Raw genomic sequence first — 72,089 nt, forward strand, 5'->3', positions numbered from 1 at the left:
AAAAAAGAGAAAACATAAAATCCCAGGTGAAAACCTCCTTTGAGGTGCCTAGACAAACCTACTAGTTGAAAACCTCATTGAGGCAGCTAGTAGGCCTAGACAAAAAAAAAAAAAGAGAAAAAGTAAAAGAATCCTTGCTCCATGCATGCATGGACTCGCCAACATTTGCAAGAAACAAGAACAAATTGGTAGCACAAGGAAAATTGGTCAAGCCTAATCAAAAGAAGTCAATTTTTGGCTTTCTCCTACTTCGCTCAAATGCTCCAACAAGGCCCAAGCCATTCCAATCCATCACCCTCATCTATTTTCACCATCCACCCATCATTCTAATGCCTCCAGCACTCATTTTCCTTGCTTTCCTAAAAACCTATAGGATGCTCTGTTTTACTACACGATACAAAAATACATAGAGAAGAAATTTGTTTTTTCCGTAACTTGAAAACCATGCATCCATTTGCCAAGTTTTTTAAGGGGGAGATGTGTATGGATGATGGTAACATGCTCAATCAATTTCAGAAAATTCCAATGCATGGTTTCCAAGCAACTGGCCTCCATCACCTTCAACCATTTTTATAGTTTCTCAATATCCACACATCCATTTAAAAATTTCTTTCATGGTGAGATGCATATGGAAGATGGTAACATGCACAAGCAATTTCAACAAATTCTGGTGCATGATTTACAAGAAATTGACCTCCATCACCTTTAGCCATTTTTAGTTTTTCTCAAGATGCATGCCTCCATTGACCAAAATGTTTCTATGGGGAGGTACATATTGATGATGGAAATATGCTTCAACAGTTTCAGCTCACTCCAATCTACTGTTTGGGAGATATGGACAAAACAAGTTGCCGTCCTGTAAACCTATAGAATACAGAAAAACACCTATAGGATTGGTAGTGAGTAGTTTTAAAGGAGATCCTGAGGTCAAAGAAGATCCTCCAGAGCTTATTAGAAGCATCAGGATCATCAACGTCACCATCCAGCACCTACACATCAACATCAGCTCAACAGCAATATGCATGTCTCTCCAACAACCATCAGGTAGGTACAGGTATGCAATATTCTTGACCTCTTCTCTTGAAAATATTATAGTTATAAATATGTTGTCGATGCATGGGAGATGAGGTTTTATAAGCTAAGGATGTGTTAGCAGTATCAACTGCCTTCAACTAGTTGATTACAGCTCACTCCTTCACTCATGCAATGTTGAAAAGTCAATTTATAAATGGTGATGATCTCAAGGAATGAGGACAGTAGTTAAAAGAAGAAATTTTTGCAAAGGCCAAGGGAACCATAGCACTCCAAGCCCTCCATCCACTTCATATTCACTATCTATTCATTATTCATCCATCCCATTTCATTCTTGAAAAAGAAAAAAAGATAGCATCCTCTCCATTTTCATGAAATTTCCATTTGCAGGTCAGCAAGAAGGACGGTCAAAGAGCAAAGGAGGATCACAAAGAGACCCATTTCACTCACATTTTTATTTTGCCACTGATTACTATTCATTCCTCCACCTTTTCTATCATTTTTTCCACTCCTTTACTTCAGTTTACAAAGGGATTGTGTTTTCTATAGGATGATCCTGTAGGAATTATGGTGACCCAAAAATCCTACAGGAGGCATTCCTAAGGCAAATAAATGACTTTCTATGCCAATAAAATGCACCCCCTTCATCATTCCATCACCATACCTTCTCCACCATCATCACCCCTACATTCACCCTTAAAGACAAAATCAGTTTCAAAAAATAAAATAAAAAAGTAAGTCTTCGAAAAGAAAGGCATGGAAGTCAAGTAAGGGCCTTCCCTAACCTCAGACTATCATTTATGCTCAAAACTAATATCATATAGTTTTAACAGGGTTTCATGTAAGTTTCCTGTAGTTTTGACAGGAATTATTACAAGATGTCCTAATTCTCATTTAAAGGTAGTTTCAAGGTTTTAGAGGTGTCCAAATGGTTGAACAAGGTAGAAGAAGGTTCATAAGGATATGGAAGACCTTGCTAAACAAAAAACATATTCAAGAACTCATCTTGAATAAGGGAAAGAAAGCAAGCTAATGGCCTAAAGAAATAATAATTTTTCTTTGAACAAATATGCTTTTGGGCTTTTCCTCGCAGAGCTTACAACTAAGATTATTAATGCACAAGAGAGAGGCCACCAGGGCCATGGATGAGGCACAATGAGGTCACTAAGTTGCTCAGCGGATGAGAAACACTTTCAGCAGGGGGTATGATGGGCCTCTAAATTAGAGATAAATTAAGGCCCATTCCTCTAATTTAAAACATAAATTAAGGCCTATGACCATCCTTTAGCACATTAAACCTCTCTTTTTGCATTAGATAAATTATTTTTAACTTTAATTTATTCATTAGGAAGGTTTATGAATAATTGAATATTTGTGCCTAACATTTTTTGTGGATTATTATGAGAATATTGGGAAGATTATGAAGAGTTGGAGCAGGAGATAATTTAGGGACTTGTTTTCTACTACTAGAGGATGGATAAAAAATAATAATTCAATAAGATATTATGGAATTATGGCACAAATTGTGGAATTCCAATGATTGAGAAAATCTAGGAATGTGTTTGACTAATGAAGGGAGCAGATCCACCAATCAAGCGATTAGATCCACTAATAAAGGGATTTTAGTGGGGAAAGCTTCCTCCATCCATGGGAAATGATTATTAATCATTTTTTATAAGTACCAAGTCGAACTTGCGTCTAGGGAGAGATTTTCATTAGTGTTATTGTGGAGGGAACTCATGTTTTTGCAGCTCCATTGTATTATCTTGCAGGGATGTGATTCTATTGATGAAAATAATTAAGATTGGTGTCATGTTCAGCTTCTAAATCTTTTTCTCCTCCATAGGTCTTTGATTTTCCTTGGGCTTGGCCATCCAAGGAACCTTACAGACCTTTTGTATTATTTTCTTTCATTATTTTCATTTCTTATTCGCATGCATCTCTAGTTTTTATTTCTTTCTATTTCTGCATTTAGTATTAATGCTTTCTTATTGTAGTATAGAGTCAAATGGTTGAGGTAAGTTCTTTTGCAGGATCACAAGCATTATTTCATCCTTGGAAAATCTTTGGAAGTACATAATAATCATTGAGTTGGTTGGATTAGTCTTCTTATTCCCAAATCTAGATTGCTAGACCTCCTTCTTAGAAAATAACATTAAATTTCTGTTATTTTTTAGAGCATGCTAATGGATTCAATTGAATTGATTCCACTTGAATTAGATCATAAAAAAATTCTATTTCATAACAAAAATTACCCTATTTCAATGTCACCTGATTTCGTTAGACATTTTTTAGATTTACTAGCTCACTAGTTCTCAAATTTCTAGATTTTCGACTAGTAATGTTTTTTTAATTTTTTGGCATCGGTTAACAGAGGTATTTTTCAGCGATTCCACTTTTAATGGTGACCTAATACATCCTAGTTATTACAAATAATTTTCTGATCCAATTTGGATTTGATTTTCTTTGTCGTTCGCTTAATTATAGTAAATTTGTACATCCTGTAGGAAATCAGGGGATCCTGTAGGAAATCGTTGTAGCATCTTGTAAGAAAGCCTGTTTTGAGGCCAAATTGAGGAAAAAGCCTCTGGGAAGCTAGAAAAGGGTCCGTACTTGTCTCCCAGACCTTTTCACCATTCACCCTCATCTCCAAGCCACCTACCACATCACCAAAAGAGATTAGCTTTCATACTCACATGAAAAAAAAACAAAAAAAAAAACAAATTTATTTTATTCATTTACATGCAGAGTAGTAGAAGGTTTGATGATTTCAATCTGCATGCTTAGTATAGTAGGATTTCATACATGTTAACTTAGAATTATTTTGAAGCAAAGCTTCTCAGTAGATAGTTAGAAAATGGTGTGTTTTAGCATTTGATTTCATTCTTTTTCCTTGTACTTTCTTTTCTACAATAGGTTAAGGTTCCATTTCAAACATTTCACTTTCTACAATTAGATTAGGATTTCACTTCAGTACATACACTCCATTCCATCATGACAACAAAGGAAGGACACATTGTATGCTGCACATATAGTGTCGATACCTATTAAGTTTGTACGAACCGCGAGTTGATAATTAAAGTCGATAGCCTTGGGAGTTGCAGCATTCTTGTTGCAATACCAAGGCTCATCAATACATACATTCTTCAATAAGGGAAACTAATGAAAACCATAATGATTGTGAATGTAGGTCGAACCACACAAATATTTCTTGGTTAAACCTTTATGTATGCAACCAAATTAAGATGCAATGAAGGCACTTTAACCCAGAAGAGAGAATGTGGGGATGATGAGAATTATATATGTCAAGTATATCCTAACTTTTTTTGAAGGAATATTAGTACATTAACATCAATGAAAGTGTTTCACATGGTCGGCGGGGGTGTAACACCCCTCTATAAGTAGAAAATATTTTAATTACTTTTACTGAAGTGACTTTGCATGACCGTGGGCCATATGGAATGCATGGTATGTATTGTAAAAGAATTTAATTGTTCATTTTATTTTCATTAATAATATTAAATATGGTCAACCAAAAAATTAATGGAAGAAAGGGATAAAATAGAGTTTCACTTACCAGACAGTTACCATACAAGTATTCCTCTCCCTGGAGATAAATAATCTTAGTTGAGAACAAGAAGCAAAGAGGGTGAGCAAGAACAAAACCTAAGGCAACCTAGTGAACTTGGTATCTGGGCAGAGGAGGTCCAAGAGATGAGAATTAAGTTGCAAGATTGTGAACCTCAAGCAAGGTGCCACTGAGGGAGGCAATACACTATCGTGAATTGGATTCTTGAGCTAGTTAGAGCTAGTGTAACCTTCAACTATAGCTTGGTTCTTAGTTAAATTGAGAGTCTAATACCTAGTAGGGGCCAAGAAGAGTCTTGGAACAAACCTTTTATGATCTTAAATTTCTATAAGTGGTAACTGGCTCAGGGGGAGTACTAGTATTCGATACCAAACTGATTAGTTGGGTGGAGCAATGTCTTTCCTCGTGTTAAGGGAAAACAAATGGGTAATGCGAATGTGTTATTTACAATGTACAATTTATTATACAAGCCATTATGTTATTTACAATGTATTGGTTATTTCTATCTAAGGTGAAATGACTTGTTAGAATTTAAGTGTTTTGTGATGGTGAATCTAGTACTCTAAATTCTAAATTTTGAGTTTTTAAGTATTTATGTAGTATTGTGGAATGTTAGCTTCCTAAATATGATGGACAATTATCCACTGTTCGGAAACAATCCTTAACTTTTTAAAACTAGTATGGATACATGAGTAGTAGGTCCAAGAGAGAAGGCCCTACTAACCTACCAGAAGTATGTTAATAATGTTCTCTAAGAGTTGGAAATGGAACCAACTAACTAAAGATCATGCACAACTGAAATTAAACTGGTAATGTAAACAATGAAACAAAATGATTTCCCAGTTGATGGTTTAAGGCCTTATAGTCGGTACTCGAAAGATTATATATATTCTATAGAGACAATTATACGAAAGATTTATTATAGCTCAAAAAATAACCCTAAATGCAAGGTGGTCATAGTATTTTATTCATACCTAGCATAATTATATCAATAGAGACAATGTTATAACAAGGGCCTTGTAAACATAGAAAGTTTGAAAATGAATGAGCCAAATTTTTAACTAGAAACAATTAATGTTGAACCTGGAATGACCAAATGAAAATCCAGTTGGTTACAATTCGTTGAAGGGAACAACATAGTGTAAAAAAAATGCAAATAAATACTTCTGAATAACCTTGGAGGCATCCATAGTCCTATAGCATGTATATCATAACAACTATTAGCGTATTAATATAGGTTTATAGATTTAGTCTCTCTTAAATTTATTTGTCAATCTAGGGTCCGTCTAGCTATTTCAAGGTTATCATGCAAGGTCTATGCAGGCCATAGGTTCCCTACCTAGTATTGAGTGATTACGAAATACAAGGTCCAAGATTTCTTCAAATTGGATAACAACAAATTAAATAAGACCAAATCCACGTAACAACAATCTAAATTAACAACAATTCTAAAATAACATCAAGATAATAAATAAAAAAAGAAACAGAATAACAATCATAAACAACCAATGATACAATTGAGAAGCGTACCCATTCACATGAACTTTATCCAAGTGCACCCGATCGAAAGAGTGGGCCCAACACTCGATTACGGTTGTGGTTGAGAGTTATAAACTACATCGAGTTATGATATGTTGATATTCTCATTAATTCATAAAAATATTAGAAGCTGAAGTTCTGTTGCTATGCACCAAAGGAAGATCCTTGAATATATTATCTACTTTATATGTGTTATCTCCCTTTTCTCTCTTATTTGTGTCTTTTATATACAAAAAAGATATAGGGAAATTTAGAATAAATCGATTACAAAATTATTTCCCTTAGAATTTTGATTGATTACAAAATCTCAATAAGCCAGATGACATTTTCGAGATCTTTCCATCATGATTCAGGTGGAACAAGTCGAATCTGGTATTGCAATTAGGGCAATTTGGAAAAACAACCACAATAAAAAATATACGAAAATTACCTTCGAATAAACTTTCTTTTGTCTCAATCTAGACCGAATTTTAGAAAAATGCTCTTCAAAAGCCTAATTTGGTCTATTGTGCACAAAACCCGAGTCTCGGATTCTCAAGATTCTTCCTCATTTGCCTGAAATGTGCAATGCAAAACTGTTACTTTTTATCTCAATGAGTTTCTGAGTTGGAATATTTGATTGTGAGCAGATAATAAAATTTTCAATCTCTAGGAGATCTTGGAGGCTAAAATGGTGAGTTGTGTTATAACAAAACCATCGTTGGAAAAAGCATGCATAATAATCATCAATTTATTAAAAATAAAGGAGAACAAATATTACTTATCCACAACAACATAAGTAATTATGAAATGGAATTATATGATTAATTATGATAAATAGAATAGTATAAATGGATGAAATGGATTTTAAGAAGTGATAATAATAATGATAAATTAGTGGCCTACCATCTCCTACAAACTAAACAGGTTGCATGTCCTAATGCAACCCAATGCCTCTGTATTAATGATGTTGTAATACAATAATCAAAATTCCCACCCCAACTCATGGTATTGATGGAAAAATAGACCTCTTCCCGAAATGATTCTTAAAAGCAATAGCTATTCAGTTCTAACAATGTTGGTCAAGCTATAACAATTTGCACATTAACTTTCAATAATATGTGTATGAACTTGCTGCAAAATATGATACAAGTAACATCAAACTTCATTAACCATTTTGTCGAAAACTACATATCAAATATTGCTAAAATTTTGCAAGAATATTTCTACTATATTAATGATTCTCCACTCTAAAAATGAGAGAAATCCAATGAAAAGATTTCAAGCTAAAAGCAAAATGGTTGTAGGTGGAAGTGCATGATTTTTGCAATTTTACAAACTGGTTTAGATTGAAATTTTTTGGGTTTGTGTATTTTAATGATACCTCTTTGCTGTCCATAAATCATAAGAATCCAGTTCATGGTTTTAAAAATATACACAAATCAATTTTTTCATTGTATTAAAATGAAATTGTATGGCTTAAATGAGGAACAAAGGAGAAAACGTCTATCATGTTTAGCAATTTATCCCCCAAACTAGAAATGTTGCATGTCCTCATTCAATACACTACAAAAACATTTTGAGCTTATTGCAATAATCGTTGTTGAAATCTCTGCTTGGTGTAAAATAATAAGGAATAGGGGAGGTTTTAAGAATGAATAAAGATACCAATGGATGATAAAGAGTGTTGATGACATTGTCATGATAAATAAATTAATTAGAAATGAAATCCTCAAACTGAAAGCTTTTGCATCTCTGAAGAACGGGAAGTGGTAAAGAAGGGGAAATAATGGTTGAAAAATGTGACTGAATAATGCTAAGTGGATTTTCATGACATTCTCCTAAATTTTTAATAAATCAAAAACTTATGCTATTTTACCTCAAGTTTTAACTCTATGAAAGTAGGTAATGACATGTATGGACTAATATTTGTTGAAGCTGATGTAGGTTGAGCTACTGTTGAAAGTGATGCAAAAGTTGGAAGCCATGCAAGCTAAGATAAAGTAATCAGAAAGTGTAGCAGGGTTTCCTTCCACCAAACTAATTAGTTTCCATCCCATTAGGATTTATATAACACATCTCATGAGTATCCTCAATAAGTAATTCATCACGTCAATTACCTCATTAAATATAAAAGGGACATAATGATTTTGTGAATGTCATGAGATAATAATGGATAAAATGGAATATAAAAGAGGGTAAAATGATGTGAAAAATATGCATTTCATAGACCCATAAGCTTTGGTTGTTATGAGCACAAAAATTGTGAGAATTAGTTTTCTCAGGCTTTAGTTCTCAAGGTAAGTTCAATTACCTGGAATTCAAAATCTGGATTAATCCTCTTTATCCTACCCGAAAATCATAACAGTGGTTTTTTTTTAAATTCAACCTTATGTGATCCATAATGAATTAAGAAAAGTTTTTGAGTAGAAATCCCATAAGAGAAATTTTTGACCGACACATTTTGAACCAACAAGTGTGGTTCATCATTAGAACCAGCTGAAGAGTTAGATCATGACAAAGACTTAAATATAGAGCAATGTAGACACCATAATTTCAAGTCATGGCTATATTTGAACAATAATATTTAAATTATGATATTAATTTATTAATATATTAAAAACACATACTTATATTAAGTAATGATTGTATTAAATGACTAGTTATATTTTAAGCTTCTGTGGTAGTTTTTTGGAGTAGCAAGATCTGGATTATCCATAGTATTATGTTCATTCTGTCGACGTTTCGTAACCCAAAGGGGGTCCATCATAAGGACCAAAATTGATAGAATATGAAAGATATTTTCTTGAGAGAAGAATCTTTCGACCAGAGTATATATAAACCTAGAAATTGATTAATTAAATAAGTAATTTAGTAATAAATAAAATTAATTTTAAATGAAAGTAAAATAAAATAAATTAAAATAAAACTAATAATAAAAGGAATCAAATAAACTTACAATTAGTATTTAGTCAATTGTATTTATTAAGGATTATTAATTAATTTATCTATTTAACATATGACTAAAATCAAATAATTAAAATAATTAAAACTAGAATAATCAAAATTAACATAATTAAACTAAAATTATTATAATAATTAAAATAAAAAAATAAGAATTCATATATGTAAGGGTCTGCTTCTACATGAAAATTTATTAATTTCTAGGTTTATATATACTCTGGTTGGAAGATTCTTCTCTCAAGAAACTATATTTCATATTCTATCAATTTTGATCCTCACGATGGACCCCCTTTGGGGTTCGAAATGTCGACAAAATGAACATAGTACTGTGGATAATCCGCATCTTGCTACTCCAAATGGCTAGTTTTTGAAAAATAATATTTAAATTATGATATTAATTTATTAGAAACAAATATTAATAAGTAACAGCTATATTAAACGACTAGATTTTGAAAAAATATACTTAAACTAATTTATTAAAATAAAATATCACTAAAAATTCTATTACTTGGAAATAATCGAGGAAAAAAATTAACAAGAATAAAAAAAAAAACACTCAAACGGAAGTCAAAAATTATAAAAAGGATTCAAGACCACAGTCAAGACAAGATCATTTAATAAATATAAATAATTCATGGAAGATAAATAAAATGAAACAAAAATATACACAAGTCAAAAGAAATAAATAAATAAATATATATATATATATATCTATATATATATATATATATATATATATATATATATATATATATATATATATATATATATATATATTCAAAGAAAAGTAATCAATAGAATGGTGAATAAATTGGTGTCAAAGGGTGTAGGAGACACACGAAGCTAGGGTTTGTAGAGGAAAACCACAGTTGGGTACCATGGATGGGCGAGAGGCGGGGGGAGCTCTACTCCCTCCTACAAGCAAGCAATCTCCAATAGCTTCAAGAAACCACTAGAAGCTAAAATAAGGAGTTCAACAAAAGGGCAATAGGAGAATAGAAACGCACAGGGGTAGGAAGGTAGGCAGGAGGAAGTAAAAAAAGAGAAGCGAATAGAGGGTGACAGTCAAAAAACCGAGCACAAAAGTTGGGTAGGACCATGTAAACCTATGACAACCATCACACACAGAGTGGTGTTAAGTGATCCAGTGCTACAGGCGCATAGGGAGCACATGGAAAATTATACAGTAATATGTAAATTCATGGGTTATGGCCCGCGGAGAAAGTTTTAAATGTGTGGATAAAGAATCATTGGAAACATAAGGGAGACATAGATCTGCACCTTGGATCCAAGGGTTTTTTCACAGTCATTTTTACAAATGTAGAGGATAAAGAGAGGGTGTTTGAGGGAGGACCGTACTTCTATGTTGTTGTTGGCTTCTATATGTGGCCATGGATGATGAATTTTGTTCCGGAACGAGAGACATTTGCTTTGGTTCTAGTTTGGGTAAGAATTTATTCCCTACCACTGGATTATTGGAAACCAGAATCATTGAAAGCCATAGGAAATAAACTAGGGCATTTTCTAAAAATATCAGAGGCTACACTACGACGAAAATACACCTCCTTTTCACGTATATGCGTGGAAATGAATCTCTCAGGAGCTCTACTGGATGAGCTAATTCTAGAGGTTTACGATGAAGAATGGGTGTAGGCGGTGGACTGCAAGCATATCCCTTTCCGATCCCACAAATGCCATGAACACGGGCATCTCTTCAGAGACTACCCTTTCAACAAAATTGAGAGTAGTATCAAAGCCACCTTAGCGAAAGAAATGGAAAGTTTAACCAAAATGGATGGTAAAGGTAGAAGAGGGAGAAAGAACCAGAAAAACATAATGAGGAAAAACAGCTTAATCAGAATAGGTTCAAGATTTTAGAGGAGGAAGAGGGGCATGATAAAGAGAACCAGGAATTGGAGGATAGCCATGTAGAAAAGGAAAGGGAGGATAGCAGGGAGGATAGAACTGAAAATAGCCGACATAAGGAGGAGCTGCTGAGCACTATGGAACTTGATACAAACCAAGAGATGACCCAAAGTGAAGTGGGTACGAAGGATCATGAACTGCAAGATATTCTTGAAAGGGAACATCTCGATCTGGAAAAGTTCCTAGAGCAGGGACAAACCAAAGGAGTGGAATCATTACCCCAAGAGGAATTTAACAGAGTGCAACAGCTATTCCTCTGGAGAACTCAGGAAAAAGGTGCGGGGGTCAAAATAAATTATGAAAGTTAGGATAAAAAAGGGTTTAAATCGATGGAGGCAACAATGGGACAAACTCCCAAGAACCCAGGTAGGAAAAGAGGAAGAAAAGGACAGAATGAGCTGTTGATAGAGTGTGGGAAACTCATGATCAACTCAGGTAAGATGAAAGACCTAACTAGTTATTCATTTACAAATCTTTCTTAATGAAGCTTACAACATGGAATATTAGGGGTCTAGGGAACAAAAGGAACCATACAAATGTCAACAATAGAATGAAAGAGGAAAAACTAGATATGATATTTATCGAACAAACAAATTGTTCAATAGACAAAATAAGAGAAATACACAGCAAATGGCTGATTAAATATGAATATATAGAAGTTAAAGTAGATAAAATAGCACGATGAATTCTCACACTTTGGAACCCTCAAAGAATAGGTATCCTAGATGCTAAACCATCCAGGAACTATCTATCAGTGGTTATCCAACCTTTGGGGGACAAGGAAGTTTACTTAATCACAAATGTTTATGGTCCACAAAAGCCTGAAGATAATCTCAGGTTACTTACCTCTCTGGAGGAATTAAGAGAAAGAAATTTAGGTATCCCATGGATTCTGGGAGATGACATTAACATGATCAGATCTCTATCAGAAAAAAAGGGTGGAACCAGATCATTCGGTAGAGATTCCATAGCTTTTCAGAATTTCATTAACAAGATGAGGCTATTAGATACAGAGACTAGTAATGGTATCTTCACCTGGAATACTAAAAGGGGAGGAGAGGCTAAAGTGGCCTCAAAACTACGCAAATTCATTATCTCGGAGGACCTTATCCTTACAGTCCTTGACTTGTCAGCTATGATACTCCCTTATGGTGGCTCAGATCACTGGCCTATTCAACTTGAAGCGTCCTTTATAGGAACTCCAAGAAACAGACCTTTCAGGTTTGAAAACATTTGGCTTACCCATCCTGACTTCATTAGCAATATTGAAAAATGGTGGACAAAGGATATGCAAGTTTAGGGCACTAAAATGTTCCTTCTACAGCAGAGATTGAAACACATCAAACTCAGGCTTAAAGATTGGAATAAGAATGAATTTGGCAACATCTTTGAAGCCAAAAAAGTAGTTGAGCGGAAGCTACAGGAAATTAATTAGAACCTCATCACAGAGGGCTTCAATGAGGAGAGAAAGGAACAAGCTGACTATCATCAACAAGAATGGGAAGGATTATGCAAGCAAGAGGAGATATTCTGGAAACAGAAATCGAGGGTACAATGGTTAAAAGAAGGAGAAAGGAATACAAGGTTTTTTCATAAATCTACCATGGATCATAGGTCCCATAATAGGATCTCAAAAATCAAATATTCTCAAGGAAATCAACTCAATACCCACAAAGAAATAGAAGCTGCTCTGGTTCAACATTTCCAAGAAATAGCAGAGGAACCTCTTATAGACAGATCACAATTCATCAATGACTTTACAAGGCATATTCCTAGGCTGGTGACAAGAGAAGACAATTATAATCTAAAAAACCCATGAATGAAGAGGAAGTTAATGAAGTAATCAAAGAAATGCAAAATGGGAAAGTGCCAGGTCTGGATGGTTTCAATGTTGATTTCTTTAAAGCATGTTGGGACATTGTCAAGCACAATATCTACGAAGTAGTGGAGGACTCAAGGAAAAACAAAGCAGTTTTGAAGGCGTTCAACACCTCTTTCATATCCTTGATTCCAAAGAAGGATAATGCCGTAACACCAGAGAGATTTATACCAATAGCATTATGCAATGTGGTTTACAAAATCATCTCCAAAATAATTGCAAATATGCTTAAGCCCCTTCTTCCAACTCTCGTGTCTGAGGAGCAAACTGGATATGTGGAAGGCAGGCAAATTCTCAACAACATCATTCAAGCTCATGAGGTGGTTCACTCTCTTAAGAGCAATAGGTAGGATGTTATGATTAATCAACTTGATCTAGGGAAGGCTTACGATAAACTAAGCTGGGCATACATCAAGAAAGTTTTAATAGCATATGCCTTTGATCATAACTGGGTAATATGGGTAATGGCCCTTCTCACCACATCCATATTTTCAATCCTATTAAATGGTTCACTGTCAAAATCCTTTAAACCTTCAAGAGGACTCAGGCAAGGAGACCCTCTTTCACCCTTTCTCTTTATTCTTATGATGGAAGGGCTAGGCAAAGCTATCAAATTTGCCAAAGAAGAAGGCAAAATCGAGGGTCTCAAACTCACCTTGAATGGAGATGCTCTAACCCATCAACAATTTGTGGACGACACCATGCTGCAAGGTATACCCTCGGTCAAGGAAGCCCTAGCTTATAAACAAATCCTTATTGACTTTACAAAGGCTGCAGGTATAAAGGTAAGCCTAACCAAATCAAAAATTTTCTTTTTCAATACTAACATTGCTATTCAGAGAAATATATCTAGAATTCTAGGCTTTCAAAGAGATATGCTACCCTCCAAATATTTGGGAGTACCTCTAATAGACAAACCTCTGAGAAAAGCAATTTGGGAGCCTGTTATTAATAAACTCCAAGACAAAATCCAAAAGTGGACAAACAGGTCTTTGAATTTAGTAGGAAGACTAGTGCTCATAAAAGCTATCCTCCAAACGATCCCCATCTTTATGTTTTCAACCCTCTCAGCTCCTAAAGGAGTTATGCAATAATTCAGAAATATCCAAAGAGATTTTCTTTGGGGCAAAGGGGAAGAGAAAAGAAAATGGGCTTTAGTGGCCTGGGAAAAGATTTGTAAACCAAAGACACATGGAGGCTTGGGGCTTGATGACCCTGAAACACTAGACAAAGTTTTGGGAGCAAAACATTCGTGGAGAAGGCTAAAAGAATCTGCTTCCCCTAGGGCCAAAATTTGGAAACAGAAATATGAAAAAAATTGGCAAGAAAGGGATCATATTAGAATGTTAGAGCTCATCAAAGGCTGCCACATTTGGAGTAAAGCCTAGCAGAATAGAGAAATTGTGTAGAAACATAGTTTCTGGGAAATCAGAGATGGAAACCTTGCTTGGTTTTAGGAAGATAATTGGCAACATGAACCTAAATTGTTTAGAGAAGAATTTTCCAATCTCAAGAACGATACTGACACCAAAGGGTTACTCAAGGTAAATGACTTTTGGGATCAGGATAGAAGAGAAGGAAAATGGAGAATATGGAAGAACCTGGTATACATTGTTGACTTCCCGCTGACGGCACAAGCAGAAGCATTAACAACAATATTGGACCAAAGAAAGATTCTGATATAAAATTCTTCATACCAACTGATATGGGGCAAAAACAATGAATGAAACTTTAACCTTAGAGAAGCCAAATGAATGTCCCTTGGGTTTGACTTTCTAGACCCTGATAGAGTTTGGAAGGACCTATGGAAGAACCAAAGCTGGATGAAAATCAAACTCTTCAGATTGTTAGTGCAACATAAAAAAATTCTGACTTGGGAAAACCTAAGGAAAGGAGGAGTATCCGGTCCTTCTAGATGCCAACTATGTGAACTACAAGAAGAAAATATGGATCACCTACTCAACCTTTGCCCTTTCACATCCACCGTGTGGAATTGGGTAGCTTCAATATTCAAACAAATAGACAAGGACAGGGAAACATTACCAGTACTCTAAAGCATTGAAGGATAAATTTCTCTGACAATGAGATAATCAACAAAGTTTGGGCTTTAGTTCTAGGCTTTCTTATCTAGGATGTCCAAAAAGAATGCAACAATCGAATATTCAAGAACAAGAGAAGCTCTCCCCAGAACATCATTGCTCATATTTTAAGACAGCACAATGAGATAGTAGGGATCCTGATTAAAAACCTCCTTGAGGACCAGCTTACAGATAAGGAGGTGCAGATACTAGTGCATTTGGGTCTTCAGGAGATTGTCCCACAAGGAAAAAACATGAATGCAAGTCTTATTATAACGGATAATGATTTTTGGCAACACCCCCTTAGGGATTTTTGAAATGCAATATAGATGGGACATCAAAAGGAAACCTGGGTATGGCAGGGTATGGAGGAGTAATAAGATATGAAAAGGGTTTCATAAAAACCATCTTTTATAGCCATTTGGGAAAAGCCACTAACAATATGCTAGAGCTTATCGCTGTTGAGCAATGTCTAGAAATATTGAGGGACTCAAATCTCCTTAATACCATAGTTGAAGCTGATTCCGAATTGATTATTAATTTGGTCAACAAAATTTTCTATGGCTTTTCTCCAGATAAAGTCTCAAGACATTGACAGCTTCTGTAAGTGTATCAATGGATTCAATCCCACCTACAGAACATGAGAACCCTTAGTTTTACTCATGTGCGCTGAACAACCAACAAAGTAGTAGACATATTAGCTAATGAAGGTGTGCTCTGTGCTAAGAGCAATAAAATTTATGATTGGATAGAGACCCCCCAAGGCAGATTGAGGGAAGAGTGTCTCAAACAAGCAAGCTCGAACATGGAGCTCTATCAAAGCAAGGGAAACTAGAAGGTTGTAGACTAAAGTAAATGCGGGAATTTTGATCTTTTATGGTGAAGTAATGCATAGATATCTGGTATGTGGGCGAGAATTTATACCTTGAACCATTCACACCCAAAGTTTTTGGGCAGGAGTCAATTTGATTGACATGTTTTTTTTTTGAAAACGAAATTCTCTAAAGAAGGTTGCCTTTGAATTAACTTTGTCGGATGTTTGGTTAACGTCCTAGAAATTAGGAAAATTTGAAGCAATCCTAGGGATTTCGCTTGACAACTTGCAAGGAGGTTACCATGCCTGTTGGACACGAACTTAGCTTAAAAGATGGCTTTATTTGAATTTGGGTCCGGGTGCGGTGTTATCTGTCGTGCTTGTTTCTCTTCAAGGTTGGGATTGGTGGATTTTAGGCAGTCTAAGTGCCTGAGGGTTATCCCCCCAGGGAGATCCGAAATCATTTGAGGGTGGTCTCTACTTCCTCATCAGGTCTGATTTAAGAATTAAAGAGTTTGCATGTTTTCGTTCCAATGCAGAGCCTCATATGTTAGATCTATGAAGGCAGATCAAATGGTCTCGGCGATTGATTGTATTTTGAGGGTCTCGTAGTTATGTTTTGTGGGCCCTGGGCCTAGATTTTGAGCCTTTGGCTTGGTACCCAAGGCTATGTGCAGCTCACTTACTCCATGGCCCACATTTCCTTTGGGATTGATGTAATTTATGTAATTTTTTTTTTATATAAATGTAAATAGAAGGACCGACTCTTGCTTCATAAAAAAAATAAAAGTAATCAATAAATAAAGTAGGGTCAGAAATAAAATATGGGGCTAAGTCCCATTAAAAAAATAATAAAAATAGTAAAAAGAGTTGAGAATGAATAGGATGCTAAAATACTTATGAAAACACAAAGGATCAAGAATATAAACTCTAATGAATAATATACCAACAACAAATACTATGAAAAGGATACCAAAACCTACATAGATAGATAAATAAACAAAATAAATCCCAAAAAGAAACCTAAACAACTAGGAGGATAGGATAGGGACCCAGCTTCTACTAATAATCCAAGCATAGTCTCTATTCAGATTATTGTCTCTTTTTCTATTTCTAGGGCCTCCCTCAATTTACCATGATGGAAATGACTAACCCTAGCAATGACTTCGGCCTCCTCCATGTAGATGTTATGCTTAGATTTATCTGCATGCTCTACCAAATCAGAGAAGTTGTTCCTACCATGCTTGATGTCAGTGGCATGCTCACAAATCCTTTGATTAATCAAGTGAACAATCTTAAAAATGTATGGAGTCCTACAATAACATAGGATAACATAAACATCCTTCATATTCTTATGGTCCACTAGTCCTTTTACAGATCTAAGGGAGATCTGGATGGTATTGAAAGGCATAAAGGTTGAAGCCGCCTTATGATTCCTTAAGATCCTCACAATATTGTCAGTGGTCCCTTGGATAAAAGGATGATGAACACCAGAAAATCGATCATTGGTATCTCCCTTAGCACTAGGACCTTCTTTATCTGTGAGGAAATCCTTTGTAAATTGGTGTCTACTATACCCATTATTAAATAAAACACTTAGGGGATTTGATTTCTCTTCATTGAGATGGTTTTCATAAGAAACTCTTAAATCTATAGTCGCAAAGGTGTTGAGAACGCCAAGCTTTTGAGCTTGGTAATGATGAGAATTAACATGAATATATTGGTTTGTATGCGTTTTCTTACAAAATACCTGATGAGAAAAAGAGCCATAATAATTCCTTGAGAGGAGGATGTCAATGAAGGTTAGTCTACCATTACTTTCAAATTGCATGGTGAACTTTTTGGAACTAGATTGACTGCTAAGATCGAGGAAAAATAGTTATAACTCTTCCTTACCATGGGACAAGATGATGTAAGCTTCATCCAAAAACCTCTTCCACATCATAGGCAGAAGAAGAGAAGAAGTTAAGGCCTTTGATTCAAAATCACCCATGAATAGATTATCTATCATAGGAGAGACAGGGAAACCCATGGTGACACGACAAGTTTTCTCATAGAAGTCCCCACTGAATGAAAGCACGGTAGAAGGAAGAAAAATACCAACTAAATTAGTTGTATCAGGATCCATAATGTGCTTGGTGACTTTTGTGGCCTCGTTTATAGGGATATTAATATAGAAGGAGATCAGATCGATGCTCACAAGCTTGTCATTTAGATCAATCTTGAAACTCTTTAACTCATTGACAAATGATGTAGTCCTTGACAAAGGATTCTGTATGGCCCTCCTATCGTATTGAAAATGGGTCATAGAGGAGCCCCTTATGTATTTTTGGCAGGCCATAGATTCTGGGGGTAAGAGGGAAACATTCTATAAGCTTATGATTGGATGCGCTGATCAAGCTACTAGACTTTATAGCAAGAGACATACTTTTAGAAATCTTCTTCAAGGGATACTTGTTGACTTTCCTGTCTCTCCCACTATTAAGGAGGGTGTCCAACATATTCCGAAGATAATCATGTTTATCAAGAATTACTGCACCACCAACTTTGTTAGCATTGAGAACAGAAATATTCTTATTACTGTTTAATGATTTGAGAGTGTCAAACTCAGGTTTGCTGATGTTTTTCTTGGGGGGATTTTCCTTTCTAAGGAAAACCACATAGCCTTGACGAATGATATCTTTAGTGATGTCTGGTATGTCTCTAATACCATATTCAATGTCACATATGTTATCTTCGATCGAGATCTTTCTAAGAGTGAGAGAAAAAATTTAAAGCTTTCTCCAAAAGACTAAAGACGAGGGGATCAAAATAAAATCTAGAGAGATTGACAACCCTATTACTAGAAGAGGAAAGAAAATTGTGACAAACATTATTATCCAAACCTAGAGTGTTATTACCAATCCTAATATTATTATAATTATCAAAACCAAAAACAGAGTCACTAACCTCATTATTATTATTATCATCATCATCATCATCATCATCATCCAAACATAAAGTACTATCACTATTCCTAATATTATTATTCCTATCCAAATTGAAAATACAATCACTAATATTATTAAACAAATTAATATTATTATTTTTATTATTATCCAATTGAATATTATAAAAATTATTATTACTAGAACCACTTCCACTATTTTGGAAACCAAAAAAACTAAAGAAGAATAAATAGACAACGAACCTAAGGGAATCTGACCCAGTGATTTTGCAGTTATTACAGTCAAAACATGAGAATGTTCTAGCTTCATCCTTGATGGCCGAAGGGTGATAAACACTGTCAATCCAAGATCAGAGAGTAGAGATTTAATTATAATTAATTATGCTCATGGAAAGACCACAAAATAAACTAGATTCATTAGGTTGTGAGATCAATTTCTCCAAGAGCTTACTAAACTTCTTGGACTGCTTTACTTCCCATATTTCTTACAGATGAATAGATTTCAATGTCGAGCATGCCTTCATCCTTGACCAAATCGGAGCGGATATCTTTTTTGAAATTTCCAAATGAAGAGACCAAAAAACACGAGAAATAATATACATAAACTTTCTAACCCTGTGAATCTCCAAGTGAACCAATGCCATGCTAGTATTAAGAAAACTACATAGGTAACTAGAAGTATTAAGTGGGGACTTAATTTGAGTCAACGGAGGAATAAGGGAAGAGTCTCTACATTTTTTTAGAAAATCCAGATTTGTCTTCAATTTGGAAACTCTTACGCAAGACCATTCAAAATGATGAACATTAATAGCATTGGCCCTTCTTTGTAGGGTAGTAATTTCTATATTAGGGCTTGAGTGATCCATAATGAATTTATAAAACTTTTTCGAAATAAATCACATAAGAGAAATTTTTGGTTGACATGTTTTCAACCAACAAGTGTGGTTCATCATTAGGACCATATGAAGAGGCAGACCATGGAAAAGGCTTAAATAGAGAGCAATGTAGAAAGAATAATTTCAATTAACGACTATATTTGAATTATGATATTAATTTATTAATATATTAAAATAAAAAATTATTAAGTAACGACTATATGAAGCGACTAGTTTTTGAAAAATAAAATTTAAATTAATTTATTAAAATAAAATATTATTAAAAAATTCTATTAGACAGAAATAATCGAGGAAAATAAAATAAAATAACAAGAATAAAAAAAAAAATCAAAGTCAAACTCCAAACAAGGAGGGAAGTGAAATATTATAAAATGTATTCAAGACCCAAATTGAGACAAGATCATTTAATAAATAAAAATGATTAATGGAAATGGAATAAACTAAAATAAAAAAAATTAATAGAAAATAAATAAAATAAAGAAAAAATATACATAGGCCAAAATAAATATATATGTGTCTGTGTCTGTGTGTGTGTGTGTGTCTGTATGTATGTATGTATGTATGTATATATATATATATATATATATATATATATATATATATATATATATATATATATATATTCAAAGAAAAGTAATCAATAAATAAAGTAAGGTCAACAATAGACCACTTAACACAATCTATATCTCCCTCCAATCGGTAAAGGACCCAGTCGATCCCAAGGAAATGAAAGATGTCTATGTTATTCCCTATTCCTATGGGACCCCCTACATTGGTGAGACTGGTCATTCTATTAATCAAAGAATTAATGAGCACTTAGCAGACTTTAACATGGGAGGACTTGGTCTTCCGCCTTAGCAGAGCATGCTGAAAAGAAAAAGCATAACGTATGTATTGAGGAGGCTCGTGTTATTTCTAGGGTTTCTTAGTTTCATCACCGAAATTTTAGGCAAGCCATTGAGATTGAAAAAAGGCCTAACAATATCAATAGAAATGACGACTGGAAAATTAGCAATTGTTGGATCCCTGCCCTCTCTTCCCAGTCATTTCCCCTTGCCCTCGCTCCTTTTGGTGTCCCCTCCCCTCGTTTTCTAGATCATCGGTATTTCTTTTTAACGTTCCTTTGATCTTATGTTTTTGTTCGCCTGTTCTCTTTCCCTTCATCTCGATTAATATTATAAAGTTTATTGTTTGCTTAAGAAAAAAAATCCTTTGATAAAATCTTTCTTTACCTAATTATTGATGAGGGTTTTTTAAGATGAGAACTATTAACTAACCTACTTTAAAACAAACTTCTTACTTTCTCCCCATTAATTTAATTAATTTTTATCCTTGGTCCCTTATTCCACTAACTAATTGAGCTATCCTTTTAGGAATCATTCTTATTATATTTTATTAATATATTTAATTAGATAAGGCTTAATTCTATATTTATTTTAATAGCTTTATTAATAAGATCAATTAATAGATTTAACAACATTTAGTTGTTATGGTAATAACTATAACAATACTAACTTACAATTATTTAACTAAATGTTTAATCATATGATTTTAATATAATATTAAATATTTAATTATATAAATCTTATATAAATTTAATGTTAACCCTTTTAATTTTAATTGAATACGTTAGCTTATTTATATAGATATTAAACTAACTTTCCATTAACTATTTAATTAGATGTAAATTTAATATATGCCCCTTTTAATTTAATACAGGTAAAACTAACTTACTATTAGTTTACTAATTATTTAATTATGTAACTTTAATTATATAAGTTATATATATATATATATATATATATATATATATATATATATATATATATACTTTGGTTGATTTTGAATAAATACATTACCTAGTTTCTATTTGATATTAAACTAACTAACTAAATATTTATTTATATTACTTAAATATAGGTCATTTCAATAACTAATTAATTCCTATTAATTAATTTATATTTAAATATGGTAAATGGAATTTAACTGACTTACTAACTATTTAACCAATTATGTTCTCCTATCCATATCCCTTGGTCCAGTCTAGTTAGCCGTTTGCCAGTCAAATATAGTTGTTAGCCAGTATAGCTGACCAATTCAATATAGTCGTTACCTGGTCAAATATAGCCATTGGATGTTCTGCCCTATCTATTTAACATGTAGTCTGGATATGAACCTTTAACCTGTCCTGATGATGAACCACACTTGTTGGTTCGAAACGCGTCGACAAATGCATTCGAATGTGATTTACGCCGAAAAATCTTCTCAATAAATATGGGTCTCAGGTCCATTAAACAAATAACAAAAGTACTAAAAGGGGTTAAGAACAAATAGGATGATAAAATACTTAAGAAAACATGAAGGATGAACAATATAAAATATAATGAATAATTAACCAACAACAAATACTAGAAAAAGGACACCAATACCTACATCGATAAATAAACAAATAAAATAAATCCCAAAAAGAAACCTAAGAACTTAGGAGGACACGACAAGGACCCAACTTTTATTAGTAATCTAACCATCGTCTCTATTCAAACTATTCGGTATTTTTTTTTATTTCCAGGGCCTCCCTCAATTTATGATGATGGAAATGACTAAATCTAGAAATGACCTAGGCCTCCTCAATGTAGATGTGATGCTTAGACTTATTTGCATGCTCTGCCAAAGCCTAGCGTTGTTAAGCTACAAATAAATGAAGAATGATTGGGCAAAGAAACTAGCTTTAGTTAGGGATATGAAACTTGTAGACTAAAGGAATGATATATTAGATGATACAAAATTTCAAATATAAAATATCCAAAGCGTTTCATACCTAATATGTAAATTCAATATTTATAACTCAATAATAGATATAAACCATAACCATCATCACCTAAGATTTGATTAAATATTACCCCATGAACCACGAGTTCTAGAAAAGCTTATATATGCAACAATTGTCTTTATTGACAACGAGTTTCAAGAAAATAAGGTGACCAAGTAGATAATTGTATTGAATTAACTTCTATACCATAGGCATGGACATTGTTTCCAGCAGGCATCCATAGACTCGACAGGGATGCCTTTTTGACACATTATGTTTCCAATGTCCCACCTATAAGTACATATATAAAAAAACATTTCAATTTACATATTTTTCTAATGAATATCATTTTTATGGATTGGTAACGAGTTAATAATAATTCCATTCATGGGAGCTAACGAAAGTTACCAAGTCGGCTTGTCATGAGACCTCTTGTCCTTCATCTTTATGACCGAAGGCCATCACCCAGGCTTGGTGACCAGTAGGTGTAATGTCACTATATTAGGACCTCTGATCATGGTAGGTGAGCTCCTTATGAGACCTCCTATCCTTCAATTGAATATTTATGTTTATATTTATTGTTAATCAACAAAATATTACTTAATAGATGGGGTGGCAAGTTCGCTGCTTAAGAGCTAGGGATGGCATAAAAAGTTTTGTAGTAACAATTTTCAAATTGGGTAATTTTTCTTGTTAAAAACTAATAGCCTTCAAATGAATATTGATAAATATATTTTTCTTTCTTAATATTTCAGTTGCAGAACAATTCATTAGATAGTGAAAAAAATAATTACAATTTTGTGGTCATCATCATAAATTTTACAAGCTCGAGGTCTCGACATGTCAGGAAAGTTGAAAGTTGTCATGATGAAATCATCTTTTCATAATTATTCCTTAAAAGTGAGAGTAAATTTATATATAAAGAAAGATAAATTGACTGCCCAATCATTATGTTAAATAGGACCTACAATATTAAAACTATTTCCCATTCACTGAGGAGAAAAAAAAAACAGAAAGACCTACATGTGTTGAATCGAACGTGAAAATAGTTTTGACTGAGGTAACAACATCCATGACTTTGGTAAACATAACCAGGACTTAGGTAATAAGAACTGTGATAGAGGTAACAACAACTGTGTTTGAGGGAACAATAGGGAAAAAGAAAAAGGGCGTTGCAACTAGAGTTGCAGTAGGGAAGGGGAAAACGGTGGTGTGACTAGTGTAGTAATGGGGAAACAGAAAAAGGGCATTGCAGCTAGAGTAGAAACAAGGAAAGGCAAAAATAAGGGCATTATTATTGGAGTAGTAGTAGGGAAAGGGATAAATGAAATAATAGTTGTGACTCAGGGAACAATAACCATGAGTTGTAAAACAACAGTTGTGACTTAGGGAATAGCAATTGTAACAAAGGTATCAAAAATTATGACTCGATATTTATTTATCCAAGGGTACAATTTTTGCATGTTACAACCGCAAAACTATCTAGACCATTTTAAGCCTATAGATAAGAAGTATCAAGTATGATGGTGGAAATCCCCCCCAAAAACTAACTTAATGGGTGATCCTAGCAAGGTGACATAGAGAAGGATCAACCATCCAATAGTCATATTCACTTTAAAAAATAATGAGGAATTAAGAGTGAATCATTCCTTAAAAGACTTATCATAAGAGATTTTGATATTAGATATGAGGAAACCATATACTTGATAAGACTCGAGAACAAAAGTGTAGATGTGGAGAAACATCATGAAACTTAAGAACTTCCTTCTTTTATTTTGAGAAAAAATATGTGACTTTGAAGTAAACAACACCTGAAACATAAAAATATAAGAGAAATCAAAAAATAAATGACACTTTATTGAAAATAAATAAATAAATTTAAGTCACAACGAATATGATTTTGGTTGCAGTAATGTTGTTTCCTAATGGAACATCAATCTGTTTCCACGAACACCAATATTTCAATGGTGTATGAATGGAAAAAAATGAATGATATTTTGGAAAAATTCTTTGGCGGAAATGACTTTGATCTTCAAATGGAAATTAATTCTCCATTTCTATTGTTATGAATCTGTTAAGTGATAAAACTCTTGATGTTGTTTACTTTGTGTTGGTGAACAATAGTGGGAACAATTTTGCAACAAGCTCTTATGATCTATTTTTTCTTTTAGATCATGCCACCTAGAAATCATCAAAATCATATAATATTAAATTTCTTAATAGATTGCTGTGTCAAACTCTCTTATTTCATTAACATTTCCTTCAAGAATCACTTGTTCATAGATTGACCTCCTTTATTCTTCTGGGACATGCAAAAATAAGCATCTACCTCCATATGATATGATATGTCATATTTACCAACAGGAACATTTTAAAAAAAATCCATGATATGATATGTTATATTTACTGAAAACAACCTCCATAACAAAGCCATTTTCAATTTCCCAACTTAGACAAATAGTTGATATTTTAAGAATAAAGTTTTCATTTGATGACATATTGAGCTTATTAAAATTTGAGATTAAATTATATTCATTTATATAATCTCCAATAGAAAAAAAAATTGAATAAAATAACAATTGATGGGTCAAATACATCAGTAAACAACAAGAAAAATAGAGTTTTAAGAATGTTGATTTACAATAGGTAGTCAATAGTTTTGTCATAACATTATCATACTATATCAAAATCGAGTCAAATTTTATTGTAAACTATATTCATAATATAATATACCATAGAAATAGGTTTTGAAAATCTAGTCATTTAGACCTCCAAGAACAGATTGTCCCAACTTTATTCCTGAGCTACCTACTAGACATCCTTTCAATGTTTTGGTCATAATTTTTTCATTTCAAATCCAAATTGAGTGATTCAAATTGGATTAGAAAGTAAGCATAAATATATACATATGATAGAAATAGTTTTTTAAAATATATCCATTTGGTCCCTCAAAACATGATTGTCGCAACTAATTTTTCTAGAAAATTCATCAAGCCCGCAAGCCATACGATTTCATAATCAAGAAATTTTTCTAAAATGATAATCAAAATGAATATGAGTATTTGTAGAAATTTTATTTTCAATATAATACATGTTCACAGATAAATGAATTCAAATATTTATCATCGACATTAATTTTTATAGCATGATGCAACAAAACCAACTATTTTTCCATATTCAAAAATTTATTTATTTATATCCTTATTTATTCTAGTTCTTACTCTACCTTGAAAAATGAAGCCTTCTTACGTATAAGAGTACCTTCAGTGCAACCATTTTTGAAATAAGGCCTCACATATGTACATACACAAATTTGAAAAATGCATGTTAATAAATACTAGGGTATGAGAGACCAACTTCCCTGTTAAGAATGGTGCTAGGAATTGCTGAAGTATGGAGTGATGTTTCAAGAAAATGAAAGAGTGAAACAAATCTTCATGATAACCTTCAATTTCTTGATTTCCCATATTTTTCATATCGTGAAGTTCTTATTGATCCCGACTGGGTCCGTGATTGTGTTGATCCTTCCTTCCTTGACCGATACCACCTAGGATATTTGGGGGTCTCCCTTTGCCCCTTGGCTTTATTTCCCTGTTCATGCAATCTAAGAGACAGAGAATTAAATTAAAACAACAAAAACAAATTCAATGCTTGGGTCATGGAAAATGGTTGGTACAAACCTCACTTAACTTAGACGAGAAAGTGGGTTTGACAGTAAAAAGGGAAAAAAATTAATCAATCAAAGACATCTAATGCTTGGGTCCTAGAAAAGGGTTGGTACAAACCTTGCCTGAACAAGATGAGAGATTAGTTCTTACAGTTAAAAGGGATGAAAATTAAACAATCAAAGCAATCCAATGCTTGTGTCCTAGAAAAGGGTTGGTACAAATGTCGTTTGAGCAGGACGAGAGAGCGAGTTTCACAATAAATTAAAAGGTAGAAAATTAAAACAATCAAAGATATATAATGCTCGGGTCCTGGAAAAGGTTTTCAATTAACCTCGCCTGACTAGGATGAGAGAGTGTGTTCTATAATAAATTAAAGTGCATAAAATTAAATCAAACAATCGAAAACACCAATGTAAATGAAGTGCTTAAGTCCTAGAAAAGGTTTGATGAAAACCTTGCATGAAAAGGATGAGAGAGCGGGTCCTATGGTCAATATTGGTTGCAATTTTGTGCCTTTTATAGCCTCCCTGGTAACGATGCCAAAGTGTTGGGGTCTTAATACAGGTTTATAGATTCAGTTCCTCTTACATTTATTTGTCAATCTGAGGTTTATCAGGTTATTTCAAGGTTATCGTGAAATTTTTATGTAGGCACAGGTTCCCTACCCAGTATAGAGTAATTACAAAATACAAAGGTCCAAGAGTTCTACAAATCGAGTAACAAAAATGTAATAACACCAATTCTAATTAACAACAATCTAATGTAACAAAAAATCTGGATTAAAAACAAGATAATATAGCAGCAAAGAAATACAACAACAATCATAAATCGTTAATGATTGAATTGAAAATCATACATATCCACACAAACTCTATCCAACAACACATTATTGAAAGAGTGGGACCAACTCTCTGATCAAGGCCATGGCTGAGAGTTATAGACTATGTTGAGTTACGATATGTTGATATTCTCATTAATTCATAAAAATATTACAAATTATAATTCTTTTGTTACACAACAAAGGAAGATCGTTCAATATCTGATCTGCTCTATATGTGTATCTCCCTTCCCTCTCTGGTTTGTGTCTTTTAAATAAACAAATAAAATACATAAATTTACAACAAATTGATTACAAAATGATTTCCCTTAAAATTTAGATTGATTACAAAATCTCAATAAGCAATATGAGATCCAAGAGACCTTTCCATCACGATTAAGTTAGAACAAGTCAAATCTAGTATTGCAATTGGGTAAATTTGGAAAACCGATCATAACATAAAATCTATGCAAATATCCTTCAACGAACCTCATTTCCTCTCAATCCAAACCGAGTTTTAGAAAACTACACAATGGAAAACTAATTTGGTTTGCTCTATGCAAAACCTGTGTTTCAAAGTTTCAAGATTCTTCTTTGTTTTCCAAAAACGTCCTATGTAAAACTATCCCTTTTTCATCCCAACGAATTTATGAGTTGGAATATTTGATTATGAGGTGAAGACTAAATTTTCAATATGGAAGAGATATTGGAGGCTAAAATGGTGAGATGTGTTATAACAAAACCATCATTCGTAAAATCATGCATAAAGATCATCAAGTTGTTAAAAATAAAGGAGAACAAGTATGGGCTTATCCACAAGAGCATAAATAATTATGAAATGGAATTATATGATGAATTATGATAAATAGAACAATAGAAATGGATGAAATGAATGTTAAGAAGTGATAATAATAAAGATAAATTAGTGGCCCAACAACAACCCTATAATCCCCCAAACTCTTCTAAAATAATAAGTTTCAAGAGCATGTAAGTCATACCTATATATATATATGAAACTTCCATAGTCCAAAACAAAGTGGAAGAGCTTATGAGCAATGAAAAACCAGAGGGAATAAGTTACAAGGGTGAAAGCTCTAATAAATTCATACATGTAAAATATGTTAAACTTTACTTATATCTATAATTGATGAAACAAGATTTACATTGATATGTAACTAAATAATGCCACCTCTTGATACCTTAGCATGGTAATAGTTTTGTTTTTGAGGGAGATATTACAATTATTATTATTATTAATATTATTATTAATTTAAATCACTTGGTTTTACTTTATATAAACTTGATACAAAACTACGTCATTTAATATAGATACTGAAATATTTTAACTATGGATAACAATAAAATGTCTTTTTCTATTAATATATATATATATATATATATTCTAATTATTACAGGCCAATTAAGCATATTTAGTTAGGTAGTATTTGCATACAAAAAAATGGGTTTGTTTTGACATACGATTTATAATATAATGTTATAAATCTTACTATATTTTAAAAATGAAAGTTATATTTGATATATATATGTGTGTGAGAGGGAGAGAGAGTGAGAGAGAGAAAGTGTATTATATATGAATAAATTGTTAAAGAAACAGATAATACAAAAATACATATACATGAAAATATAAAAGAAAGATTAAAATATAAATAAGACTTGTATTTGCAAATAAATTATGAAAGAAGAGAAGAAGAATATATATATATATATAGATAGATATAGATATATAATTTGATTATATTTAAGTAGGCAATATGCAAATGGTTGTATATTTTGGAATGTGAATTAAAATATTATATTATAAATTATGTTATATAAGGAAGAGTTATATTTTGGTTTATCAAAATATAAGTCAAATTTATATTTTAAATATAAAATTGTGTTATTTAATATTGATATCGAGACATTTTATTTTATTCTCTAAAATATCTTTATGTTATTAGTATATTTCAGTTTTAAATTTTACATGTCCACTTAATTCTCTGTAATATTTTTATGCTATTAGTATACTTCGGTTTTAAATTTTACATGTCCACTAAACCAAGAATGAACTACACATCATACCATATAAATGACATTGTTTTTACATGTCATGTGTCAACTTGATATTAAGTAGTGAAGGAATTACATATTTCCTCATACTGTAAAGTAAATTATTTCTTTTTTACTTTTGATTAATTTATTTCTTTATTAAAAATTGACTTAACACTAAGCTACAAATTGAAGACTTTATTTATAGTGATTTTTTTGTTATTACTATTTTTTACTTTCTCATTTAAGAAAACTTAATGGAATAAGAATTCTCTCTCTCTCTCTCTATATATATATGTGTGTGTGTGTGTGTGTGTGTGTGTGTGAATTCCATTTAAAAAACAAATGAATTACAAATATCCCGAAAAAATATATATTAATGCAATACAAACTCCATTTTGAACCTTTTGTCTTATTAGTAGTATATCTTAAATGTTATATAAGAACTCCATATCAAGAATGTAATAAATAAATTACATGTATTACTTACAATAAAAATAAAAATATTTTATTTTGTTTATATAAACATATATAAAACTATGTTACTTATAATTGGGATTATTTGTTTTTTTGTTATTAATATATTGTTATTTTGACTATTACATGCTAGTCCATTGCTTTATCTCTCTATGAAGTGGATGTAAAATTAAAGTATAAATTTGAAGTATTTTATTTATAGTGATCATTTTTTTTTGTTATTACTATTTTTTTAAATTTGTTATTTGTAAATATTATTTTATTATTCTTAAATGTCACATTATGTGACAACCTCTCCCTCTTGAAGTAGGATATAGATCACCTCTCGGCACAATAAGGGTTGAAGATTTAAAATTCTATCATGTTTCAATATTTAGTATGGAGTATTTATTATATTTATCTCTGCCCCCCCTCTTTGCATGTCATCTCATTACTGCTCCATATTTCCTTTATTTATGTGAATATGTTATATATTTATATTTGTATTTGTATATGTATTTGTATCTATTATTTTTTTATAGTATACACATATTTGACATTGAAATGTTTTATTTATGATTCACATTCTACACTCAAAATGTTAATATATGATTCAATAATATTAAGATATAGAAAACATGTATCCATAAGACTCTCTTTCTATATACATAATTATTTTTGTTATAGAAAAAGAAAATGTTATTTGTCAACCTCATATTAAGAAATAAAGAAGTTGTAAATATTCCTTAAAAACACTATTAATGGAATAAGAATTCTCTCTCTTTATATATATAATCTATCTTAAACATTTTTAATTAATCAAATATATATATATATATATATATATATATATATATATATATATATATATATTTATATATATTTATAATTCATGTTATGTATATTAAAATGTTAAGATGTGCCTCAAATATAGTTGGAAGTAGAAAACATATATCAATAGGACTATCTCTATAAAATTATTTGTGATAAATATTTTCTTTTGAATGTTACATGTTTATTTATCTATATTTATATAATTAATTTTTTATTAATATTTAAAATGTTACATGTTCATTTCATATTAAAAAATAAATGAATTACAAATATGTTTGTATTAGAGTCATTAAATTCGAAATACAGAAGAATGACATGAAATAAGAAACTGAAATCACATAGCAAGGAACACAAGAAATTTACATGGTAAAACCTTAACAGTGTGTCAAGGAAACCTCCACGGGGAAAGGGATTGGAAATCTTATTTCTCAAGAAATGATTCCCCAAGTTACAATGAGCCACTTTGGAAATCACCAATAAATATGATCTATTTCGTTATGTAACTTCTTTTCGTTACAAAAAACTGGCTAAATAATAAAAATAGATTTCCCACAATTACATTATTTACATAGTTGTTTTCATTACTTCAACCATATCCACCTTGAATTTTTTTTTACCTAATCCCTTTCCCATGCCCAATCATCATGACTTCTTCAATCTAAGAGAATCCAAACACCATCGCAACTTTTCTACGGAAACTAGCATCATGAATATCCTTGCATGATTGTCCAGTGTATGAACCTTCTTGATATCTACTTTATTGCCATAGATAACATGTCTTACAAAATGGTACAATACATCAATGTGCTTAGTATTTCTGTGATAAGCTGGATTTGTAGAGAAAAGAATAACACTCTTACTATCATAGAATAAATTCCCTTTTTCCTATGCCTTTCACCTAGATTGCCTCTTTACATGCATCTGAAGCAGCTATACACTCTGCTTCAATAGTGTAAAAAAAAGAAAGAAGTTCTTGAAGCTTTGACATCTAACTAATTGCTCAACCTACAAGAGTAAGTATATATCGTGTAGTATATCTCCTCTTGCCCAAATGACTTGCATAACCAACATCCACATATACACATATTGAACATTCACTACCATTAAAGAGCATGCAATGGTCACTTCTGACTCTCAAATATCGAGGCACCCCTTTTACTACTCACTAATGTTATTTTCCTGGATTTGCAATAAATCTGCTGACAATTCCAATTGCATGTGAACTATCAGGTCTTGTAGATACCATCACATACATTAAGTTTCCTACCTCATTTGCATATGGTACATGAGATATATACTTATTTTCTTCATCATTTCTAGGACTCAAAACTAAAGAAATCATAAAATGGAAAGCTAATGGAACATTAACAGGTTTCACATTGTTCATACTAAACTTTTGAAGTACTTTCTCAACATACTTCTGTTGTGATAACCATAGCCTTCCATTTTTCTGTCTTTGTGTATCTCCATGCCCAAGATATGTTTTGTTGCTCCAAGATCCTTCATATCAAACATCCTAAAGAGATGAGGCTTTAACCTATTGATCTCTTCCATGCTTTTGCTCGCAATAAGCATATCTTAAACATACAAGACCAAGATAATGAAGCCATACAATGATTTCCTAAGCTTGCAAACTAATTTTTTGTTGCGAACTTGTACAAAACATTTGGATTTTTCCATATAAATATCTTCATCCACATATCCATGAAGAAATGTTGTTTTGACATCTAACTATTCTATCTCAAGATCAATTAATGCAGTTAGTGCTAACGCAGTATGAATAGAAATAAGTCTTACAAATTGTGAAAAACTATCATGAAATTCAATACCTTCAACCTAAGATACCCTTTTTCTACCAGCCTTTCCTTATACCTTTTGATACTTCCATTAACATTTCATTTCAATTTAAGGATCCATATGCATCCGAAGACACTTCTCCCTTCAGGAGTTTCTACAATATGCTAGGTTTTTTTTTTTTTGGCTAAGGAATCCATTTCTTCGACGATAGCCCTTTTCCACTTTTCACTATCCGCATCATCCAGTGCTTCCCGATAACAAAACGGTTCCCCATATATAGTAATCAATGCAATAGATGAAGAAGATCATTCATACCTTTTGTGTGTTTTTCTTTCCATTCTAGACCTTCTTAAGGTGACTAGGGTTTGAACTGGTTGTGGAACTTTAACAGTTTCCTTTGCATCATCTTCAATTTTTTCTTTAGTAGTCTCTTCTAATGACTATCTTCCACAAAGAAGGATCTCACAACATGTATTCTTTCACCTCGTAGTCATAGCCAAAAAAGGAATAACATTTTGTTTTTGGGTCTAAATTAGAATGTTGATTCTTTGGAATAACATCATATGCATCACAACCAAATATCCTTAAATGTGAATAGTCACAAGACAGACCCGATCAAACTTCTTTAGAAATTTTACTATTAATGGCAACTGAAGATGATTTGTTTACTAAATAACAAGTAGTAGATATTGCTTCTTCCCACAACTCCTTTTAGTAAATGTTAGAAATTATGATCATGCTTGTGTCTCTTTCCATAAGAGTTTGAATCATACGTCAAGAAATGCCATTTTACTGAGCAGTATAAACAAAAAAATGATTTCTAACAATCCCTTCATCTTTTGAAATGATCGGAGAATCCACAGTAGAATTATTTTTGAACCAACGTTTCGAATCCCAAGTGGGATCCATCATCAGGGTAGAAGAATGATGATAAAAGAAGAGCAAACAGGTAGAATAAATACTAAGGAGGAAAAATCCAAATGGAAGAACAACAGTCGGCTAGAACCCTAAATTTTATGAAAAATTAATTTTTATTTCATATTAAATGTTATATATTATTAATAATTATCATTTAAAATAAAATAAATTAATATAATAATAACTTAAACATTAATTAATATAATGTTAATAGGATAATGATCAACTATTTTAATTTATAAATAAACCAAATTAATAAATATTTGATTTTATTGACAATGAAATATAATTACTTATTAATATATTCATTTATATCTTAATAAAATGGCTAATATATAACTCAATAATAATTATTTTGTAATAAATAATCATGGATTACCCAAGGTAGATATTATATTAAAAATATTAATTTTATATGTTAATTAATTAATAATATTTATTTAATATAATCAATTATATTTATTTATTTAATACATTAATTAAATAAATTTATATAATTATAATAACTTATATTTATTTAATAAATTTAATAAATTTATTAAATATATTTAATTGAATTTATTTAAAATATTATATTATATTAAAATATATATCTATCTTATTATATTAAATTATATTTATTTAATATATTAATTAATTATAATTATTAAATATATTTAATTTAATATATTTAATTATATTTATTTAATATATTAATAAATTGTATTTATTTAATAGTATTTATTTAATATATTTAATTAATATATTAATATATTAATTTATTTATATTTAATTAATATATTTAATTATATTTAATTAATCATATTTATTCACTAATTAAAACCACTTATTATCAAATTATTATTATTGTTATTATAAAAATTAATATCATATTAATAAATTAATTAAAATATTGATACATAAAATAATTATTATAAAGAAAAATTAATACATTTATTTATATATTTATTACATTTTATTAGAAAACATGTAAAGTCAAAATATAGTTAACTAATGAAAGGAATATATTAGGGTTAGCTAATTATGGAAAGAAAATAAAATATTAGAATAACAGAGGACAACGTACCTGAGGACGCATTACCTGGGGATGGGTTGACGACTCTTAACTTCTCTGATCAAGGGCAGCCAGCTTCCGCTAATTTCCAAACCATTGTCTCTGTTCAGATTCTGAGGATACTTCATAATTTCGAGAGCTTCTCTAATCTTTCGTCTGTGATGGTGTTCCTCTCTTGCTATAATAGAAGCGTTTTCCAGGCAAATATGGTGCTTAGTCTTGGGTAATATCTACCTTGGGTAATCCATGATTATTTATTACAAAATAATTATTATTGATTTATATATTAGCCATTTTATTAAGATATAAATGAATATATTAATAAGTAATTATATTTCATTGTCAATAAAATCAAATATTTATTAATTTGGTTTATTTATAAATTAAAATAGTTGATCATTATCCTATTAACATTATATTAATTAATGTTTAAGTTATTATTATATTAATTTAATTTATTTTAAATGATAATTATTAATAATATATAACATTTAATATGAAATAAAAATTAATTTTTCATAAAATTTAGGGTTCTAGCCGACTGTTGTTCTTCCATTTGGATTTTTCCTCCTTAGTATTTATTCTTCCTGTTTGCTCTTCTTTTATCATCATTCTTCTACCCTGATGATGGATCCCACTTGGGATTCGAAACGTTGGTTCGAAAATAATTCTACTGTGGATTCTCCGATCATTTCAAAAGATAAAAACCACAGATCTCTCAAATCCCTTCATCCTTACAGTATTGTTCAGATTCTAGGGAAGTAAATTCACCTCTGTTGTTAGTTCTTAAACATTTAATTGTTTTCCTTGTTTTCTTTTCCACCATAGCTTTAAATTGTTTAAAAACATTAAATACATCAACTTTTATTTCCAACATATGGACGTAGACTTTCCTAGAGAAATATTCAATAAATGTTAAGAATTATAATGCACTCCATAAGATACAATAGGAGGTAATCCTCAAAGTTTAGAATGAATATAGTCCAAAATTTTGTCACTATTATGACTTCCAGTTTTAGATTTTTCCTACATTCTTTTCCATACACACAATGTTTACAGAAATCCAACTTCAAGGATTTCAAATCAAGAAGAAACTTATGATTCATCAATACTTGAAGACCCTTCTTGCTCATATGATCCAGTTGCTCATGCAATAGGCAAGTAACTTCTTCTGCCTTCTTAGATATATTCGTTGCATCATTCACATAAGTACTTTCATTCAGTCTATAAAGGTTTCCAATCTTATCTACCTTCAGAAGAACCAGAAAACCTTTTAAAACTTTCAACACTCCATTTTTCCATGTTATAACCTTCTCAGTCCAACACTACAAGGAAATCATTTTTTTCCACAACTAAGGCAAATTTCTAACATTATTTAATGTTTTAATTGTATCATCATACATTTTAATTTTTATATTTCCCATCCCAAGAGTCATACAAGATAAATTATTATCCATAAACACAGAACTACCATTCACAGTTTCATATGAACTGAAACAATTTTTGTGCTAACTCATGTGATGCGAAGCACCACAGTATAACAACCAATTTTCATAATTCTAAGAGACATTTCCAATAGGTAAATCTTGACATACCATATCTAATTCAACAGATAAAACTTCATCAATCAGACCTTACTCAACTTGATTTTCCTCCTCGTTTGGGTTTTCAACGGACTCCATTCTTTTCCAACAGTCTTTCTTGACGTGTCCTATTTTGTTGCAGTACCAAAATTTGGATTTACTTTTTTTCCCTTTGATTTTGATATTGAGAAACACCTTCATTTCTGCCCACTTTCCTTTGACCGACCTCTGGCTACCATTGCTTCTGGGTAGAGGTTTCGATGCAGGACTTCCTTTTTACTTCTTTAGATAACAGAGCTCCCACAACTAAATCAAATTCTAACGATTCGGTTGTGCTAAAATTGATAGAAGTTACAAAGTGGTCCTAAGACTCTGGCATAAAACACAACAAGGTGATAGCTTTGTCTTCTTCCTGAAATTTAACTTACATATCTGAAATTGGCAAATAAGAGTGTTAAGAACAGTCAAGTGTTTTTCAATTATTGTACCCTCCTTCATTTGAAGGCTATATAGTTTCCTTTTCAAATACATTTTGTTGGTTAAATATTTGGTGAAACACAATGTTTCCAGCTGTCCCCATAAACCTTCCACCCACACTTCTTCAACAATGTGAAGAGAACTTCCTCTTCTAGGCACAACCTAATTGTACCGAGAGAACAAGCATACGATTCCTCCCAATCCAAATCTGTCATGCCAAAACTTTTCATTTTAACCCCATCTAATGCTTTTTGCAACCCTTGTTGCACCAAAAAATCTCTAACTTTCAGTTTCCACAATGCAAAATTGTTCTTGTTGGTGAAATTCTCAACCTCAAATTTAGCATTCATAATTTTTTCCATTTCTTCCTACAAATCCTCCTATTAGGATTTTGTTTTTTCAACTAAAAAAAAAATTCCCTTCTACAAAAATTTGATCCTTTAAAAAAATATCCCTTCTACAAAAATATGAGCTTTTTAAGAATTTAAGACTTTAAATCTCTTCTATAGAAATCCAAGCCTTTTAAAAAAGAAAATTCCTTCTGTAGAAATCTGAGCGATCCTTCACTGATTTAAAAAAAAAACGAGAAAACAATAATGCGGCTACCGAAATACCTTAGCTTAGGCTTCTCCTTAACTTCTAAGGCATGGGTTCTCAACATTGCAGACAATGACTTAGTGATCAACATGATCCTACCTTCTCATTCTCAACATGACCTCATTACTTCAATGACTCAGGCTGCACAACTAATAGCAATGGGTCACCGAACTACACACACAGTAGTAGTCACCAGCGGCTCTGTCTTTTCTTAGGAGGGATCAACCGTTAGACTTGACAACCTCTTCTTCCTAAAAATAACTCCCACTCAACATCCCCTTCCTTTGCAGCCTCTCATAAAATCTGATCAACAACTCTATTAATCGTTAGCTCTGTCTTTTCTGAGGAGGGTTTGATCGATAAATTTCCTCATTAGTGAGGTTCGCTTTCTTTTTGGTGGCAGTGGTAGGGTCATATCACTATTCAAGCAACTCTATTTTTCTTCAAAAACCCTTCAAACATGAAATACCTGATCTATCTGGCCGAAGCAAAAACCTTAACCAACAATGGACTCTCTTTCTCTACATGATGGGCTCACAAAGGCTTATTTCACAATTCAACTATTATGTCATTTGCTTTTGTAACTTCTCTGCTCATTAGAAATCAGCTCTCAACTAACAGAGGTTCGACTCTAAACTGATCTGTGCCTCATTTCAATATGTGAGTGGGCTCTTTCCATCATAACTCTGCCCAACTATTCAAAAATGACCAAGCTGTTCTTGTCATCAACTTATTTTCTTGGGATCTCAGGCTCTTAGGATCTAATACCACTTGTTGGTATTGGAGTCATTAGCATTGAAATATGAAAGAATGAAATGAAATAAGAAACTAAAATCACATAGCAAGAAACACAAGAAATTTACATTCTAAGACCATGACAATGTGTCAAAGAAACCTCCATGGGGAAAAGGATTGGAAATATTATTTCTCAATAATAGATTCTCCAAGTTACAATGAGCCTCTCAGAAAACCACCAATAAATATGAGCTATTTCATTACATAACTTATTTTCATTACAAAAAATAGATTGAACGGTAAAAGTATATTTACCAACAATTACATTATTTAGAGAATTGTTGTAATTCTTTCGACAATAACCAAACCTTGATAAGGAAGACTTTGAGTAGCATAGATCATTATATACAGAGTTGTTGTCATTATGTAACAAGTATAGACCATTACAGATAAAAAAATAAAAATTAACCTTTAATTAACTATTACGATTCGGTCCACTTCATTATAAGCTTTAGAACTAGCTCTCGATTATGTGACTCTTCATTTTGAAAGAAATAAGCTTTATAATAAGTGGCGGTGAACAAGGTTTTTAACGATAATCATGTTTCACACGAATTCATTGTTATGATATCTTCAAGATTATGGCGTACAACTATTATTACATTGGTTAATATGAGTGTTGGATTCCTAAAATTTTCACTTAATCAACATTAATTCCATCTGACTTTGTATGGAACACCTAGATCCATGACTATCCTTGATGGTCCTTGGCACAAATCAGACGGTCTGTGGTTGTCAGATACGGTTAAGCCTAACCAATCTGTTCTCGAGCTCCCCTCCCGCATTTTTTCCCCACAAACTTGTAGCCACAACTCAGCTATGAAACCCTAAGGTGACGAGGGTCCCAGTCCATGGACAAACACTACAACTGATATTCTAGACCTTGGATGCCCTCCTTCTTGCAGTATATTTTTGATTGTCAACAGTGTTGTTCTAATAGATCATTATTTAGTTTTTTTTCATTACGGGTTATTTTATAGAGGAAACTACTGTTGTAGGCTACATGCTACTCAAAGGATTTCTTATCAAGGTTTGGTTATTTTCGATGCTCCCATGATAGGGCATTCTCATAGGTAACACTCAAATCCTCCTTTCCTCATCCTAATCTTGTTTCTATTGGGATTGATCTATTCTTACAGTTTGGAATGTGCTCTTATGGAGCATGTAACATGTTAGCCACGTCACACCTTTATTCTTCATGTAAGGTGAGGTTTCTCTTATTTATCTAATAGATTCCACCACAGTTGTATTCCTATTTTAACATGAAATATTTTGGATAATTCCTTTTACACTCCCACCTACATATATGAGGGTCCCAATTCAAATTTTAAAATATTTCAAAGAATGTTATGTTGACCCTTCAGCAATCAACACTCAACCAAGATTTGATTATATTCCAGGTGTGGTTCTATGCTGAATTTTAAATCTTTTTGATAATGGCTTTGAGCCGACTCTCCAGTTTTCTATCCCCAAGCTTAAAGCTCTAGTTGGATAATAGTCTAAACTAATTTTGGTCCGGTCCTCTTGCCATCAAATAGGTCAACCCTTAGAGGGATTCTTTGTCTTTGTATAACTGTTCAAGATCATACTACATTTAATTGATTATAGGTTGAGGATAATTTGGTCTTTCCGACCTTCCTATGGATTTGTGGTAGTGAATCTGATATGAAATTTTATTTCAAGTTATGATCAAATAAATTGTATTTATAAATTATTATGTTATGCAGGAATGCATGTCTTGAAATTTTTATGTTTATTTCTTTTATTTAATGGGTATGCATGTATTCAAGGATTATTTCAATAATTCTTGTTTTTCTAGTTAATTATCATGGTCTTAACCAATAGTTAAGAGGATTACTATTGTCCACAAGCTCTGGTTCCTTACCAATGTTTGAACTATCAACCCTAGGGACTCATCAGAGGATAATTTTATATATGGTCTGATATATGTGACTTTGTTGTCAACATATTTTGTATTTACTTCATTATTGCAAATTTCTTTCATGTATTTCCTTCATAAAACTAAATTCTGAATAATTACAAATGTACCTATTTGGTTAGGCAAGACCTGACCCTCTCATAATTTTTCCCATGTTGCCTTTGGATATAATACACCTATGACTGGAAGTGGGACTGTCCTCAATGGGCCTTTGATGCAAGTAAGAGGCTAACACAACCGAATTATTTAATTTGTTTACAAAACACAACATTAGTTTATTCTATAATTGACAAGGTGGACTTAAACATTAGTTTTCATTATAGCTCCTATTTAAAGAACTAATTCCTTTGTACACATCATATTTCTCTCCACCTTACCCAATTCATGTAATTTTCTATCATGCACAAATAAATTGAGAGGATTAAACTTACAATGTTTCTTCCCACTTCTGAAGGTTGTAGATAACCCTTCTCATGTTATATTATCAAGAATAATAGTACCTCCATTATTTACGTATCTATTTTTACAGGAAATAGCAAAGCTATTTCAGGTCGGACCTTGTCTATCTCAAGTTCAGTTCCTCCTTTTACACATAGGAGGGATGTACCATAAGGGAACAACAAATGTAACTTTTATAAAATTTTCAAGGAATTACTCTTAGCACATTTCCTTAAGAAATTGAATCTTTTTCATAACAAGAAAATTTACATTTCTATCGTAGTAATAGTAGAACATTACTTTAACACAATTACATGCAAACTTTAAAACTTTTAATATTTTCATAGCCAAAACAAATTGTATGCAACTTTGATGATAAAACAGGACCAATTCAACATTAATGTACTTATCTGCATACTCAATTATCAGGGAATTAATAGGTACAAAAGACTCTCCACCCAACTAGTGAGATTTGAAATTATGTCCAAATATCCCCCCAAGCCTCTTCAATTTCCATATTTGTTCATGGACAATACCATTTCTTGGAACTAAAGGCTCTCTGTCCAACCTAAAACTCTCAACTTTAGGGTTTCCACTCATTCCAAACTACCTCAAGAACACCCGTGCTTCACCTTAGAAGTGTCCTACTCAAGGTTTCTTTCTCCTCCTTCTAGCCTTCAACTTCACTCTCGTTCTACCCTCTCTGATATTTTTTCCCAAGCTGAGATCTTTCATCCCTATGGGAGGAGGATATAATTATTCCAACTACTTGGAAAAGATAAATAAATGCTTCTTTTTTTTAAGTCTTTCCCCATAATTCCATAATTGATTATCACATATTTTTATGAAAGTAAACACAAGATTTAGCAAACATAATCTTTAACTTCTTAGAGTTTTTGTTCCTCTTTATTCTATCTTTCACTGCTAAAACTCAACAAGTTCAACATAGGAAAGTAAATAACCATATTTACACATCCAAGAAGGGTGTTACATCTTCTCCCCTTTGAGCGAAACACTATCCTCGATGTTAATTCTTCCCCTTTGAACAGGTCAGGTTAAGCTTCAGTCATGAGGCATTCATCCTCCCAGGTGGCCTCTTCTTGGCTAAAGTGTCTCGAATGCACTTTAACCTCGGTGATAGGTAACTTTCGTAAGGTTTTTTCTCTATTATCAAGGATGTGCAGGGGTTCTACTAGAAACTCATCATCTGGATTGACATACTGCACATAATACAATATCAATAATTTTTATGACTTTCAACAATTTTATCATATAATATATAATTCAATTCATTAATAAAAAAAATTGTTCTCACCTATACTCTTGCTAGTTTATAACATGTCTAGATTCATGTACATATTTCTTTAATAAATACACATGAAAAACATTATGGACTTGTATGTGTCTTGGTAATGTGAACTAGTATGCAATAGGTCCAATTGTTTCCAAAATTTGAAAGGGTTCACAATACCGAGGGGCTAGTTTTGAACACTCACCCCACCACAATGTACTCTTCTTGGGCTTCACTCGAACATATACATGATCCCCTATTTGATATTCCTTGTATTTACTCTTCTTGTATACATAAGATTCTTGTCTATATTGAGCAATCTTTAGATTCTACTGAATGTTTCTCACAGGTTTCTCTATGTTTGTGAGCATATTTGGTCCTAAAAGTAGTTTATCCTCCAGAATACTCCAATTAACTGGTGTATTACATCTTCTTTCATATAGAACCTAAAAATTACTCATCTTAAGTGATTCATGATAGCTATTATTGTAAGCAAACTCCACCAAATGTATGTAGTCCTACCATTTACCTGGTTGTTGCATTACATATATTCGTAGCATAAATTTCAACACTTGATTCACCCTCTCTATTTGGCCATATGTTTACAGGTGGTATGCAATATTAAATTTAACCTACGTGCCTACACCATTGAAAGGGATCTTCGAAAATACATATGCAATCACTACCTTTGACATTCCATGCAGCCTAAAGGTTTCTCCTATAAATATATCTTGAATTTGTATAGTTTTGAATGTGGATTGTATAGGAATGAAATGAGTTGATTTACTTAATTTATCAACTACCTCCATAATTGGATCATTTTCTAATTTAGTTTTAGGTAAACCGGTTATAAAATATAAAGCAATAACTTATGAATTCCACTAATTCCACTCTGGAATTGGTAATATGTGGATTAAGATGGCATGTTGGTGTTCAACTTTAACTCTCCGACATTCCAAGCATTTAGCTAAATACTAAGTGATGTCCTGTCTCATTCTAGGCCAAAATTAATTTCTTTTTATAACATAAAATAACTTCTGATATCGAGGATGGGAAACATAGGGACTTCTATGGAATTCATCCAAAATTAGTTTCCTAATAGCCATTTGGTTAGGGACATATATCCTTCCCCTAAAGGTCAATAATTCGTCATTATTTATACCAAAATTCATATTATTTCCAGGGCTATTAGCTTGTTTAACTTGCCACCACAAAAACCTATATGCTGGGTCTTTAATCACAACTTCCTTAATCTCATTTGAAAAATCATATTTCACTTATTATATGAAATTTCACATATATAATATATGTTTCTGCTTAATGGATCAGCCGCTTGGTTTACCTTCGCTTTCATATGTCTGATATCAAAATTCAATTCACTTTAAAAGGTTGTCCACTTGCCTTGTGATGCATTAAGGTTAGGTTATTGGAAGAAACTAGTTAAGCTATTATGGTCATTCATTAAGAAAAAAAATTAACCCAATAAATAATGTCTCCAAACCTTCATGCCATGCACCATAGTAGTTAATTCCATATCATAAGCAGAATATCATTACTCATACTCCAATTTTTTGGATTCGGAAGTGATTACCTTGACTTCTTGCATCAATACTCCTACCACTCCTTCTTGACATGCATCAGTGAAAACAATGAAATCCTTCTCAGGATCTGGAATTTTCAATACCAGGGTTGAATTTAGCAAATGTTTCAATTTTTCAAAGCTAGACTAACACTCGATGATTCACTTAAAATCTCTTCCTCTCTTCTGCAAGGGAGTGACTTGATAACCTATTATGGAGAACCCATCAATGAAACAATCGTAATATCCAACCAAAACCATAAAATATCAAATATCAACAACATCACTGGGATCATGCCACTCCATGATGGCTTTGATTCTCTCACGGTCAACAATCATTTCCATAGAAATTATGTGTCCTAAGTATTGTATTTTATTTTTATAAAAGTTGAGTTTAATTTTCTTGGCATACAACTGATGTCCTGACAATGTTTTTAGAACTATTTGTAGATGTTTCTTGTGCTCCGCCAAGGTCATCGAATATACGAATATGTCATCAATAAAAATGAGGACGAATTTATCAAGATAAGGAAAAAAAAAACCATTCACGAGGTTCATAAATGTCATAGGGGGATTAATAAGCCAAAAGGGTAAAACCACAAATTCATAAAGCATGTACCATTTTCTAAAAGATTTATTAGGAATATCTTGTTTTCTTACCCTTATTTCATGACAACCTAATTGCAGATCAATATTAGAAAATACTCTACAACCTTCAACTTGATAGAATAACTCATCAATCCTTGTCAACAAGTATTTATTCTTAATAGTGAACTTATTAAGTTGTCCCTAATCAATGCATATTTTCATCATACCATCCCTCTTCGTCAGAAATAACGTTGGAGTGCCTCATGGTGATACACTCGGGAGAATATATCCTTTGTCAAGAAACTGTTGGAGTTGCATTTTAAACTCAATTAGTTCAAGTATGCTCATTTGATAAGGAGTCTTTGACACTAGTGCAGCCCCTGGAATAAATTCTATGTTAAAATATATGTTCTGCTTGGGTGGTAATCTAGGAATCTCTTCTCGAAATACATCTACAAAATCTTGAAAAATTGGTAGGTTTTCTAAAGTAACAACCTTATCTTTTGATTTCAAATACCCTACTTTCACTGCCTAGATTTGACATCCTTTTCTAATACACTTGCCTTATTGATCAACAGTGATTGGTGGTAACTTTATGGGTCTATTGAATCCTTGAATCTCTTGTCCCACACCCTCCTTAGTAGCATAATTGTTGGTTTTATCATTGCAGTTAACTAGGATCCAATGCTCTTCTAACCAATCCATGCCAATCAAGATATTGTAATATCGTAAGGGTAACACATTCAAACTTATTTTGATTTTATGGCCCACTATTTCTACAAGGAAATCATTTAATTTCATAGACACCCTTCTTTATTCCGTAGTGGCTAGTTGTACGATCGAGGGTTTTAAAATTTATGATTTTTTAGATGACAAAGTTCTACAATTTTAGGACTGATATAACTCAAAATTTATACTAGATCTATCAAAATGGCCATAAAATGGTTATACAACTTACCTTCGAACTCAATCATGGTCGGTTGGTACTCCTCCTGATGGGCATCCAAAGCAGCGTTAATTCTGGGTACACTTCTAGCCGCCTCATGCATAGTATAATCCTCCTGAATATTAGCGTTTTGTTTTGCAATAGCGTGATGGGGGAAATTTGTGTAGTAGTGAGGCTCCCTGTAGCCCCAATATTGCAATGGTGGTCATTGTGATTGATTTCCTTCAGCTTTACTAGATACTTATATTTTTTTAGTCTCGTTCTGTGGTATTATTTTTTGTTAATTCCTCCCCACATATTTGTTGAACTTACCCCTGAATGCGTTTCTATTAATTCTTGGTTTTGTGCTTTTCGTGTTGGGGAATTTTTTCTTCCCTTTCCTATTGGTCCAACTCTTACTACCATCCCCCTTCTGCTTCATCTATCATTAACACATTTGTGCCTTTCTAATCACTTCATCCATGGTTTTAGGATTATCGAAATGCAGGAGTTATTCCATATATACTAGTAAACTTCTCAAAAAACGTTGTACCTTAACATCTTCCTCACATATATAAGGTAGATGTCTCAATAAATATGTAAAATTTCCCACAAACTCATCCATGGATATTTTTCCTAGTTTAAGGTCAGTAAATTCCTTCGCCTTATCATCATAAAACCATTTCATGAGGTACGTCTCCTTAAAGTATTCCTGAAACTCAGTAAAATTTAATTTTTTCTCATCAACTACATGGAGTATTTTGATCTCTTCCCATGACAATGTGGATTTCCATTGTAGTTGATAAACAACTAATATTGCCTTCAAGTTGTCATTATACTCATATATCTGAAAATACTTGTTCATGTTAATCAACCAAGCTTCAATGGCTTCCTCTACCTCCCCATCAAAGGTGGGGGTTTTAATTTTTTTTAATTCTCCTTGTAATTCCACTTTATGCTTTTTATTTTTCTTAGGGGTGGAAGAATTATTGGTTTCTTCTTCATGTGGATCATATTCATTCTTATCTCCTGCATATATTTTAGTTTGACTCCCCATATGTCTATTCTCATTCCCCTATGTGTTTTCCTCCACTCTACCTTCATTACCTAGACTTGGTATGAATTATCTATGGTTCTATCAGTTAGAGATGCTCTTGAGGATTCGTTCCTAATCCCACAACAATATCTCATTATCTTCCTACATATGAGCCATTTAGACCTTAGTTGTTGAACTATTTCCAAAATCATTGTAGTGGGCTTTTGGTGTATCCTCCTAATTCCACCCACATCTCTAGGTTAGGTCTTGCAATGGGTGTAGGAATAGTTTCCGCCATTGGTATTATAGGTGGAGTACCCCCATATCCTCTCCTAATGATATTTTCTCTTTGAACACAACAAATACGTATTTATTGTTCGATTTCCCAAATATCCCACATTTTTACAACCTGAATCTGGTATCACTTGTAACAAGTACATAAGATTACACATATAAAAAAAAGTATTTTCACCTTTAATTAACTATTACGATTAGGTCCACTCCATTATAAGATTTAGAACTACCTCTAGATTATGTGACTCTTCACTTGCAATGAAATAAAAATTGTAATAAGTGGCATTAAAAAAGGTTTTTAATGACGACTAGGTTTCGCCAGAATTCACTATTATGATATCTTAAAGATTATGGTGTACAACTCTTAGTAATTGGTTAATATGACAATTGGGTTCCTAACATTTTTACTTAATTTAGTTAGCATTAATTCCATCTAACTCTGTATGTAACCCTTGGATCCATGACAACCCTTAATGTTCCTTCGCACAACTCAGACGGTTCATGGTTTTTAGATGCGATTAAGTGTTACTACTCTGTTTCCGGGCCTCCCCTCCCACATTGTCACCCCATAGGCTTGGAGTTGTAGCTCAACCATCAAACTCTAGGGTGAGGACAATTCCAATCCCTGGACTGACACTGTAACTAGTACGCTAGACCTTGGCTTCCCTCCTTCCCTGCTTGTAGTATGATTTTACTACTAATGGTCTTGTTCTTCTAGATCACTTGTTTTTTTCATTATGGAAATTTTACACACGATACTACTGCCACAGGATATAAGATAATCAAAGGATTTCTTATCAAGGTTTGGTTTCTTTTTTTTCTCCCATGACAAGATATTCTCATAAGTAACACTCAAATCCTCCATTCCTCATCCTATTCTTGTTTCTATTTCGATTGCGCCTTCCTTACAGTTTGGAATGTGCTCTTCCAGAGTAGGTAACATGTTGGTTGTGTCACACCTTTGTTCTTCATTTCAGGTGAGGTTTCTCTTAATTACCTAATAGATTACACTATATATGTATTCCCATCATAATGGGAAAGATTATTGCTAATTCTTTTTTACACTACCACCTATAGGTATGAGGTTTCCATTTCAAATCAATTCACAATCATTGAAAGAATGTTACGCGGACCCTTTGAAAATCAACCCTTACCTAAGATTTGATTATGTTCCAGGTGTGGTTCTATGTTGAATTATAAATATTGTTTAATAAGGGTTTTGAGCCCACTCTCAAGTTTACTATGACCAAGCTTAAGGCTCTGGTCAGTTAATAGTCTAAACCAATTTTGGTCGAGTCCTATCATCATTGAATTGACACACTCTTGGAGGGTTTCTTTGTCTTTGTATTATCGAAGGTCATGCTACATTTAATTGATTACATTCTTAGGAAAATTTGGTCTGTTCGATCTTATTAGGGATTTGGTGTACCGATTCTGATATGAAATTCTACTTGAAGTGAAAGCCAAGAAATTTCCTTAATGAATTATTATGTTCTAGGTGAATGCATGTCTTACAATTTTTTTTGTTTCTTTCTTTTTTTAATGGGTATGCATGTATTCAAGGAAGAGTTCAATAATTTTTGTTTTCCTAAATAATTATCATGGTCTCAACATAGCGTTTGGAGGATTACTATTGTCCACATGCTCTGATTTCTTATCAATATGTGAAATGTAGACCCTAGGGCCTCACCAGAGATTAATTATGTTGACGATCGACTGTATATGACTCCGTTGGCATGTATTTTCTTCGTAAAATAAAATTATCAACATTTACAAAAGTACCCAGCTAGTTAGATGAGACTCGACCCCATCAGATTTTTTTCCACATAGTCTCTCGATATAATACACCTATCTGTGGAAGTGGGACTGTGCTAAATGAGCCTTTGGCGCAAGTATGAGGGTTACGCACCCGAAATAACTATTTATTTTTACAAAGCACAACATTATTTATTCTATAATTAACTAGGCAGATTTAAACGATGGTTTTCATTACAGATCTACTTTAACTTTGTTTTTTTAATATACTGTTCCTATTTAAGGAACTAATTCCAATGTACACATCACAGTTCTCTCCACCTTACCCAGTTCCTGTAATTTCCTATCATCCATAAATAAATTCAAGAGATTAAAGTTATAGTGTTTCTGACCGCTTCCTAAGTTTCAAGGTAACCCTTCTCTTGTGATATTTTTAAGCAAAAGAGTACCTCCACTATTTACCTATCTCCTTTGACAGGAATCAGCAAAGTTATTTCGGGTAGGACCCTGTCAATCTCCAGTTCACTTCCTCCTTTTACACAATGGAGGGATGTACCATAAGGGAACAAAAAATGTAACTCTTATAACATTTTCACTGTAGTACCCATAACACATTTCCTTAACATAATTAGTAATTTTCATAACAAGAAAATTTGCATTTCCATCATAGTAATCGTAGCACATTACGTTAACAGAGTTACATACAAACTTTAAATCCTTCAATACTTTCATAGAAGAAACAAATTGTATACAACTCTTCTCATAAAATATGACCAGTTCAACATTAATGTGCTTATCTGCATACTCAATTATAAGGGAATTAACAAGGGTATTAGACTCTCCACCCAATGAGTGAGATTAGCAATTATGTCTAAACATCCCTGGAGCCTCTTCAATTTCCAAATTTGTTCACAGATAGTACCTGTTCTTAGAGCTCAATACTCTTTGTCCAGACCACAATTCTCAACTTTAGGGTTTCCACTAGTTCGATTCCAACTAAAGAACACCCGTGCTTCACCTTGGTATCGTCCTCCTGGAGGTTTCTTTTCCCTCCTTCTAGCCCTCGACTTCACTCTAAATCTATGCCCTCTCACCCTTTTTCCCAAGTGAGCTCTTTTGTCTCTATCGGACAAGGATATATTTATCCAAGCTACTTGGAAATAGACAAAATAAAAGTTTTTTTCAAGTCTATCCCCTTCTGGGAAAATTTTAAGGATGGAAATTTATCTTAAAGTTTAGAAACATTGGCGAATCTCACTAGTACATGATATGAAATTTGTAAAATGTTTGGTGATATTTCCATAAAGATATTCAGATTTCTAATAATTTTTATATAGTCTCTATATAAAATTTTGGCAATTTTTAAGGTAAAATAGATTTATACCATAAAATTTGGGCGAAACTTTTATAAAAAACATGGAAATTAACGAATCTTTTTTTGGAACAAACATGAAAATTTAGCCCAGCTCTAAATTAGCCACAAAAAATTTCCCTATTTCCCTTACTTCCATAACTAAGTATACCATTCTTTCTGAGAATAAACATAAGCTACAACAAACATAAGATTTCGCTTCCTAGAGTTTGTGTTCTTCCTTATTCTATCTTTTCACTACTAAAACTTGCCAAGTTTTGCATAATAAAGAAAATAATTGATCCAGGTGGACATTGGTGGCCACCTGCCAAGTTCACTTGGACCCCCACCATTGTCTCTCTCATCATTTTCATTTTCCTTAATTATAGCACAACTTACTATTTTTAGCAATTTTTCGGGTCTTGAACTTCCGGAGCCGTTTTGAGGCCCTAAACAATGTTTTTTAGGAAAACTGGGAGCAACATGGGTCCATGGACTGATGTTGCTCTTCCTAAAGTTGTAGTTCTTAGATAGATCCTTCTAATGAGATATTGTGCGCATCAAATGGAGATCATATGCCAAAGTTACAACCCCAGGAAGTTGATGTACCAATTTACCCAAACGGGTCCCACAGTTTGGCATTTCATCTTCTAGGGTTAGGTTTTTGGATGTTTACGGTTTTCCATTGTTTCTAAACAATAAATAGGCCTTCGAGCCTCATTGTAAGACAGTCTAGAGGCATGTAGCCGCCACATCTCTTCTCAGAGATAAGCTACCATTGCCCTAGTTGGTTTATTTCTGTTACTGTTTGTGAGCATATTTCAGTATTTTACATTAATGAAATGAAGTATTATTTATGTTGCATACATGTGTTTATGGTTATCTCTGTAATTTGTTGCATTCATGTTTAAATCCGAATCAATGGTATCAGAGTGGTCTGCTTTTTCTTTGTTTTTCTTTGCATGTCCCCAACGAGGTCAGGATATAAGGAGTTAGGGCTTGAACTAGTCAAACCTTTGCAAGACCAGCCTCGCAAATCCTAATGGCCTCCCTTGGTGGATGAGAAGAAAGATGAGGGGGCAGGAGATCCTATCAAAATCTTGCTCAAGGAAGCCCTCGAGTGACAAAGGAATGCTATAATGGATAGCTTTGCTAAGATCCTTCAACGGCTACCCAGAAGCGATGCATCGGCTTCCAGCAGCTGCTCTGGAAATGCCACGCCCTTTAAGGTACAAGTTAATTTTGAAATCCCCATATTCTAGGGTTAGATAGATGAAGATGCCATAGATAAATGGTTAAATCTGCTAGAGGGTTATTTTTCTGTTCATGAATTTTTGAGTGGGGAAAGATTGTTTTCGCTCTTCTCAAAGTAGCTCCCGACGTCAAGGACTGGTGAGAAACCTACTGTGAGCAAAAGGATGAAAATACTGGCTCACTATTCTCAACCACACCCACCTGCAATTCATTCTGGGATGTCATCAAGGAGCAGTACTACCCTATCAGAAGCTATGAGGATCAATACATAAAGTGGACCACGCTGTGGTAGGGAAGGGACCAAGATGTGCCGGAGTTTTCTAATCTTTTCCAAACCCTTCGCACAAAGTTGGGTATCAAGGATTTGGAGTAGGATTTGATACTAAAATATCGTGGCTGCCTCCACAAGTACATCTAGGAAGGAATAGAATTCCTGAACATCTCCTCGCTTGACACAACATACCGATAGGCCATCAATGTCGAACAAAAGTTTAAACAGAAGAAGTGAGACTTTGGATCTGTGAATTAGAAGTAAGGGAAAGGTGCCCCTAATCCACAAAACAAAGGACAAAGCCAAGGCAGGGCAGCCCAAGACAACCCGCTAAAGCTGCAAGCAATGAAAAGTGTCGCGAAGCCAAGAAAGGACAGGGGAAAATGTTGTGAGTTCCATAAGAGCTCCACGCACAACACAAGTGAGTGTCGAGCCAAGCAGCCACTCGTGGCTGAACTAAAGGTTTTAGAATTAGATGCATGTTCCAACTCTGAGTCAGAACCCAACAAAGGGAATGACAAAGGGAAGCAGATTATCGATGTGAAGCCCAATGCCACTGTTGCCACCATGAAGATACAGAAGGAGGAACCCAAATATCCATAGGAGGACGAGCATCTCTTCCACTCCCAGATGTGGGTAAAGGACTCCCCGCTACAGTTCATTGTCGATAGCGCAAGCCAAAAGAACCTCATTTCGACAAAGGTCATGAAGCAGTTGGGCCTACCAACCATAGCACATCCATAACCGTACACAGTTGGGTGGCTTCACCAAGGACGGGATCTTCACATGAGCCAATAGTGTCGCCTTCCATATAATATCAAGCCCTTCACAGATGAGGTATTATGTGACATTGCTCCCCTTGAAGTTTTTGATGTGTTATTAAGACAACCATACTTGTGGAAGTGACATGTTGTGTATGAACCATGGCCTTGTGCTGTTATTGTTACATTGGGAAATAAGCTATACAGGATACCGAAGGTAGCACCGCCTACCACCATCTCTTTGGTTACTACAATACAATGTAGTAAGCTCATTTCCAAAACCGGGAAACTTATTTTCCTCATGATACACCCTCAAGGAAAGAAGAAAACGGTGGCCATGACCTCCAAATAGGGCCCCTCTGCACGACAACTACAGATGGACAAGGTCGTGGAGGAGTACGAGGACATCTTCACCTCCCCTGCAGGGGTTCCTCTACACTGTCACGTCAAGCACTCCATCGATTTGACCACGGGTGCGCTGCTACCCAATGGACCAATCTATCGGTGCTCCGTTCTGGAGAACGATGAAATCAAGAGGCAGATTCAATATTTACTGCAGAAAGGTCACATCCATCCGAGTTCATCGCCTTGTGGGAGCCTGGTCGTGTTGGTGCAGAAGAAGGATGGGACTTGGAGACTTTGTATTGACTATCGGGTGCTAAACAAGATCACTATCCATAATAGTTACCTGATCCCACGGATTGATGACCTCCTGGACCAACTAAAGGGGGAAAAATATTTTAGTAAGATCGATCTAAGGTCAGGATATTACCAAGTACCAATCGAACCCTCTGATGTGTGGAACACTGCCATCAAAGCCAAGGAGGGCCTTTTTGAATGGTTGGTTATGCCTTTTGGATTGACGAATGCTCTTGCAACCTTCATTAGGCTAATGGATGACATCTTGTGGCCATTCACCAACTCATTTGTAGTGGTATACTTGGATGACATTCTGATCTTCAGCCAAAGTTTGGAAGAGCACCTCCACCACATCCGGCAGGTTCTCCAAACACTGCGGCAACACAAGCTATGTGCTAATTTGGAGAAATGTACTTTTGGCATGACCCAGGTTCAGTATTTGGGATACATTATTGATGAACAGGGGGTGCATGTGGATCCAGCCAAGATCCAAGTCATTCGGGATTGGCCATCTCCAACCACTCGAACATAGCTCCGTAGCTTTCTAGGTCTTGCCAACTTCTACCGCAAGTTCGTGTTGGGTTTTTATCATATCACTTGGCCCTTAAGTCAAGTCACCAAGGGAGGAGCGAAAGAAAAATTCCTTTGTTCTGAATCTCAACAGAAGGCATTCACAGAGTTGAAAGATCATCTGTGCATGACACCAGTGCTCGCGTTACCAAATTTGCAACAACCATTTGAGGTCGAGACAGATGCCTCTGACTATAATATTGGGGTAGTCCTTGCTCAATACGGGCATCCAGTGGCATATCACAATGAGACACTTTCAAACATAGTCTAGAAGTATCCCACTTATGACAAAGAGATGTATTCCATTGTGCAGGCTTGCTGACAATGGAAGCATTACATTTTTGGGAAGGAAACGGTCATCTACACAAACCACTGACCTCTGCAGTTCATACAGACCCACGGGAAATTGTAGAATGATCACCATTAGAAGTGGTCTACATACCTGCAACAGTTCCATTTGAATATCAAGTATAAGAAGGGCAACACCAATAACGTTGCATATTGCCTCAGTCGACCACCGATCATGGCGTTAACCACCGTGCTCAACTCTTGTGGGCACGAGACTTCTGATTGGCCACTTCTCTACAAAAGCGACCAAGAATTTGGCCACACATACCAGACACTCTTGGAGGGTTGGCGTGTTCCATATTTTCACATCCAAGATGCCCTGTTATGCCACATGGGTCACCTTTGTGTTCCTTCAAGCGAGCATGCCAAGATGATTTGGAAAGCACACTACATTCAAGCTACTAGGCATTTCGGGGTTGAGAAAATGGTGGTAGTATTGAAAAAGTATTTCTATTGGCCGAATCTTTGACATGATGTCGAGAAGTACATCAGATCATGTACTGCCTGCGCCATTGCCAAACCGACCATCATGAAGCAAGGCCTCTATACACCACTTCCTACCCCTAGTCAACCTTGGGAATCCATCTCGATGGATTACATGTCAGGCCTTCCTTCCACTAAGAATGGAAATGACTGTTTTTTTGTGGTCGTCGACGGGTTCTCAAAGATGGCCATTATGGTGGCCTGCAAGACAAATATCACAGTAGAAGCCACTGCTAAACTCTTCTTTGAGTGAGTGTGGGTGTAGTTCGGGATCCCACACTCTATCATCTCATATGGGGATAGTCGGTTCCTTAGTAAATTTTGGTCCAATCTTTGGTCAATGCTGGACACCAAACTCACTAAGTCCACAACCTTCCATCCTCAAAATGATGGCCAGACAGAGGTTGTCAACAGGATGATTTTACACATTCTGTGCATGTACAACTCAAAGCATCCATGCACATCAGACAAGAGTCTCCCCTATGTTCAGCACAGCTACAACTGAGCTCTTCACATCTCAACTGGCCACAACCCTTTTCAGGTGGGCTTGGGATTCCAGCCACTATGCCCCATTGATGTGGCCATGCCACTTGCAGTTACTGAAACAGATTCGGCTCATGTCGAGTCTGAAACAAACAAGGCAATCGGATTCATCGAGCACATCCAACATATTCGCCATTAGGTCCATGACATTCTAGAGAAATCAAATTCCAAGTACAAGTAGCGACATGATCAACATCGGGTGCAACACAAGTTTCAGGTGGGCAACAAAGTATTGTTGCATTTGCAAAAGGAATGTCGTACTGGAGCCTATCAGAAACTGAGACCACTTTGATATGGTCCTAACACCATTACTAAGGCTGTGGGAGACAATGCATTTGAGCTCAACATTCCCCCATTCCTTGGCCTGCACCTAGTGTTCAATGTGGACTGCCTTCGGCCATACTTTCCACCATTACTAAACACATCCGACATTGCAGAACAACTCACACCCATAGAATTAAATCCAGATTGCATGGAACAAGCTGCAACTGATCGGATCATGGACACACAGATCAAGAACACTTGCCAATAGAATATCCAACTGTATCGAGTTGTCAAAGTAGGCCAACTCCTTCACCAAGGCAAGTGGCTCACCAGGGTCTAAGTTTAACAGAAGTTTCCTCGTCTCATGGAGAAACTCAACACAATGGGGACCATTACTTCCTAAGGGGGGCGGAATGATCCAGGTGGACATTGGTGGCCACCTGCCAAGTCCACTTGGACCCCCACCATTATTTCTCTCAGCATTTTCAGTTTCCTTAATTATAGCACAACTTACTATTTTTAGTAGTTTTTCAGGTGCTAAACTTTTGGAGCTATTTTGAGGCCCTAAACGATGTTTTTTGGGAAAACTGGGAGCAACATGGGCCCACGGATTGATGTTGCTCTTCCCAAATTTGTAGTTCTCGGATAAATCTTTCTAATGACATATTGTGCATGTCAAACGAAGATCATATGCCAAAGTTACGACCCTGGGAAGTTGATGTACCAATTTACCCAAACGGGGACCACAATTTGGCGTTTCATCTTCTATGGTTAGGTTTTTAGATGTTTAGGGTTTTCCATTATTTCTCAACAATAAATAGGCCTTCAAGCCTCATTGTAAGATAGTTCAGAGGCATGTAGCCACCACATCTCTTCTCATAGATAAGCTACCATCGCCCTAGCTGGTTTATTTCCATTACTGTTTGTAAGCATATTTGAGTATTTTACATTAATGAAATGAAGTATTATTTCCACTGCATATCTTTGTTTATGGTTATCTCTGTAATCTGTTGCATTCCTGTTTAAATCCGGATCAACAACCATATTTACACAGAAAGAGAGTGTGTATATATATATATATATATATATATATATATATATTGAAGATAATGGAGAATATCCTAGAATAGGTAGAGTTGGTTCATGTAAACTTAGGATAGGAATTATTTTTTATTTCTTAGGATGTTGTTCTAACTTCCATAAAACCATGTTTTGTATTTAATGTGTAATGGACAGGAACAATGTAGAGTGTTATGTAGAGCCAGACTCTCCTGGTTCAGAGTCTCTTTCGTAGAGTTGAGCAGTGGGTTTTATTTTAATACAAACATTGCCATTTTTATCATGGTATCGGAGCGTCAGGGCTGAGGAACCTGTACATTGGCTGGTGGGTGGTTCTTTGAACCAAGATCATCAGAGTTGTAAGGTGGATACTGTGACGATTCCAAAATCATTGCTGGTTTTTAGTGTACCTCTGCAACAAGTGCACTGGGTTTTGACTGTACCTCTGCAGAAATGATAGGCACCTCTGTGATGAACATGTAAGTCAAGAACAAGGTTGTAGCTATGTCAAGAAAGCCAATAACAAAGATGTAGCTGCGAGGGGAAGCCAAGAACAAGGTTGCGCTGTCAGAGAAGCGGTGTGGAGAAGCCAATAAGAAAGCTGTAGCTGACAATAGAAGGTTGTCTAGAGGTTGAGAAGGAAGACACGAGGATCTACGCGTGTGCTGCGAGATCAAGCAATATTGAAGATCAGTGATCTACCTCTATCATAGATCTAGGGTAAATTTAACATCTTTTACCTGTCGAATTTTTTTTTCTAAATCGCCAAGATGAATAACAATATTTTGGAAGCAGGCATGAACGAGCATAACAAGCTCGATGGTTCCAATTATGCAAATTTGAAGTTCAATATGTTGACTTTGCTAGAAGCACAAAGTGCTTGGATGATTGTGAATGGGGATGAGTCGAGGCTTGCAACTGGATCAGCATCGATCCCAGATTGGGAAAAATGAGAAAGTAGAGCAAGGACAATGTTAAAGATGTTAGTGAAAGATTGCATTATACCGCGCATCAGAGAAGGTAAGTCAGCTAACAAGATATGGGGAATTCTGAAGGGATTGTATGAGATCAAGAATTCAAATCTTCTTTTGTTCCTCAAGAGTAAAATCCTATCCATGAAGATGGAGGAGAATGAAACAATTGCTTCATTCATAGCAAGGATCAAGGATCTGAAAACCGAATTATCATACATTGGTCATACAATGGACGATACAGATCTTGTCACCATCAAAATCAATGGTGTCACTGATGATTATCAACTATTCATAACTGGGATAAATGCCAGAGAGAAGATCCCAGATTTTGAAGAGCTGATAGGTATACTGATGTAGGAAGAAGAGAGGAGATCGACTTTGAAGCCCCAGAGTGCCGATCTTGAATGTGATGGCGAAGAAGAACTTCTACAAAAGGAAAGGGAGTCCACAATAGCAAAATGGAGCAAGTTCAGAGAAATGGCCAAATTAGACCCAAAGTATGCATCCGAATAAAAACTACTCTAAAACTAAATGTTTTTATTGCAGAAAATTGGGTCATATTGCCAGGGAATGTAGGAAAAAGAAATATCATGAAGAACAGTAGAAGTCAAAAAGACATGCAAGTCATCTCACGAATGGTGATCAGGTGCAGAATTTAAGATTGTTCATGGCAAATCATGATGAAAATGTTGATGCGGACATCTAGTATATAGATTTAGGGGCATCAACACACATGACATGGAATAAGCACTGGCTGGAGGATTTTAAAGAAATCAAAAAAGGCGCATAGATTTACCTAGGTGATGACAGAAGTCATCAAATCAAACAATGTGGGAAAGTTTCTGTCATCTACCTAATGGTAATATCAAAAAAATTTATAATGTGATGTATGTGCCTGGTATAACAAAGAACTTGATTTCAATATCTATGATTATAGATCAAGATTTGGAAGTTGAATTTTTAAAATATAATTGTTACAGTAAAGATCTACTAGATGGCATGAAGACAGTTTCTACAGGAATCTAAATAGGAGGACTGTGCAAGTTGGATGTGAGGTCTGCACAAGTTCAAGCATTGACAGCATCATTGAGTTCGAAATTAATTATATATAATTAAATTATAGTTCATTAATATCATTATAGATGTAATTTTCAAATGTAAGATTCTATATCTATATCTATATATATATATATATATATATATATATATATATATATATCTATATATATATATAGATATATATATAGATATATATATTTTTTCCGAAGAAAAAAGCTGTAACCTTTTATTTAAAAAATGAAAAGTTACAATTGCAGATGCATGATGCATTTCCATAGCTGCCCGGTGGGATCTGGTGCCTTGGCACCCTCCGCAACTTTAACGGACTAACGTGCAAGAAAGATGAGAAAAGAAGAGAGAGAGAGAGAGAGAGAAAGAGGGAGAGAGAGAGGACAAGAAGTGAGAGCAAGAAAAAAACTGAAATACATTTGTGAGTAAGACTCACGCTTCAGGTTTTTCTTCCTTTTTTCTTTTCGACCTTGCACCATGCTCCTTGAGTGGGCTCGATCGAGGCAGTAACTAACTGGTTTTCTGCTTCCTGCATGCCTAATTCCTTGTCTGAGTCTAATGTGTCTGATTTGTGGTGCCGCTTTATCCCTCCCATGTTCTGGTCCTCATTTGACTTCTCTGCCTGATTTGCGTGAAGCTGTGCAACCTTGGTATCTGTTGTGGTTTCCTTCTGGCTCCCCGTTTCCTGGGGGGCCTCGGCCTTCTCTGTGGAAGTGTCTTCCTCTTCAGCTTCTGATTCTTCGTCATCTGAGGCCGGAGGGGAAAAGAGCCAACCTTTCTTCTGCTTCCCTTTCTGCTTTCTTTTACTGTTCACTTCTTTGCCTTCTGGACATGTGCTCTGCAGGTGTCCTGTTTGTCTGCAGAGCCTACATCTAAAGGCAGTATTTTCATAGTCTAGTGATTGCAACCAAATTTGTTGTTTGTATACCAGCCTTATATTTTCAGGCAGCCCTTTACTTAAGTCCACTTCCACACAGATTCGTGAGAAAGTGAAGATCCTTTCATCAATCCTTTCCATATCTGTTTTGATGTATTTCCCGATACTGTTCCCAATCCCTTCCAAGACTCGTTCGCTCCAGAAATGCAGGGTGAGGTTGTGAAGACGAACCCATACCGGCACTTTGGTGACTGTCATTTTGTTTGGATCGAAGTCTGTAAACCATGGGGTTAAAAAGAACCCCGCCCTTCCCCAGAACCAAGGCCCGGCATTGATGATTGTATCTCTGACTTCCATGGATGCAAATCTGACTATGAAGAACCCTTTGGAGCACAGGTGTATATCGCATTCCATGGTCCAATTTTTGAAGATCCAGTGGAATAGATTCCTAGGTGTTGGCCAGAAGCTGTTGAATCGACATATTAGGGCCTGCGATTCATATGACTTAACATAGTCATCCATCCCTGTGAAATCAAGATTAAGGGCTGGGGTTTGCCCTAGCTGTTCTACTATGTACGGCCAAGGAGTATATCCACCTTGATCTAGGGGGGATCCTCACTCTCTGTTGCCTTGAAGGATGTTTTTATATGATGGAGCTCCCTTAGGTTTATTCTGGGGTACTGTTTTCCCCTTTTCCCCTCCTGAACTGCTTGGCTGTCCCTGAAGTGGTGCCCCTCCTCTCAGCCTGAGATTCACGACAATGGTTTCTCCAGGGCTGATCTCGTAGCTCCCCAGGGTTCTGTGGTCCTGGAGAGACCATCTTCCGCTGACTAGGTGCTGGATCTGGCCAGGGTAGCCAGTCAAAGCACAAATTTGCTGCTTTAACAGCGAAACAGAGCTATTTCCACTTACCCATACTAAGAGAGATTTCTTCTCAGGGGTTTTAATAAAAATTTGGAAACTATTTATGGTTACCTGTTTTCTGCGATCTGACTGAGCTCTGCCTGAGCCAGTGTCTATGCTGGTTGCCAGATGGTCAGGCTGTGTGCCTTCTTCCAGATCTTGCCTCTTATTGGGTCGATCTACCTTCTGTGTGACGAGAAGAGCATGCCCTCTGATCATTCGATACTTATCCCCTCCGATCTGTTGGCTGGATTCCGTATTGTCTTGAATCTTGCTCCAATCTATTAGATCCAGCCTGGATCTGTGGAGTTTGTGCCTTGCATTTTTGAACTGGGTTGGATCTGCAACATGCAGTCCCCCTTCTTTGCGTGCAAAAGACAGCAGTGGATCGATTGGCCTGGTGAATAGCCAACGATCTATACCTGCATAAATCGGCCCTAGCCCCAGTGATTTTCTGTTCCTGAAATGGGATCGGAGCCAAATGACATCGCCCTCAATAATCTTGACTAAAACGGGAAGCGGAAGGGGCTGCGCAGCTCCATCGAGTGGAGGAATGAAATGTTGCAGAAGAGACGTCAGCCACCTCGCTTTCCTCCATGCGCAGACTTCTCTGCCTTGCCGGTCTGGAACCCCCACGCGTGCTAGCTCAGATGCCCAAATCTGTATATAACCAAGCTGAGTTGAAATGAAAAACTCAGGGTTTTGAGGAAGAAAACCCCGATCCACCATTAGAGTATCAGCCTGCTCCATGAAGGGAGGAGTTCCCAACTGCCGTTGACGCCTTTGATCCAATCCATGTGTTTTCTTTCCTGCAGTGAAAACCAGGGAGGACCAAACCGATGGCTCGATTTTTGAGTTCCCATCAACCAGATGCCAAGCAGATCCAGGGCCTGGTTGATCTCTGGGGGCGGCGACAGCATAGCGTGATTGTTCTGAAAACCTAGGTGCTCGAACGCCCGGCATCCCTTCCTCCTGTCAATTACCAGCTATCTTACTTTTCCCTTTCCGATATCGATATATATATATATATATATATGTATATATATATATATATATATATGTATGTATATATATATATATATACATACATATATATCTATATATATATATATATACATACATATATATCTATATATATATATATATATATGTATATATATATATATATATGTATATATATATATATATATCTATATATATATATATATATATATATATATATATATATATATATATATATATATGTATGTATATATATATATATATATATATAGATATATATGTATGTATATATATAGATATATATGTATGTATATATAGATATATATATATATATATATATATATATATATAGAGAGAGAGAGAGATATATATGTATGTATATATATATATATATATATATACATATATATATATATATATATATATATATATATATATATATATATATATATATATATAGATATATATGTATGTATATATATATATATAGATATATATGTATGTATATATATATATATATATATATACATATATATATATATATACATATATATATATATATATATATATATATATATATATATATATGATAAAAATGGCAATGTTTGTATTAAAATAAAACCCACTGGTCAGCTCTACGAAAGAGAGTCTGAACCAAGCTCGCTGATGTCAATGCTTGAACTGGTGTAGGCCTCACATCTAACTTGTTGTAGGTGTCGAGTCCTCTCATTGATCACCACTATGCCACATTACCTTGGCATCTTCACCCATTGATGCTATATCATGAGCATTGGAACCTATTTTCTGAATTAATAATTCTTTTTGTTCTTTCAACATTCTTTTAGTGTTTTTTCTCTGGAAAGTTGTGTGTTCAACATTTACTAGCTAGATTCATCTTTGCACGTTTTCTAAGACATTTACATGGTATCAGATCCCACAGGTTGCTCGATAAAAGGTTCACCGGTACTTTATTTTGCAGGTATTATAGCTTGGAGATCGAAGATCGACAAAAAAATGGATTTTCACAAAGAATAATCTGAACACCGTACAACTATCATGAATGGAAGGACCAAATGGCTCAATAGCTTCGTCAGAAAGGGTTGTACAGGATTACCATGGCTGCAAAAGTGGAACCCACTTCAGCCATAGAGAAATCAAAGTACCTCAATCGCATGGATGAGGCCCATGGATTCATATGCATGTGCATCTCCCTAGAGTTGCAGTTTCATCTATCTGCCTGCACTACTCCCAATGATATTTGGAAAAAGGTTGAAGAAATCTATGGGAAATAGGATGAGATCAAAGGACATCTACTCAAAGTGGAGCTTCTCCCATTAGATCCATGGAACTATGACAAAATTCAAGACTTCTTCACCAAATATAATGATCTATTGCTACAACTAAAGGGTTGTGGAATTGACAAATCCAAGGATGAGAGTCGCCAAATTCTCTCTATTATGTCAAAGCTCAGATGAGAATGCTCCATCTTTGTGTCTATATTTCATTCAGTAAGGCTTGCAACAGGTAAATCCTACACTATGCCTTCTCTCAAAGAGTACATGGAGTCCCTCACTTTTGAGCAAGATAAACTCATTGGCATGGGGAAAATCAAACCTCCAAAAGCACATGCACTTGCTATGCATGATGGTAGCCACAATAAAAATCACAGATCCGATTCAAATCAGAAAAATAAATAACAAAAATATAGGGGAAAAGTGCATTCCCTTCCAAAGAACGAAGGGTACACCAAGCCCTTCAATGACTCCTCCGGCTCCAGAAATGAGAAAGGGAAGAAAGGAGACAAATGCACCTACTTTCACTGAGGATTCCATCTGGAATCCTCTTGCATGAAGAAACAAATTGACTAAATGGCAGAAATCCTTTAGAAGCACAACCTCATGGACCACATCCCTCAGGGCGCCAAGAAGAAAACTGAGGATCTGCCACATGGCAAAGGTAACAATTTTCATGCTTTAGTTGCAATTAACTCTTCCCCCGATGCATGGATTGTAGATTCTGGTGCATCACATCATATGTCTACTGCAAAGGAAGTATATTCCTCTTTGGATTCATGCAAAGGACCTCCCATCCTCATGGGAGATGACTCACCTATTGAGGTCACCGGAAAAGGTAGAGTGGAACTTTTACATGGAAGTTTTGAAGATGTGCTTCATGTTCCAAAACTTTTGGTAAACCCACTTTTAGTTTACTAGATCACTCATTCTAGCACTGGAAAGAGAGTGAAATTCACTCTAGATGCAGTGAACATATATGACCTACATAGTAGCTCCAAAATTGCAACCGGTGAGGTAAACAATGGAGCTAGACTATATACATTTTTTGAATTTATTGAATTTGAATCCTCCTTATTGCCTACACATGCTGATGATAGTAGTAGGCTTTGGCATGAGAGGTTTTCTCACTTAAATTACATATATATGCAGTAGCTAAGCAAGCACGAGATGGTGGAAGGCTTGCCAAATATAAATTTATCCAAAGGAGTTTGTGAAGGGTGTGTCCTTGGAAAACATCCTAGAGAAAATTTTGACAGTAGCAAGACTCAGAGAGCATCCTCTCCTCTAGATCTGATCCATAGTGATCTCATGGGGCCTTCTCCTCATCCTTCCATGAACAAAGCAAGGTATTTGCTAAAATTTATTGATGATTTCTCACGGTATACTTAGCTCTATCTTCTCAGGGCCAAATCTAAAATTTTTGCGCACTCTGAAGATTTCAAAGCACTAGTTGAGACACAGTCAGAGAGAAAGATCAAAGCCCTCCGTACAGAAAATGGGGGGGAATATCTTAACAAATCACTTCAGAATCGTTGCCTTGAGTCCGACATATAGTTGCAACACACAATTCCATACACTCCGCAACAGAACGAAGTAGCTGAGAGAAAGAACCGGTCTCTCAAAGAGATGGCTTCCTGTATATTGCATGCTAAGTCACTACCTCATAAGCTATGGGCTTAAGCACTTAACTATTCTAACTACATCCAGAATAGATCTCCTCATAGATCTATCAAGGATTAGACCCCCTTTGACGCTTGGAGAGGCACTAAACCAGAGGTCACACACTTCCGTGTTTTCATCTCCCGAGCATGGGCCAGGATCACCTCTCAAAAGAGGAAAGCTCTTGATACACAGATAATTGAGTGCATCTTTGATGGATACCCTGATGGTGTAAAGGGATATCGACTCCTGATTTCCTCTACAAATAAGCTCCTCATTGAGCAAAATGTCCAATTTGAGGAAACTCTCTCACATGCACCTCAATTGCCGCTTGCAGACACCTTTTATCTATGTCATGACCAAGCTGATGACTTAGTACACTGAGATGCAGATACAGAGCATGCAGATGCCCAGGTAGAGCATGTAGATCTAGAGAGAGAGTCTTCAAATACAAATCCAGTGCATGCATATGATGATCCACATCCAATCGCAGATCAGGCTTCCAGCAGTGGATCAACTTCCCATATCATAAATCAGAGAACAAGGAGCTTAAGTGAGATATATGCACAAGACCACCCAACTACTAGAAATGGTCTTGTGGGGGATAATTATGATTTGTAGAGGACTAGCTCAAAGTTTATTGAGCCTCCTCTTTCCCTCACTGCCACTGAACCAATGCCATATCGACATTATCATTTGGTTCAGTCTTCTCATCTGTAGTCTTATGCTAAGGCTTCTGGGCGTCACCCTTGGGAGTCCGCCATGGAGGAGGAGTACAACTCCCTCCTTGAGAACCATACTTGGGATCTGCTCCCCCTTCCTTGAGGAACGAAACTTGTCTGATGCAAGTGGGTCTACAAGACCAAGAGTTCTAGAGATGGGCAAATCACGAGATAGAAAGCTAGGCTAGTAGCCAAAGCCTTCGAGCAAGTGCATGGCATTGATTATGATGAGGCCTTTGCTCCAGTAGCAATGATGGACTCCATACGCCTTGCACTTTCCATTATGGCTACCTAGGGGTGGGAAGTACATCAGATGGATGTGAAGAATTCCTTTATTCACAGAGACCTATCTGAGGAGATCTCCATCAAGAAGCCACATGGTTTCATTCAAGATTCGCCTTTGGTCTGAAGACTGAAGAAGTCTATCTACGGCCTTAAGCAGGCCCCGAGAGCTTGGTATGTGAAGATGGATTCTTTTCTCTTATCACAAAATTTCGAAAGATGTAAGTCTTATCCGAACTTTTATAGGCTCAGGACACATGACTCTCTTCTTATCTTAGTTTTGTATGTGGATGATCTCCTAAACACTGGCAGCTCGGCTTCAGCCATTGCTGCAGTCAAGAGGACCTTGCATGATAGGTTCTTGATGATAGACATGGGTCCATTACAATTCTTTCTTGGTCTTGAGATCAGCCAGGATACCATAGGCATCAAACTCTCTCAGGCTAAGTATGCATGGGATCTCCTCGAGATATTTCACATGACTGATTGCAAGCCATCACCGACTCCTTTTCTGTCTGAGGTCCACCTTGAGGATGGAGGTGACACTCCATTAGTTGACAGTACTCTCCACCGACAACTAGTGGGGAGCGTACTGTACCTCACCCAGTCCAGAATAGATCTCTCATATGCAGTAGGGGTAGTTTCCAGATACATGCAGGAGCCACATGAGCTACACTAGAAAGCTGCCAAGTGCATCCTCCGATATGTGCAGGGCACCATCACCTTCAGGATTCACTATGCAGCAGGCACTGCATTGAATCTCCTTGGCTTCATAGATTATGATTGGTTGGGTGACAACATTGATAGCAAGTCCACCTCTGGATATTCACTCAGTCTAGGGTCTGGCGCTATCTGTTGGTCAAGCAAGAAGTAGGCTGCTATTGCTCTCTCTTCAGCTAAGGCCGAGTACAAAGGAGTAGTCAACATCACCATTCAAGCTCTGTGGCTAGAACACTTCCTCACTGAGTTTGAAATCTAGTTCCACCAGCCCACTATCATTTGGTGTGACAACCAGAGAACTCTCAAATTTTGCAGGGATCTAGTACAGTGGCAATGAACGAAGCACATAAAGATCCATATTCACTACATCAGAGACATAGTACATTATCAGGTCATTGATTTGTAGTTCTGTCCTTCAACAGAACAGACTGCAGACATCTTCACCAAGACATTCACTGAGTAGAAGTCTCAATCTCTGTGCAATCGTCTTGGAGTGAAGGACACAGTGGCTTAGCAACTGTCTTTTCTTCCCATTTTATTTTGATTACATTGTATTTTGAGGGGGGGTTTTCCCCACGAGGTTTTCCCTCTTTCCTCAATTTTAGTACAAGTTGCACTATATTTTGGGTGACCTTTGGCCATAGCTGCTAGGGCCCATTTTCTATTTTTCCCCATAGTGGTGTTCATCGGGGTGTTGGAGGTACTACACACCTAGGACCTTCATTACTGGCACATGCGGACACTTAGTTAAAGCATTCACTGACATGCAAGGCTTCAACATTGAAATCTTCACGACATGGGCGCCTTTGACTGTCCATGCATGCATGGGACTACATGCAAGATCCTTTCTGCATGATTTACTCTCTCATTTGCTCCTCCTTTCACTCTGCAACTGGTTAGTCCTCTCCGGAACTTGCTGTCGGTGTCGAGTCCTCTCATTGAGCACCATTATGGCGCATTACCTTGGGATCTTCACCGAGTGATGTTATATCATGTGCATTGTAACCTATTTTCTGAATCAATAATTCTTTTTGTTCTTTCAACTTTCTTTTAGTGTTTTTGCTTTGCAAAGCTATGTGTTCAACCTTTACTAGCTAGATTCATCTTTGTAGGTTTTCTGACACATTTACACACACACATATAATTTTTTTGCTTATTAATATTGTTTTAATTTTGTATATCAATTCTATATTAAGAATGCAATAAACTATTCATATCCCTTAGAACCCAAAATAATCATAATAACATTTCTATTTTATATAACGAAATAATGAGTTACAAATTTCTTTCAAAATATTATTAATAAACTAAAAATTCTCATATATATATATATATATATAGATATAATTTTTTTCTTATTAATATATTTTTAATTTTGTATATCAATTTCCATCTTAAAAATGCAATAAATTACATATAAGTTTTACAATCCAAAACAGAAATAAATAAAGAAAAAAAATTAAATTAATTTGTTTTTCTTCCTATAAAATTATGTTATTTAATATTAACATTAAAACATTTATTTAAAGTAAAGTATTTTTTTATAATAACTCTTCCACCTTAATCACAACATTTTCTTAGAAACCCCTAAAATAATGTTCTCATTAATCCTCAATAGTTTTCTTCATCATTAAAAATGAAATAATTATTTTAGCAGTTGTATAACAAATAATGTAAAATAAATTACATATAATCTAATATCAATTATATTATTATTGGATGCCATATATCTCTTTCCTATTAAAAAAACAAAAAATTCTTCCTTTTAATTACTTTACCTCTATATATATATAATAATTTAATAATTGTGAAATTAAAATATTTTATTTATAAATTTTTTTAAATTTTATTATTATTTTAAATATTATTCTTTTATTGATTTAAAAAATCTCTCATACTAAACTATAAAACAACTCTAACAATATCGGTATTTTATTCTTGCCAGCCATTTTATCATTGACTTTTTGTGGTTCTGGGTACACCGTAGTAGATACACCATATTTATCGTTGACTTTATGTAATGTGCTCTGTGTTTATTGGGGTCATACCTATGACAACAATAATTTAAACTTTAATATCGATTTAAGATTTAATATCCTGTATTTCTTCTAGCCAGCTATCTTTATCATGGACTTTATGTGATGTGCATTAATATCATATTTAATTTCTGCGTCTATCTTTCTCTATTTATATTTCCACCCGGCTCCTTGTATTCACCATCTGATCTCATTTCTTTATTTACATTTTCACTCCCCCTGTTTTTCTTTCACTCCCTCACATTTCCTTCTTTCTGGATTTTTTTCCCTGTTCGTTCAATGGCTTCGAAGCTCGTAGTGTTTGGCATTTGCATTTTTGCCCTCTTCCTGCTATCTCCTGCAACAGCTATACATCATGGTCGTGCCTCTCGAAAATCGCAGGCAACGCCCGCGTCCTCACAAGGTAAAATACCACGGAATGACTGGTAGCTCTTCTGTCTTTCTTTCGAATGCAATTTGAAACAAAAATAAAAAATAAAGGGAGTTCTGAGCAGATGCAATTTGAAACAACGAATGTCTTTCTAACCATCCAATTTGAAAAAATAAAAATAAAATAACAACAACAAAGGTCTAGGTCTTGGTAACACATGCAATTTCAAAAAAAAATTATCTGAACAAAAAAGTTAATCGAATACTTCGTTACTGGTTGTAAAATTGTTTGACGTGTGTGTTTAGGGCTGACAGAGACTCAGTATGGGCGGGCGCCGACAAGTTGGTGCTGCATGTGGTGCGGGGCCATATGCTGCGGATGGCCAGGGGCAGGGTGCTAGATTGAATAATAATAATATTTGGGTGCCTCGGACGCTGTTAGATAATATCGCAGACGTATATGCCATGTTGTAGGAATGGATCTAGGATAAACTAGACTCGATTACCGTTTAGGTTTGTTCTTTTATGTTTGTTTAGGAGTTCATAAGACATGAAATAAGGTGGAAGGTGGAAGGTTTTAATTATGATATGTTTTGGTTAATGATAAATTTGTTGTTTTAGTGTTTATTTAGGTTTGTTTGGGAGTTAATAAGACCTGCAATAAGTTATATAGGAATATTTTTATGTGATAAGAATATTTTTATGTGATTTTCTCCCGAAGATGTTATTAATAACATGCAATAAGGTCTCAAGTTTTAATTATGATATGTTGTGATGAATGATAAATGATAAATTTGTTGTTTTTGTGTTTATTTATGTTTGTTTGGTAGTTAATAAGACATGCAATACGGTCTAAGGTTTTAATTATGATATGTTTTGATCAATGATAAATTTGTTCTTTTAGTCTTTATTTTTGTGTGTTTATAATAAGTTTAGCTATTTTGATGACAGGTTTAGTTTATTAAATATTTTAATGTTTATTTGTTTCTATTTTAAAAAGTTTTTGTGCGTTTATGATAAGCCTTAGTTATTTTGATGAGTGGTTTGGTTTATTAAATGTTTTAATGTTTATGTTTTCTAAGTAATTATGAGTATTTCATTCTTGTGATAATTTTCTATTTAGATTTAGGGTTTTAGTAAGAAGAATGTCAAGTGAGATTAAAAAATGGTATAAATTCTTATAAAAAAATCATTTCTTTTATTTGTAGTTATTTGACATTGAAATAATTGTTATATGCTTGATATTTATTGTTTGATATTTATTATATGTTTGATATTCAATAATTTAACAACTATTTTTTAAATGATATACATCAACAACTAAATAAATTAAATTACATGTAAGATCAACCAACACTTAAAAAAAAATGTTGTTTGTACTATTACTTCCATTTACTAGGGTTTAATTTTCAATTTAGCATAGCGTCTATAAATATGTGTGTCTTTCAGCATGTAAAAGTCTGGCTAACTCATGGTTATATTTCCCTCTTGCTATGGTTGTAATTTGTTGATTTCTTTTTATTAACGACATATGCAAGGTTATATATGTCTTATTAAGTTTAAGTCAACTTTATTAACCATATTTATGCCCAAGACATAACCCATATGATTCCCTTTAAGCTTGATATCCAAATGTCTAAGTTTGTTGGCTGAATTTCTACCCTCTCACGAGAGGTCTCTTGAAGACTCTTCCAGCTATCACCCAAAGAGGAGTTGGGATATTTGATGGTATAGGCCATAGGTGGCATCCTCTCTATTGTTGATCTCCAAACCATGGATTTGACAACCCATGTTACCTATGGGGAGGGTAGCCTAAGTGCCTACCACCCCATCGTCGCATGATTCATTCATTTCCACTTCGTCGGGGCAAGGCCAGGCTCTACAACTCGCCATAACCCTATGTTCTATGAGGTTTGCGAAAATTACTTTCGGAGTTATGCTACACGGGGGAGGTAACTCATCTCTGAGAATCTTTAATATCCTGAATTTGTTTACTTGGTGTTTATACCCTTGTCATAGGACAAGGGAGTTTCCAATATTATATACTCAATGAGATTTGAACCCTGATATCATGGATTTCACCCAGGGAAACTTACCATTAAACTTACCGTTAAGCTTATACCTTCATATTTTCATTATTATAATTATTATAGGTTTCTCGGTGGAGAGGAGACTCTCATGCTAGCAACGGCTTGATTGAACCTTCGTTCTTTGAGGAGGGAGGTCAGAACAATTTGAGTTGGTTGGAGAGGGTTTTCCCTTTTTTTTTCCCTTATTTGCAGGTGTTTGACGTTAATGGTTGATAGCGGGCCCGCAACGGAGGTTGACCTCATCAACGAGTAGAACAAGGCTCCAAAGTAAAATTATATTTACCTCTACTCTGTCCTCCTGATACCGTTTTTCTATTTATGAAAATTTTGTGAGAAATATCTAGGTTGGGTTTTCATTCTAATAATATTTAAGGTGAGAAATTGGGCATTTCTTGTTCAAGAGTATGGTTAGGGTCAACTATATTTTCACATATTTCCACGCTTTCATTTCTCCTTCCTTACTTTTCATGTTCTATGCCCAACTTTTTTTTGTAACGAAATATGGGAACAAGTTGGGCATTCACGGCAGCACTCTATTGTTTACTTGTCGAAGGAACAATCTTTTAATAGATTTTTAGAGTAGGTTTCATATTGTCGAATTTGACTCCTTTCGTGGGTTTTGTTCTGAACTACGCGAGCCTGTTCATATACTTCGTTTAAATTGTAGTGTTTTCAATGGGGTTTCTACAATATTCAGCACATTTTACAGCACCTTATTGGTGGCCTCTTACTGAAGACCACCCGACATAGCGTTTAATTGCATGTAAACTTTATTTATATATTTGACTCGTTATTTTCTTGTATATGTTATGATATTTCAATATTTGCAATTATGTTGTTAAGTCTTATACATTGCTTGGAATTGTTGGAGAATCTAATTTCAACTACCTAATCCTCCCTCCAAGTGCATAGTTTATTTTCACTTACTCCAGTTTAAGTCATTTTTCACTCCACTCATTTATTATTATTGATGTTTCCAATGTAATTTAATTTGACTGAATCATACTACTGAAAAAAATAGTCCTCTGCTCCACTTTTTATTCTCTACAATTTTTTTTTTTAATAGTATCAGAACATAGATTGTGTAAGACTTTCTCAGAGAAATAAAGAGAGGTCAACCTACATAAAACTCTTTCAAAGATCAGCAGAAGTTTGAAGAAGCCTCCCAAAACAAATTCGAAGGTAACATATCCGAGAAGTTTATCGGAATGCGTTATTAATGCACCCCAACTATTCAAGAGATGTGTTAAGTGTTACTATTGCAGTTGAGAAATCTAAAGAGACACGTTAGTTTCAATTCCTTAGACGCATCTTCCTCTAACGCATCGAGCCTTCATATCAGATTGTGTTAACCAATATATGACAAAAAGGGAGAGCCTCACGAAGCACGCAGAGTCAAAGAGTCATCACCTTTAAAGGAAAGAACCTTTCTTCTTTTAACAAAGTCATTGTTTTTTCTTAAAAAGATCTCCATTAAACTCACTCAATTTTTTTTTATAAGAAAAGGAAGGTTGTGTTCTATTTAAAAATATTTAAAAGGGCTTCGTATCATGTAATTTGGGCTCCAATTGTATTTAAACGGCTCATATGATTTTTAATGGCTTCGATGCGTTGTTCTCTAAGATAGTTTTAGGTTAATTAATTATGGGCGAGTGTTTTAAAAGTTTTTTGGATGAACAATGTTATGAGCATATTAAGACAGGTGCTTAAATCTTACAATATTACATATTAAGAAAGGGTTGATTTTCCACTTCTAAATAGTAATTTGATTTTAAAATGTATGGAAAGGAAAAATTCTAAGGCGCTATGATTTCCTAAATATTCAAACTAAATTTTTAGGAAATCATAAGAAAGCATGCAAGTAAACAATGTTTACATCCTAAGAAAATTTATTTAGCCTTATGAAGATGGTTGATTATTTATAAATATAGAGGACCTTATACAGGCAAGTAGTCCAATAAACTAATCTCTAAAATAGATTATAACTTCAGGCAGTTTTAAGATAGACTAATATTCAATTTTCCCTTACCCAGTTATCTTCATAAAACTTAAATACATGTAGAATAACAAAATGGAATGAAAACATTAAGAAAAACTCACAAAGTAACAAGGTGTATGAAGAAAATCCAGAATCCTTTCATTAATGTGAAGCAATTTCAGTCTCATACAATTTTTATTTTAGAAAACTCATGCAAGGGTTCAACCATTAATACATTGAACTGCTACTTATTTATACAAAAATATGGATTCTAGAAATATTTGAACTGATTTACAAAAATAGTACAAAAATGTAGGGCTACTTAAACTATTGAGATTATGGCACTATCTTCCAGGAATTTGTTGATGACTTGGTCCCCAAAATGTTGTCTTGTTGTCTCTATGTTGGAGATAAAACATTTACGGGATAGTATCACAAAATTGATCCAATCTTTCATGAGTTGGTATAGAAAGATATATTATATTTCTATACACTTCATCTTCCTCAATATATTTCTCCAAAATGGGCTTATTGATGAAAATGTGCTTTATTTCATATTTGATAGTGAAATCAAACTCCAAGGCTTCTATGAAATCTTTGCTTGTGATAAGTCCTTTGATACCTGCAAACTTGGATGTGTCTATGGAAATGTTGTAATTCTTCTCAGAATAATCTTCAGAGCTAATTAATATGTCATTTGGTGCTACTAGCCCTGGCAGTCCTCTTTGATTTAGCAAATTCAGTTTAGTATGAAATCTCTAGACAACACATTTTTAGAGCTTGAGACTTAGTCTCCAATTGGGTCATTAAATTCCTTTTCTGTAATACTTTTTCGATTTGTAGGATGGTCATTGTTTAACCTACAATCTCAATCTTCTCCAACTCTGACCTAGTCTTCAAATTCAATACTCTAATCATCTGGATAGATGGCCAAACCTCAGTTATGGCATGATTTATATCCACCCAGATTCTTTCCTTGGCTTCGGCCAAGGTGTGAGCCATTAATGACTTATTCTTTTATTGGTCAATCTTCTTGGAAATTTGATGAGATTCATGCATCTCTTCCACCAAGAGGGTATCATTTTTTATTTTTTTGTGCTTCTATATGGTTTAGCTTTTGTTGGATCTTTAAATTTTCTCGTATCTGAAGCGATAGGTCCTACACAACTTTATTTGAATCGAATCCCCTGTTGTATCTTCCACTGTGATTGATATGGATGTTACTAGAG

This window comes from Pinus tabuliformis, chromosome 1_1 (assembly GCF_031772625.1).
Source record: "Pinus tabuliformis cultivar Carrire ecotype Pingquan chromosome 1_1, CPIR1, whole genome shotgun sequence".
Taxonomy (NCBI): Eukaryota; Viridiplantae; Streptophyta; class Pinopsida; order Pinales; family Pinaceae; genus Pinus; species Pinus tabuliformis.